Source organism: Rosa chinensis, chromosome 4 (genome assembly GCF_002994745.2).
Source record: "Rosa chinensis cultivar Old Blush chromosome 4, RchiOBHm-V2, whole genome shotgun sequence".
Classification (NCBI taxonomy): Eukaryota; Viridiplantae; Streptophyta; class Magnoliopsida; order Rosales; family Rosaceae; genus Rosa; species Rosa chinensis.
The window spans coordinates 61586132-61655872 of NC_037091.1; the positions used below are offsets into that span (position 1 = coordinate 61586132).

The 69741-nt window shown below is 39.0% G+C and overlaps 7 protein-coding genes and 1 long non-coding RNA gene across 10 annotated transcripts; 5 read left to right on the plus strand and 3 right to left on the minus strand.

Moving 5' to 3' along the window:
* The first annotated feature begins 17990 nt into the window (after positions 1–17990).
* On the plus strand, positions 17991–19860 carry LOC112197453. The gene is made up of 5 exons (XM_024338131.2): positions 17991–18585; positions 18894–18993; positions 19093–19213; positions 19321–19416; positions 19502–19860. Exons 1-5 carry the CDS (start codon positions 18189–18191, stop codon positions 19631–19633), a joined length of 846 nt encoding a protein of 281 aa, XP_024193899.1. The 5' UTR covers positions 17991–18188; the 3' UTR covers positions 19634–19860.
* Positions 19861–20721: 861 nt separating this feature from the next.
* LOC112197452 (integrin-linked protein kinase 1) lies at positions 20722–24829 on the plus strand. The gene is made up of 11 exons (XM_040518327.1): positions 20722–21159; positions 21259–21333; positions 21425–21541; positions 21957–22051; positions 22422–22542; positions 22664–22743; positions 23408–23467; positions 23632–23753; positions 23847–23932; positions 24047–24162; positions 24347–24829. The coding sequence occupies exons 1-11, from the start codon at positions 20854–20856 to the stop codon at positions 24471–24473; spliced, it is 1305 nt and encodes a 434-aa protein (XP_040374261.1). The 5' UTR covers positions 20722–20853; the 3' UTR covers positions 24474–24829.
* A 480-nt stretch (positions 24830–25309) lies between these two features.
* On the minus strand, positions 25310–27003 carry LOC112197830 (transmembrane emp24 domain-containing protein p24delta9). The gene is made up of 4 exons (XM_024338714.2): positions 26688–27003; positions 26393–26602; positions 25759–25835; positions 25310–25672 (listed from the first exon to the last, which is right to left on the minus strand). The coding sequence occupies exons 1-4, from the start codon at positions 26895–26897 to the stop codon at positions 25528–25530; spliced, it is 642 nt and encodes a 213-aa protein (XP_024194482.1). The 5' UTR covers positions 26898–27003; the 3' UTR covers positions 25310–25527.
* Positions 27004–28700: 1697 nt separating this feature from the next.
* Positions 28701–31263, plus strand: LOC112195865 (B3 domain-containing protein Os03g0622200). Of its 3 annotated transcripts, none has more exons than XM_024336093.2 (5): positions 28701–28913; positions 29068–29217; positions 29999–30377; positions 30454–30581; positions 30822–31263. In XM_024336093.2, the coding sequence occupies exons 2-5, from the start codon at positions 29122–29124 to the stop codon at positions 31059–31061; spliced, it is 843 nt and encodes a 280-aa protein (XP_024191861.1). In that variant the 5' UTR covers positions 28701–28913; positions 29068–29121; the 3' UTR covers positions 31062–31263. The 3 variants fall into 3 exon arrangements, with proteins under 3 accessions (XP_024191861.1, XP_040375048.1, XP_024191862.1); XM_040519114.1 differs by having other exon boundaries at positions 28701–28889; XM_024336094.2 differs by having other exon boundaries at positions 28701–28857.
* An 11205-nt stretch (positions 31264–42468) lies between these two features.
* Positions 42469–46995, plus strand: LOC112197724 (rhamnogalacturonan I rhamnosyltransferase 1). The gene is made up of 8 exons (XM_024338527.2): positions 42469–43340; positions 43926–43993; positions 44074–44162; positions 44260–44422; positions 44795–45084; positions 45641–45845; positions 46165–46322; positions 46400–46995. Exons 1-8 carry the CDS (start codon positions 43025–43027, stop codon positions 46671–46673), a joined length of 1563 nt encoding a protein of 520 aa, XP_024194295.1. The 5' UTR covers positions 42469–43024; the 3' UTR covers positions 46674–46995.
* Positions 46996–47062: 67 nt separating this feature from the next.
* Positions 47063–50389, minus strand: LOC112197725 (ribulose-1,5 bisphosphate carboxylase/oxygenase large subunit N-methyltransferase, chloroplastic). The gene is made up of 6 exons (XM_024338528.2): positions 49840–50389; positions 49703–49731; positions 48426–48637; positions 48198–48323; positions 47691–48095; positions 47063–47546 (listed from the first exon to the last, which is right to left on the minus strand). Exons 1-6 carry the CDS (start codon positions 50343–50345, stop codon positions 47337–47339), a joined length of 1488 nt encoding a protein of 495 aa, XP_024194296.1. The 5' UTR covers positions 50346–50389; the 3' UTR covers positions 47063–47336.
* Positions 50390–60793: 10404 nt separating this feature from the next.
* Positions 60794–63448, minus strand: LOC121052947. Its single transcript, XR_005810339.1, has 3 exons — positions 63296–63448; positions 62430–63125; positions 60794–61846 (listed from the first exon to the last, which is right to left on the minus strand). It is a non-coding gene; the product is annotated as an uncharacterized LOC121052947 (long non-coding RNA).
* A 2277-nt stretch (positions 63449–65725) lies between these two features.
* LOC112197883 (phosphate transporter PHO1 homolog 3) lies at positions 65726–69626 on the plus strand. The gene is made up of 12 exons (XM_024338822.2): positions 65726–66414; positions 66513–66867; positions 66956–67004; positions 67154–67225; positions 67377–67506; positions 67618–67738; positions 67844–68102; positions 68192–68296; positions 68381–68425; positions 68556–68705; positions 68819–69097; positions 69182–69626. Exons 1-12 carry the CDS (start codon positions 65811–65813, stop codon positions 69413–69415), a joined length of 2403 nt encoding a protein of 800 aa, XP_024194590.1. The 5' UTR covers positions 65726–65810; the 3' UTR covers positions 69416–69626.
* The last annotated feature ends 115 nt before the right edge of the window (positions 69627–69741 follow it).

Sequence of the window (69741 nt, forward strand, 5' to 3'; positions counted from 1 at the left end):
AGTTCTTGGCCAAAGCTATACTTTTTGTTCGAGTATAGAAAGATGAATCGGGTAACTTCAACTGGGATCCGCCTATTCAGTGTTCAAGGTGTTCTCCTTTCTTTTTCTTTGCATACTTGAATTGCGGTTTCCTATTTAGGGTTTAATACATGTTGATCGAGATGATTTGCATGCATGGTTTCACTAACTTCGCTCCCAATTTATGAAACACGTACAACGAAAAACACTCAGTTTGTAAAGTAACCAATAATCAGTGGACTGTTATGCATCTCTTAACACCTAGGTTTACGTTAAGCAAATTAACGATCGAGGTTCGTAATTTCATATCTCAGTTATGATCTCACAAAAGCACAGTTATCTTATAAATTTCAAGTCCTCGGCCACAAATTTGTTCATCAGAAAATAAAATATGGGTGGTGATCATTTTCATTTAGTTAATTACTATCTGATTTGTACGATCAGCTTCTCCCTCTTCTTATCATTCCCCATATCTGTAGAAAGCTCGTGGAGTTGCCTCGGTGCCCAGGAGTACAAAACCACCGTCCAACAAGAGTTCGAGCAAGACTTCAGAAATGCGCACCCAAATAATTACAATAGCTTCAGAGTTGAGTGTGAGGCTATGAACTCGTTAGCGGTCACCCTGGAGTTGAAGGTCACTGCGGAATCTAATTCCAACGGCATTGCGGAGTTGAAGACATGTGGGGGGTGGTTCGTTGACCCAAAGTACAGGTGCCTAGTATATTTGGAAGACGGTACCTGGAATGGGTTGTTCCAGCCATTGCTGCCGGAGTACGACTGTGTCGAAAAGAACCACCACTGCTGGTGGAAGCTGCATGACGGGTATTTACTTCGCCACTCGCCCAAGCGAAACGGCTGGCTTCGTCAAAATTATGGCCTCGGCTGGGTACCGCAACCCACAGCTGAAGGCATAAAATAAACTAGCCCACAGAAACATGATCAATATAGAGAAAGATCCTTAGAGCCTAGTAATCGATTAGAACCTCCCATACGATCAGTCCAAAGAGAAAAGATACATTATATTTGTTGTTTATCGTATGATTTTCATTAATTAACTTTTAATAATAATTTCATTTCACCGTCTTATAGCAACTTTACACCAGAAAGGTATTTCACTTCATACAATATTTCTAATTCCATCGGCTATATATTCACTAATTTGATTAATTTAATTTATTGCAGCCACACACATTTTACAATTATTCATATTGTTATCTTCGGATACAATGAAATGATTCTCTAACAATGGAGGCCAATGTGATCAAATTGTCATATGCCCACTACGACACTACCTACTAACAAAAATTTCAAGCTCTTACAACTAAAAGCTAGACTAATAGTAACATTCAAAACTCATTGGGGAGTGAGATTCACACTTATTTTTTAACACACTCTTCACTCCTCACCAAGATGAACAGTGGTCTAATGCAGTGGCGTAGCCAGAAATCTTAATTAGGAGGGTCATAATTTAAATAATAATACTAAACAAACACGCTTTTCTTTTATGACATTTCTTCAAAAAGGCTTTCATAATTTTAAAGACAATTTGCTGTTTCACTGAGAAGGAGAAGAAGAAGAGAGAGAAAAAAAAATGCAAGAGAAAACGGCGTAGAGAGAACGAACAGGAGACAAAAACAAAGTGTATGTACCTAAATTTATATAGATATAGAACTACATGATTATTCATTAATTAATTACCTTAACTATTGAGGTATGAATAAAGTGTGTGTATATATAGGACTAATTAAGTATATTAAAAACCTAGACTATCATGGAATCCGTCAAAACTTGTGGGTGAATGGGTCAAAGCATTTAAAAACAATTTTTTGTCTTTATGTCAGAACTCAGAAGGGTCAAACATGGTATTAAATATAAGATATGTATGCAATTGTGTATATATCAGCCAATCATGCTCTAATTTCAAAAACTGAGAAGGGTCATTTACTGTAGCTACGACACTGGTCTAATGTGGGAGTGTTAAAGATCCTTGAAATGATGAATAGTGGAGTGTATAAAATACTAGGACCTTAATGTATATTACGTTGATTTGAGGACCAAATTGAAACTTGAGTCTAAACTAAGAACCACTTGTGCAATTTTCCTAAAATTTAATTAGCGTAAAAGTAAATTGAGAATTGGAATTGATTTACTCATTTCATTTCATAGTCCCTTTATATAGGGAGAGAATTACAACGGAAATATCAATTATAAAGATGACATTAAATGCTGATTGATCCGTAATTGTGTTGATTAATGGTAATCGCTGATTCCTTGATTCTCTCTTTGTCAGTCGCTTTGACGAAGACACATAATATGTTTTTCCTTTAACACTCCCCCTTGTGCCAAGTCAAAGACGAAATGGTGCATGAGTTGTTGCCTCACTAAAAATCTTGCCAAGTAACAATAAAAACCCTGTGGGACAAAAAATACACCTTATCTGAAGGAAAAGAGCACAACGCACCTTTTACATTTGAGGATGACATGTGTGTGTTAGACTCCCCCTGACGTCTACACCTCCCCCTGATCCTTACATTAATCAAGAGAGCTTGGAAAGTCTTCACATTCCTATGCTTTTCACATGTTTCTGAAATATGGCCTTAGGCAATGATTTGGTGAACAAATCTGCCACATTCTCCTCAGACCTTACTTGATTCACTTGAATCTTGAGGAGGGCCTGTTGTTGCTGATTGTAGAAAAACTTTGGCAATGTGTGTTTTGTGTTATCACCCTTGATATAACCTAACTTCATCTGTTCGATGCAAGCTACATTATCTTCATAAATGCAAATAGGCTCTTCAGTGGTAGAACTAAAACCACTAGTCCCTCGAATATGTGTAATGATAGCTCTTAACCATATACACTCACGAACCGCCTCATATAGAGCAATGATCTTGAGTGGTTCGAGGAGGTAGCCACAAAGGTTTGCTTGGTTAATCTCCAAGATATCGCCGTGTTCCCAATGGTAAATACATAACCAGTTTGGGAACGACCTTTATGTGGGTCAGAGAGGTACCCAACATCAGCAAAACCAACCAAAACGTCATTTAGCGTTTCGATGTAGTGAGTGGTGCTTTTGCCATCAATATTTCCTTTAAGGATTGCAGTTCCATCTGCTGTCCCTCTTGTCTCTCTGTAGGGAAAGAATAGTTCCAAGTCAATGGTTCCTTTTAGGTATCGAAAAATGTTCTTGATACCATTTCAGTGACGTTGTGTTGGCGCTGAGCTAAATCTAGCTAACAAGTTCACTGAGAATGCAATGTTTGGTCGAGTACATTGGGCTAAGTATAATAATGCGCCTATTGCACTTAGATAAGGAATTTCAGCTCCTAACACCTCTTCGTCATCTTCCTTTAGACGAAATAGATATTTACTTGCATCCAAACTTCGACCGATCATGGGAGTGCTAGCAGGATGCGCTTTGTCTATGTTAAATCGACTGACTTTTGGACATACACAAACTGGTGGATTAATATTCTACAAACTCGGTGTTCTAGTTCAAAGCCTAGATAGAATCGAGTTTTCCCAAGATCCTTCATCTCAAATTTGGATTTCAAGTAGCTCGCGGTTTCTCTTATTTCATTAAGAGTACCTATTATGTTCATATCATCGACATATATAGCTACAATTGCAAATCCGGAACTTGTTTTCTTTATGAATACGCAGGGGCATAATTCATCGTTCTTATATACCTTCCCAATCAAGTAGTCACTTAGACGGGTATATCACATCCACTCGGATTGTTGCAATCCGTAAAGTGAGTGTTTCAACTTAATTGCAAACGCACTCTATGGTTTAGAGTCACTTGATTTTGGTAATGTAAGGCCATCAGACACTTTCATATATATCTCTGAATCTAGATCCCCATAAAGATATGCAGTAACCACATCCATGAGCTGCATTTCCAATCCTCCGGAAACTACCAAGCTAACTAAGTAGAGGAACGTTATAACGTCCATTACCGGAGAGTATGTCTCCTCGTAGTCAGTTCCAAGGCATTGTGAGAAACCTTACGCCACAAGGCGAGCCTTGTACCTCAGGACTTCATTATTCTTATTACGCTTTCTGACAAAGACCCATTTATGTCCTACAGGCTTTACACTTAGTAGGGTTAGCACTACCGGACCAAATACCTGTTTCTTGTCAGAGAATCTAATTATGCCTGGATTGCTTCTTTCCATTTAGGCCAATCTGCTCTTTGTTAACATTCTGCAACAAAACGTGATTCGATATCATCGTGCTCTATAATTTCTTGAGCAACAGTGTATGCAAATACATTATCAATGTGTATAGAAGATCTTTCTATCAACTCATACGCACTCTCATAATTCATTGAGATTTCTTTGTTCTCTGGAATCATTTCAAATATCAGAGCGTCCTCCAGTATTGATTCATGGACATAACTGTAATCAGAGATAATCTCATGAGAGAGATTCTCTACATTGATGATTAATTGATCGGTTTGTGCCTTACTCGCCCTCTTCTTCCTTGTGTGAGTGTCAATCGAACCAAGTGGCCTCCCCATCTTCCTTTGAGGAGCCACAACCTCAACCACACCTCATTAAGTGTAGTTGCAATGCCTTTATCTGCAGCACCGTGCCCCTTGTTTGAGACTTCTAACCTTGCAGACACATTTGCAGTTGGTATATGTGATCTCATCACTTTTGCGATATCAGTAAACGCATCAGGCATCGAATCTGCTACGTTCTGAAGATCGATTATTTTTTTCACTTCACTTTTACTTTGTGAAGTGCGGGGATCAAAATGAGACAGAGTGGGGACAAACCATGACAATTCCTATCGTTCCCTTGGAAAATCATTTTTCCTATCTCCCCCTAACGACGGGAAGACTGTCTCATTAAAGTGACAATCCGCAAATCTAGCGGTAAAGAGATCGCCTGTCAAGGGTTTAAAGTAGCGGATAATTGTTGGGAATTCGTATCCAACATAAATACTTAATCGTCTCTGAGGATCCATTTTGGTGCGTTGTAGGGGCGCAACAAGCATATATACTGCGCAACCAAATATGCGTAAGTTTGAAATGTCAGGCTCATATCCAGTTACCAACTAGTATGTAGCAAATGGTTGGCTAGCAGTGGGTCTGAAACGAATAAGTAAAGCTGTATGCAATATTGCATAACCCCATGCAGATATAGGCAGGTTGGTGCGCATAACCAATGCCCTAGCCACCATCTATAGCCTTTGGATGGTGGTTTCTACGAGAAAATTTTGTGTATGCACATGGGGTACAGGATGATCTCTATCGATCCCAATAGACATGCAATATTCATCAAATGCTTTTGATGTAAACTCTCCAGCGTTATCAAGCCTTATAGACTTGATATGGTGATCAGGGTGGTGAGCCCTTAAACATATAATCTGTGCTAGGAGTGCAGCATTTCTTATGGACAATAAAATGACATGTGATCAGCGTGTCCAAGCATCTACCAGAACCATAAAGTACTTGAATGATCTGCATTCTGGATGGATAGATCCACAAATATCTCCTTATATCCTTTGTAAGAATGGAATGTTTTGTTTTGTATCTTTAGCATAGGAAGGTCTCGATCCTGTTTTTGCTAAAGAGCAGGCTTTGCAAAACGAGTGATGTGCCTTTGAAATAGTCAATGAGGCATAATGGGAGGAAGGTAGTGCTTTTGGTACTTCAGAAGGCAATGGCTGCATTTGAGCAGTACTAGGACCGACACCTTGTAGTGTGGCGGATTTTTCTCCCATTTAATTTTGGGTTAAATACTGTTTAGTACCCTGTGGTTTTAGTCGAACATCAATTCAGTCCATCGACTTTCAATTTCATCAAAAACACCCCCACACTATCATCTTCTCGTCCAATAGGTCCATTCGACTCAATTCCGTCAATTTCAGAAGTTAAGTGCTGACATGGCATTTCCAACTCATCAAAAGTGGGGCCCACACGGAAGTGAAATTCCCAAACTGACCTTGGCTGACCAAATATGGAAAAATCCAAAATATATTCCAGAATTTGAGGTTGGGGAGACTCGAACCCCCACCCAACACAGATGCAAGTGAAAACCCCAACCACCAGACCGCTTGCACGATATTGGTATATTGTAAACAAAAATAATATATATATTTGTATAATAATTTTTTTAAAACATTGTCATCGTCAAGCCTGTCTCATGCTTGAGGCCCGGTACTGAATCAACAAGCAGAGAAGCCCCCGATGAAGTCACGGCTGACTAATTACTGGACTATGGTTGACCATGCCCATGCCCATGCCTGACCCCAAATTCAGAGAGAACATCGTCCCCATCCCCATCCCCATCACCGAGTCAGTACTAAAGTAATTCCCCATCGGAATCATCTCTGAGTTGCTGTTTATTGCTCCAGACTGGAAAGATATCGCGTGCTGGTTCCAGCTATAGCTAAAAGTCTCATCGTGTAGAAACCCGGTGTTTAACTCCATCGCCATTTTCCTTTATTGCTTCCAACTTCCAAATCCCTCACTCTAACAGAGAAAGAGCATACAATCAACAAACCAAAGCACAAAACCTTTCTCAAGCAATTGAAATTCCCCATCGCGTAAACCCAACGCTAACAATCAATCACACCTCTAGAGTAGCACAAGTATCCACAAAACCGAGCTCATCCAGTAAATTACCAACAGAAACTTCAAATTCAGCATAGAAATCCCCAAACTGGAACAAAACCCAAAACAGAGAACTTGCCCCAAATTCACAAACTCCAATCCCCAGAAGCTAAAGACAACGCCTTTCGTGGTCTACTCACCAAAACACATGGAAATTCCTCAACCCAATAACTTCCTCAAGCTCCAAATGCCGGGTAATGGGCCAAGTGAATACGATGATAGTGTTTTTAAAACTATTAAACAGATATATATATATATATATATATATTATTTTTGTTTGCAATATACCAATACCATGCAAGTGGTCCGGTGGTCGGGGTTTTCACTTGCATTTGTGTTGGGTGGGGGTTCGAGTCTCCCCAACCTCAAATTCTGGAATATATTTTGGATTTTTCCATATTTGGTTAGCCATGGTCAGTTTGGGAATTTCACTTTCGTGTGGGCCCCACTTTTGATGAGTTGGAAATGTCAAGTCAGCACTTAACGTCTGAAATTGACGGAATTGAGTCGGAGGGACCTATTGGACGAGAAGATGATAGTGTGGGGGTGTTTTTGATGAAATTGAAAGTTGAGGGACTGAATTGATGTTCGACCAAAACCACAGGGTATTAAACAGTATTTAGCCCTTTAATTTTTCACTCGAAAGAAGGGATGTCCTTGTGAGTTCTTTGAAATACGGATCATCATGTCACGACCGGGGTGCCCTAGGCGGTCATGCCAAAGCCTGTATGAGTCAGCATCCCACATTTCATTGTTGGTGACAGCATAGGATTCAATGATATGAATCATAGTGAGGTACAGTCCACTAGATTGACTCATAAGTTTCTCTAAAATGCGTTTCCTTCCACATTTATTAGAGGTAATATAAAGGTATTCAGTTCCATTCTCACAGTGTGTTTTTACATGATAAATGTTGGCACGAATATCTTTGAAACGTAACAAGGTTTGATTAGCTCTTGGTACATACAGAGCGTCTGTGACATTAATATATCTCATATTCTTTAGAGTATTTGTATTTTAGGTAGAATGATAATCTTTTCATTCAAATAATTTTTCTCTAGATGTATTGCTTTACATCTTTGTAGTGCTATTTCGAACCATGGAAATATGTGTAGTAAATAAATTTGAATAAATTCAGTGCTTCAGAATAAAATTTGAAATTTATTAATAAGCCAACGATAATCAAATTAAGGTCTTGTTCTAATTCATTAAACCAAAAACTTTAAGACCAAGCAATAGTCTAATTAAAAATGAGGCATTATGCCTTCACATCTGTCTTTGGAAAATAAATAAAGCAGATCAGTCAAAGTTTGAAGCATCCTTTGACGAAGCAAGTTCCTTGTTGCCATTGGAGTCTGCAATAGTGAGGTTGACATCTGAGTCATGACCTTCTTCTTCCATATAGTGAGCCTCTTATTCTTTAGACTCCATATACCTCTTGTAAGTGGCTACAACTATGTTGCTTGCTTGGCAGTTCTTGTACCAATGCCCAATGACTCCACACTTATAGCATGGTTCATTGTCAACTCTTTCCTTTTTGACAGAAGGATTCTGAGGTGCCTTTTGCACCTTGTTTCCATGACCCCCACGTCCCTTTCCACGTGGTGCATTGTTTCCACGTGGATAGGGATCAACACGTCCAAACCCATTTGCATTGGGATTCTTTCCACCTTTCATTTTTCTATAATTAGCCTCAGGAATTTTCTTTGTCCCAGTAGGCCTGATATTGTTGTTCAAGAGAACCTCATTATGTCTCTCAGCCACTTGCAATAGGCTGATCAACTTATTGAATGTTGTGATTATTTTATTGTCATACTCCAGCCTATACTGGTTCGCTAGTATAAGCGCTAAAGCAGGAAAGGTGGAAAGAGTCTTGTAGATCATATAATCTTTTGTGATTTCCCTTCCACAGAAATTGAGACGTGCCTTTAAGCACAACATGTCCTTGTTGAAGTTATTGACCCTTTTATAGGCAAGTAAGTGGATTCCATTCCACTGAACGACCAGTTTTGGGAGCAAAGTGTCATGAATGTTCCCAAAAAGTCCCTTAAGGGCATCCCACAGTTCTTTCGGTGTCTTCAACTGAAGGTACTCCCAGCGTAGGCTAGGATTAATATGTCGCCTCAGAAACATTAAGGCATTTGCTTTCACCTTATTAGATAGTTCATCATCAATGGGGTCGGTAATGGTGATAGTGTAGTCTTTTGCCACAAAGGCAGTTTCCACATCGGAAACCCAACGATGGTACTCAAATCCTTCTGAGTCCTAGATGTCAAATTCAGGTCGAGTTGGATCAGCCATCTACATAAACAAGAGAGAAGATATAAATTACGCAGTCATAAAGATATTCACATAAAGACATCTATGCTTAAACATAAGGGTTAATGCTCATACACCCCAAATTTGGGAAAATACTTCTCATACACCCCAGTGTATTATTTTTGTTCCCTTTTACACAACTTTTTCTCACTTTCTTTCCTACCTACCCGTCTTTTCAAAATCCCTACCATTAGTACCCCTTTGTTGTTTTGGTTTGTTAGAGTCTGCATCTGCATATGTCTCTTTCATAAATTTATATATGTCGTTTTAGAAACGTGGTGGGCCCATCAGAGTTTGTTTGTTTCATTTGAATATATGTATGAAACTGACAGTCATCCTCTAATTCGAAAGGTAAACGGTACAATTTACTATTCATAATTTCAATTGTAGACAGACTTGAGCTTGTTGCTATATGCAAACATACTACTAAAGAACTGCAGAAAGAGAGAGAAAAACTGAGAAAATTAAAAACCTATCGGGACAGCCTTGATAGAGAATCTCCCAATTACTGGGATATTATTTATAGACTTCAGACTAGAATCTATAAGATAGAAGAAGAGATAGAAAATCTCCTATATGTTCTAGAAGAGGAACAAAAACCTCTGAATTATTTGAGCATTGGTTAGATCCGCACATCACTGGTATCAGAGCTTGTAAAAGGCTCAAAGGAGAACCCCTCCTTAATGGGGACAATGTCAGAATTGTTACTAGAGAAAATAAATTCTCTACTGAAATCTTCTGATGAGAAATATCAGAAGTTGTTACTAGAAATATCTAGATGTCAGTCGACTCTAGAAAGATTTCCTGCTATAATCCACCAATTGGAAAGATTGGAAAACAAACTGGATTATATCAAAGAACTTCCAAAAACGGAAGAAGAAAAACTAACAAGTGTTAGTAGAAAAATCAAAGAACAGCAAAAAACGCTGGATTCTATACTGAAGGACAAGAAATTGCCTACAGTAAAAAAGAAGACTAATGGATTCAAACCATTAGAAAAACCAGACACAAATCGTGTTCCAAACATGATTTTTCTGGAACCATCTACTAGTCAGTCTAGTATCCGGTATGAAAATCCGGGAAATACAGAAAAAAGAGAAATGAAGATGTTAAGCATCTTTGGAAAAAAGAAAGGAGTTCAACTCCTAAATTCTGAAGAATTTGAATACAATGAAATCGAGCATGAGGTAAAAAACTCCTCAATTCCAAAGCTAGATTTCAAACAGATCTACAGACGGGGAACATTTGACCTGATGGACAGCCATCATTTCAAAATACTTGAATTCACAACCCCCTCAACAACAGGAGAAACAGATCTCTTGATGATCACCCCTGCTGAAGTTGCCAGAGCACAAGCAAAGCAATACCAATTTATGCACATTGGAGCAGTCCAAGTCGGCATAAAACTATTGGCAAGAGAAGGCATCAACTGTTCAGTCCTATGTATCCTGCAAGACAACAGACTGACAGACTTCCAAGCTAGTCTGTTTGGGACTCTAGAAGCATCACTATGCAACCAGGTAGCATATTTCAACTGCTTCCCCAACTTTTCAACCAGCTTGAAAGATGCAGCCCACTGCCTCAGACTGAGAGTCAAGACAGACGGGATCTCAATGAAAGAAGAAATGCAAGAATTGGCAATAGTATACAGAGTATACTATAAACTAATGAGCACCACAGTGGAACCAAAGACAAGGATCTCCAACATCCCTGGTCTCACTACTGGATTCCTCACCAACCAGAAGAACCATTCACAGCAGATTCACAAGGTTGCTTGGAATGAAGTAACTTTTCCTCTTGAATGGAAACTGTCCGGTCCAAAAAAGCTACCGGAAAGAGCAAAAGCAAAGATCTACGAGAGTAGACGCACTGGAGAAATCAGCCTCAACTTTGAAGATCACAGGAAAAGTGATGTCTGTCCTGAAAACATCAGGATAAACAGCAATCTTCTAAGAAGAAGCTACAGCACCAGAGAAGCCGGTGTCAGTGGTACAAAACCCACTATTGAAGAACCAATATCAGAAGAAGATCTGGAAGCTGATCTATGCAGACCAGTCCATATGCTCAGAACTGAGAAGCTCTATGATCTTTACAAAGAAGCTGAGAATTGTGAAAATCCTGAACGATTAGAAAAACTAATCGAAGAAATGAAAGAATTCAAATTCAGAAAGACAAGAAAAGTCTTTCCTTATCAAGATGTTGAAATGGAAGATGGAGAAAGCTCCAGAACTTTCATCAAAAAAGAAACAAGGGAAACAAAACTCCCATTCCAAAAAGCCCCCACGGGTAAAAAAGGAGAAAGAAATTCTCAAAGATTCGTCCCCGAGGACAATCTGCCAAGAGTTCCGATCACGAACTATGGCATCTGGTTGAATCTAGACAAGAGTCTAGACAAAAGAAAAACCATTGACCAATGGGTAGATAGCCTGATGATGGCTTCTGCACTGACCCTTGGAAAATTTGAAGCACCAGATTTGCAGGTGTACTATGAAACTACTCTCACTGGAGTGGCAAAAAAGTACTACCTATCTTTCAAGGAAACTACCAGAGGAAGAGACTGGCTTGAAGAGATAAAAAATTCAAAGTCTCCGTATGATTTTGCAGTACCCCTGTACGATCAATTCTGTGGAGATCTCTCAAATCTGAGTGAGAAAGCCAATGAATGCCCGGAAAAGGGTAACAGATCTACTAAAGCTCTCTTTGAAGAATATGAGCAAATAGTAGAGGTAGCAAATATGAAAGGCTACGAAATAGCCTATTCTGATGATGAAGAAGATAGCAGGTCAGTCTATTCTGCCTGGTCTGAAGAGTCTGAAGAAGAAACTTCATCAGCAGAGTCTGAGATAGATTCTGAAGTAGAGTACTTCGAATCCAGACAAATGAACGTTTTGAAAGTCAAAAACTGGGAAGAAAGCAAGACAGAATCCTTCATGTCTTCTTATCAGGTGAACCCTGGTTCATTCGTCTGTGACTACTGTTTATGTCACGAGAAGAATGGTCTCCCTATGTTCTGTGAAGAGTCTAAAAAGACGTATCACAAAGAATGCTTCATAGCTGAAGCTAGAAGAAAAACCAAGAATGGTCTTGTCAGCCAATGGGTTGAGCAAGAATATGAAGAGTATTTCGCTGAGAAAAAAGCGAAAGAAGTTGAAACTCTGTTCCAGGAAACCATGGAACAAACAAAAAATGTTGCAACAACTGTAGTCCAAGAAACGACTATGGAACAACCATCTTCCTCAGAAATAAAGGAAGAAATCATCGGTGAAGAAACAATCGATGAAGATATTGAACTGGTTGAAATACCAGAAAATGTTCATCTCTTAGAAAGACAAGAGATAGCTGCGGATACTGATACATGGGATCTACTTGGCCAACCTTCCGGCAAGTTTGATTACAAAGTCAGATATGATCCTCCCCCCTGGTTCAGTAATCCAGACAGCAAGGAAATAACTCCTACAGATTGGGATGATGATGACAAATCACCCACTCAGGAAAATGTTCCAGAAGAATGTAAACCATTCATTCCAACGGAACAAGCTCAAGAAAATGAGCCTCACCAATCGAAAGTCGTCTCTACAAGTAGATACAGCAACTACATAGAGATCGGACTCAAGTTCCCTGATCACAGGAAATATCATCTACATGCTTTTGTAGATAATGGATCAGGTTTTACTGTTGCAAAGAGATTTGCAATTCCAGAAGAACTCTGGAACGAAGACAAGAAAAAGTCAGCTACTGGTGTTACATTTGATGGAAGCCATCTCACCATGAAGAAAGTAGCAAAAAATGTTCATATCACCATTGGTGGAGGAACATTTATCATCCAGAATGTTTGGCAATCTGAAGGCCAAGGATCTGATTTCTTGTTGGGCAATGATTTTATTCTCCAACAAAGATTCATTCAGGATGAAGAAGCGATAGGCTTCAGAAAAGGAGAACGGGTGTTCTGGGCTGACCGCCTCCCACATACATTCAGTGTGACCGGTCCCGGTTTTACTACTCAGTATCAGAGATCGCAACAGAATAGTGGTGATCTTACCCCCTACAAACCCAAATTTCAACCCATACTCCAAATCAAACAACAAGAAGAACTGCTTGTTGAAGAATCTTCAGAAGAAGAAGAAGAAGCTAGTGAAGATGAAGAAGCTAGTTTCATCCACGAGCACAACCTCAAGCACTTTCAGAACAAGCTTGAGTCTCAACAAACTCCCACTCTTGACAAAATCAAGAAACTACTCGAGCAGAATGTGGATACAAATCCTCAGAAGTTTTGGGAAAAAGACCCAGTGGTCTGTGAATTGAGATTGCATGACATGAATGCTATCTGCCATGTCAAAGCCATTCCTCAGTACAAAGAGGAAGATCAAAAAGAATTCAGAAGTGATATTAAAGATCTCCTGAAGAAGAGATTAATTCAACCTTCCACTAGCCCTCATCATGCTCCAGCATTCTACGTGAGAAATCATGCAGAGAATCTAAGAGGAAAAGCTAGAATGGTTATTGACTATAGAGATGTCAATAAGAAGACTGTCAAAGACGGATATCAGATCGCTCAAGTCAGAGTCCTGATCAACCAGCTCAGAGGAGCTAAAGTCTTTTCGAAATTCGATGCAAAGTCGGGTTTCTGGCAGGTCAAGATGCATCCTGAGAGTGTACCTCTCACTGCATTTGGAACACCACAAGGTCATTACGAGTGGCTAGTAATGCCTTTTGGTCTCAAACAAGCTCCCTCAATCTTTCAAAGAAAGATGGACAACATCTTTAAGCATGTAGCGGAGTTCTGCGTCGTCTACATAGATGACATCCTGGTCTTCTCCAAAAACAGAGAAGAACACATGAAGCACCTCCACGAGGTAGCAAAGCTGATAGTCCAGCATGGAATTATCCTAGGTGAGAAGAAAATCTTCTTTATCCTCGATGAAGTTGATTTCCTAGGAATAAACATCAAGAATGGAGTCATAAAGCTCCAACCTCACATCCTTGAAAAGATCTGGAAGTTCCCAGACAAAATTCCTGATGCTAAGAGTCTAGAGAGATTCCTTGGTGTCATAAATTATGGGAGAGATTTCATCCCTAGAATCTCAGGGTTAACAGCAATGTTATCTCCCAAGACAAGTTCCAAAAGGAAATGGAACTTCACAGAAGATGATGAAAAGATCGTGAAGCAGATAAAAAACCTCTGCAAGAACCTCCCTCCTCTTCAACAACCAGAAGAGAATGATGAAATTATCCTCCAGACAGATGCGAGTGATAATTACTGGTCCGGTGTTGTTCTGGCGAGAGCGCCTGGAACTAACATTGAAAAGATCTGCAAATTTTGTAGTGGCAAGTTCAGCCCTGCAGAACTGAATTATCCCACAGGGGAAAAAGAAATTTTAGCTGTCAAGAAAACAATTTTAAATTCTCCAGCTTATCTGGGAAAAACCTTTACTGTCCGCACCGATTGTGCTAGAGTAAAGAATTTTAAAAATTTTAAACTTGACAAAGCTGCTGATAGAGGAAGATTAGCCAACTGGCAATTGTTTCTTAACCAATATGATTACACTGTTGAATTAATTGCAGGAAACAAGAACTATCTTCCAGACGCATTGACCAGAGAACTGGCAATGTTCAGCCAAAGAGAAGACGACGAAGGTCGTAATCCCAGAAGCAGAAGGACTGGGAAAGAACAGGAATCTGAAGAAGATCCAAAAGAAACCAAGGAGAAAATCCTTAAAAGGTTTCTGCTAAGCTCAAAAGGCTTGGCCTCAACTGATCAATCCCAGGGTAAAGGATTGGCTAGCCCGTCTCAAACGGCAGACGGTAAAGGCACATCAAGACCGTTGACGGCTGCTGCTTTGCCAAAAAGCAGACCAACTCCTAGTGGAGTTATAAATGTTTTTAATTATGAATTAAGAACTTTTGATACTCCTGTGTTCAGAACTGGCAGGAGACTAGCGTATCACCAGAAGGCAATCCTAGACAATCTCTTATTTGCCTTTCAAGAAAGAAGCAGTGGATTAATGTTCCCAGCTCTGTTTGCATTAGCTGAAGAACTCTACGAGAATGGTAGACCACAAGGTGAAGAGCTTCATACACAGCAGAGTGCTGTAAGGAAAGAAAAATTATCCTTCCTTGAAAGTCCAGAAAGTGCTAGGGTCCCTATCATAGCACTCAATGAATCAGACTGGTATGAATTCCATAATCTGATAGGAAGGCACAATCCTGAAAACCTAGTTCCTCCAACCCTCTTTATTGTCTCAGGACCGTATGTTGGAAGATACCTGGTAAATGTTCAGAGTGAACATCCTCAAGAACACAAGCTATGGCTTGTTGAAAATGGTTTTGTCCATAATTTATGGACTAAAACTAATGATGATCTAAGAGGCTTGCCGCCTATTATTGTCAACACGGTCAAGAACATCAGAAAAGACAACTGTATGCTTCGTCTGAAGTTCAGATCCACACCTCCTGAATGGATCCAGAAGACAGATGGTGAAGATGAATATATTCCCCCATATCATTATGTGAGAATTATTCAAAGAAGATATCTTCAACCAGCCTGTGTAGCATACAACGGCCAACCAAATTCTAGCATTCCCTGGATGAAGGCCATGGCTCTTGACTACATCAAAAAGATCATCTCTGAAGACAGCAACAACGCATTCCTGGCAGCAGGAGAAAAGACAATTATCACTGCTTACGATCATCCTGACGTAGTCAGCAGCGATATATTCCTATCTCTAACCAGAAAAGAGATAGACTCGACAATGGCATGCATGCGTTGGGTGGAGAAACTTGAAAATGACAACCACTACAAGATGTATGTTGATACAGACGTCGAGGATAATGCAACACCAACTCGCATGGCCCAGACAGACAACAACTCCTTTGTCTTTGGCCACCATTCTGAAACGGACGAAAACATGTGAAGCTACAGGTGAAGAATCAGCACCAAAATAGCAACTGTAGAACTTTAGACTTTTCTAAAGCTACTTTTGCTTTTTCCTTTTCAAAAAGAAAAGGTTAAGTGAAAAACATTTCACTTGCTCCTTTTGCTTTTCCCAGACCGACCTCCACCAGCAGGAGCACTACGAAAAGCAGAAGTCACGGAGTTGTCCTGTTCATTTTTGTATTTTGAATTCTAGTTTGAGTTCCGCTCCCTATATAAGGAGCTTCAGCTTCTCTTAGTATTCATTCGAAGGAGATTCGGAAACAAGATTCGAAACGAGATTCGAAACTAGATTCGAAACTTGGCATTCGAAAATTAGATCAGAAAAACCTCTCTGAAAAAATAGAATAGCAGTGTGCTTCCTTTCCTGTTTAGGTGTGAAGTAGTGTGCTCTCAATACAAGTAAGTAACTGTTCTCATTCTTATGGATAGCTAAACAGCTTTTGCTGTTAACCTGAGAATGAGGCTCTGATTGTCTAAAGTTTTATATGTATATTTGAATAAATAAATTCAGATGGATGTTCACCCACTTCTTTAATTTATAAAATGTTTATGTCATAATCTTTACATTTTGTACATTTTGTACTCATATTTATCATGCATAGTTTACTATGTCAAAGTTTGAATATTCGAATGCATACATGCATCCCATGGAAAGCTAAAGTTCTAAAGCTTTACCGTTCAGCCAAAAGAATCAGTTTTAAAACAGAAAAATTAGGACAAGCAGCAGTGATTCCGCCCTGTGAGTAGCCGTTTAGACAGGAAGTCGTTAGGCGAAATGTGGCATGTTGAAGGCTAGTCTTGTTTTTGTTTTAATGTTTTTTATTGTTTCCTTTTGACTGAATAGAACGGTAGAAGAATCTAAGGTCAACATAGGATACAGAGGGCATTTGTTTGTTAAAACTATCCATGTGAGTCTTTGTAGTGAAATACCAAAGTGTTGGGCAGTTGGGAAAAATACCAAGGATTTTTGGGTATGCGGGAATTACTCCTAAACATAATCATGTAGAACATAAATAACAAGTCATGCTTAAAATGATCAAAATTATCTAACTAAACATGCTCAAAAGTTCTAATTATAAAAATAGATTAGAATATGAAATTAAATAAATAAAAGAGAACATACTTGTTGTTGAGAAAATAAAACAATCCTAGCACACGGGCGTAGCGATGTTTTTGGGCTTGAGAAAAACTGAGTTGCTTCCTCTTTTTTTTCAACAGTGGGCCTTGTTCTTGTTTTTTCTTTTCTTTGTTTTCTGGGCCTGGTCTTTTCTTTAGGCCTTTTCTCTCTCTCTTTGCTTTTTTTTATTTTAATTGGGCTGCGAGATTTTTTCCTCTGGGCCGACGCACTTTTTTTTTCTTTTTTCTTTTCTCTCCCTTCTTCTTCTGCGTCTTCTTTTTTCCTCTGGCTGCTTTCTCGCTGTGGAGGGAAGGAGGTTGTGCTGCAGGTCTGTTGGAGGTGGGGTGCGCGCTGCTCTGGGCTGGGCTGCTGTAGGGTGCGCATGGCTAGGTTGGGCAGGGAACAGAGCTATGCGCGCGGGGCTCTGGGATGTGCATAGCAGGTGGGCTGGAAGGGAGGTGGCCGGAGGAAGGATCTGGTGGTCTGGCCGGTGAGGTGAGGCCAGTGGGTTTGGCTGGCGGTAGTGCTTGGGGCGGTCCGGAAAGGGAGATGAAGGCCGATCTGGATTTTTTGTTTTGGTGGCGGCAGAAAAAGAAGAAAAAGTTTTTTTTCTTCTAGGTTTTTGTTTTTTTTTTTACTGGAAGGAGAAAGTAACTAGAAAACTAGAGTTTTTTTCTCTTGGCTATTGGCTCTGAACATGCTGATAAAGTGTAAAACTAAATTGAGAATTGGAATTGGTCTACTCATTTCATTTCATTTCATAATCCCTTTATATTACAACGGAAATATCAATTACAATGATGACATTAAATGTTGATTGATGGTAATCGCTGATTCTTTAATTCCCTCTCCGTCAGTCGCTTTGACGAAAGCACATAATATGTTTTTCCTTTAACAATCAGAAAAAAATACAATAATTCAAATAAAATCGTTCGACGGATTAGTTAGACACTTAGACGCGACCCAATTCAACCGGACCCACAAGAGCTGAGCTTCACAGAGAAAATATCATCTGATTCAGTTCAGACCTTTCTTCTCCTACCTTCTAACTACCAAGAAAAGTTCTCAGAGTTCCATTTCTTCCACGCTGCCTATTAATCTGGACTGGAATTCGAATTCCCAAACCCTAATACCATTAATCTGTAATTCACAACCCACAAATAATTATAAACCATATGGATTCCCTCTCATCGGTTTCGCCCTCCATAATCCTCCCTCCGACCGCCAACCCTCTCCGTCCGCGGCGCCGCCGCATGAGTATCTCTCCGGTCAGCCTACGCAACCGCAACCTCTGCCTGTACTCTGTTTTCCGAGTGCCGCGCTCTCCCGATCTCTCCAGAAGGCGGTTCGGTCTCAGAGAAGCTTCCTGCAGGTCGGCCTGCGGCGGCGGAGGAGCTGGGGCAAATCAGGAGGAAGAGGATTCCGACGACGAAAGTGAGCAGGTGGAGAGGGCCCTTCACCTCGACGGCAGTATTCCTTCTACTTCGGATGAGTTTGTGAAGCGCGTGTCGTCACGCGCTTACGATATGCGGCGGCACCTCCAGCAGACCTTCGATAGCAGCAGCTATGATGGTACGGAAATTCGAAATTCTTTCTTGATGAAGTTTGGTTGAATTGAATATATAGTTTTGTATCTGATTGCAAATTTGTGATTGACGTGTTGCATGGTATAATAATAATAATAATAAATTTTTTTTTTTAAATCATAGCTAGAACAATCGACAGTACTTTGAATTCCATCTACTTATGCCGCAAGACTAAATGATAATTTAAGCTTGAGTTTAGGTACTTACGCCTCTAGACTAAATGATCATGAGCTTGCATGGAGATAATTAATTTGTCGAATTTGTTCATAATTTTCTGCTTGCCCTTTTGTCTAGTGTTGGAGGCTAATCCTTGGAGAGAAACTTCCAAGCCTGTATATGTATTAACTCAGAGGGAGAACCAGCTGTGCACAATGAAAACACGAAGAAATGTCAGGTCTGTTCTTCTCTCCTCTCAGTTTGGTGTGCTCATTCTATTCATTTCTGTCTGTTTTCTTTGTGATTGGGTTATAGATTGTTGGTAATTTGATGACAGTGAAGTTGAAAGGGAGCTTGGGCAATTGTTTTCCAAAGGAGGAAAGTGGAACCAAGCTAAACAGCCCAGAAATGGTAACAAGTTCCAGATGCTTGTTGAGGATATTAGGGATGGAGTGCTTGTAAGCTTCTCTTGATTTCCGCATACGTAGTTACATACTGGTTTTAGATAATGTTTTCAATACCTATGAATTATCTGATCGATCAGGAATGTAAATGGGGGTTGTAGGTTTTCGAGGATGCAAATGAAGCAGTGAAGTACTGTGATTTGTTGCAAGGAGGCGGCCAAGGTTGTGAAGGTGTTGCAGAAATAGAGGCCTCATCAGTAAGGAACAGAGCAATGGCTTCGATGTATACTTAATTTAAGTGTAAACATTTGGTAATTGTTTCTTGTGTTTGAAATGTTATAGGTATTTGCTCTGTGCCAGAAAATGAGAGGTCTAGCGGTTCTGTTTCGTCGCGGAAGAAAGCCTCCGTTGCCTCAGAGCTTGGAGCTCAACCTTAGGGCCAGGAAGCGCTCCCTTGAAGACCAACAAGACTAAATTAGGCTCACTTCGTATATAAACGTACAACTCGCTGCTTCAAACTAGTGCAGGTTTAACACTCCTGCTTCTATACAACTATACTAATACACTTTGCCCTGAATCTGTATTATATATTCATTTGTAAATTTCGGGCTTCTCCGCTATTCATTTCCTCATCTCACTATGATCAATATAACCTCATGTTACCATATACGATCAATATAATCTCTTACTTATATTCAGTCTCTTGAGCTCGTTTATGTAGTCTGAGAAAGAGGTTATTTTTCTTGTGCAGCCTTGGCATACCATATACTTCTCTGTTTTCTTAGTTTGGCGGCCACTGCGTAGGTCCAACTGTCCAAGTATCCAAATTGAAACGGTTTGATTTAAGAAATTTCCATATGCAAACAAGTTGCCCACCTATATTTCGTATATGGCGGCCGTAATAATTCAATGACTCCAGCCCAGAACAATCAATAGTAGCAAACAAAGCAGTACCACCCAATTCTCCGGCCGCTCTCCCAATCTAACGCTTACATATCAAGTTCATACACAACAGATGGTAATTTTTTTCATTACAAAAAATCAAATTTTAGGTCCGCAAAATGACCGTCCTCTCTTTCACTTTGCAAAACTCAAACTGTATTTAACAGTCATATCTTAGTACCAATCACATAGGATTGAGAGAGAATAAACACATTCAAATCTCTTGATACATTCAGATTTTGTGTGTCATTTCCATTATTTTTTGAGTATATCTCCTGAGCTTAATAAAGTACACCATTTTAGTGGCAGAACGCTGATTAATTAATATAAAAAAAAAAATACAAAAGTGTATATAGCATCTTATCTAGATTCACATGAAGCACGATGCAAAAGATAAATCAAAGTGAGAAAGGAATGAGGTCCCTTTGAAAAAGTAAGAGGGAGTCTCTTTTTTCAAATGTTCCATCACACCCCTATTCAAGCACTGGGGAAATTTCCCTTTCAGTCCTTCCCTCCCACAAAAACTTGCTCTCCAATCTTGCCAAAAATAAATAAGTAAAATTTGCCCTCCGATCTTAAATTTCTCAAATAAGTAAAATAACTGGTTAACGGAACCAACCGACTCCAGAAGTCGCCCCCACTCTGAAAGAAATAAAATAAGGTCCAAGACAAAAGTAAATTCAATAATTCCATTTGGCTTTCAGAGCCGGATCCCCCCACCATTCCATTTCTCCGATCCGGTCTTCACACTGATGAGCTCCTCCTCCGACGCCTCCGAATCGTCGGGAGCTAAGCCGTGCGCGGCGACGGCCGACAAGGACAAGCAGAAGGAGAAGGCGAGAGTGAGCCGCACCTCGCTCATACTCTGGCACGCTCACCACAACGACGCCGTCGCAGTCCGCAAGCTTCTCGAGGAGGATCGCGCCCTCGTTCACGCCAGAGACTACGACAACCGCACCCCGCTCCACGTCGCCTCCCTCCACGGCTGGATCGACGTCGCCAAATGCCTCATCGAGTACGGCGCCGATGTCAACGCCCAGGATCGTTGGAAGAACACTGTAATTTTTTTTTTTTTTGCTGTTTAATTCGTTGAAATGCATTGCGAATTGTAGCTTTGATCTTGTTGATATATAGTTTGTGGTGAAATCTGATGGCAGCCTCTAGCTGATGCTGAAGGAGCTAAGAAGCACATCATGATTGAGCTCTTGAAATCTTATGGTGGCTTGTCTTATGTGAGTTTTGAGTTTCGGAGCTGTTTAATTATTTATTGACTGGAGTTTGTGGTCCTATTTGGTTTTCTGAATGTTGTTGATGATGGTGCAGGGCCAAAATGGGAGCCATTTCGAACCAAAGCCGGTGGCGCCTCCTCTGCCAAACAAGTGTGATTGGGAAATTGAGCCTGCTGAGCTTGACTTCTCCGGATCAGTTACCATCGGGAAGGTCTGAATTTTGAATGAAGATTGTGCTGTGCAAACTTTCAATTCAGTTTGTAATCTAGTTCTATTTACTCTGGATCCTTTTCGATATGCTGTGTGTCTATTTTACATCCACTATAATCTGTGGTTAAACTCTCACGTGCTACGGATAGTTGTCACTTTTCAGTCGATTATTTCCCACTTCACACACATTCGTAATGTAGACTGCATTTGAGGTTGATCTCTGTGGTAGATGACAGTTCCTTTGGGCCCCAAAGTCGGACCCTATTTTTTCGCTGTAGTTTCTTGCTCTTACGTGCCATAATTTATTGGACTTGTGCTTTGTTTTCGAGATAAAGTAGTTGTCATCTGGTTCTTGATTTACCTGCATTCTGCAAGATATGGCCTCACCAGCTCATCCTGATGTGTGATTCCTGTAGGGCTCGTTTGGTGAGATTTTAAAAGCACATTGGCGTGGAACACCAGTAGCTGTCAAACGCATTCTTCCATCTCTTTCTGGTGATAGATTAGTGATGTAAGTTTCACTTTATTTCCTATTTCTTTTTGCAGCTTAGTTGCTCTTGCAAGTGAAAGCTTCTTTGTTGCTGTTTACTTTAATTTATGGATTTGTTTTGATTGGCACATGAATGAAATTTAGTTTTTGATTCACGGAGAGTGGGTTCTCGAAACAATTTATTTCAGCATTCTTTCCTATAATGATAACTATATATAATGAAGACATCTTTCCTCTATATCTAGTTTTTTGGGAAGGCTTGTCCTCAATAAAATGAATAACTGATTGATATTGAAATCACAATCAGCATTGCTTCTTTACTTTACCACCACTTTTCCATTATATTTAAAATTTGTAAATTTCTTACTGGTTCTTTTCTTTCCTAGTACAGTCAGGACTTCCGGCATGAAGTAAATTTGCTAGTGAAGCTTCGCCACCCTAATATAGTCCAATTTCTTGGAGCTGTCACAGAGAAGAAGCCTCTTATGTTAATTACGGAGTATTTAAGAGGGGTATGCTTTTGCATGTTCTATCTATGTTTGGCACTTTGTACTTTTTATTCAAGTTTTTGAAGTTGTTTTTGAAAGGTGCCTTCCAAAGTCACTGATGCTTGATTATTTTGTGCTGTTATAGGGAGATCTTCATCAGTACCTTAAGGAAAAGGGTTCACTTAGTCCTACAACAGCTGTCAGCTTTGCCTTAGACATTGCAAGGTACTTTAATGAAACTTTAGTTAACTTATTGCCTTATAGTTTAAGACACCTTAAATAGCTTTAAAAGAGAGATCAGGGTATGAATCCCTTTCAGAATTTCAGTTGCATAGAGTTAGTTCTTCTAAAAGTTTAATTTGTCACCATAGCAATCATTAGATCACTTGCTGTTCAGAAAGTTCAGAGTGTTAGTTTACTCTAGCATTCGTTTTGGATTACGTTTGCTTTTTCCAATTTGTCTCCCATAATTCATTTATGTATGTTGCTTGAAACCAAAAAGTGTGGGATACTTTTGATTGTGGGGGATTTGAATACATATAAAGTAAATTTTTCAAAATTGTTGAATCTGATCATAAGACTTTGAATATGTGATTGATGATGTGGACATGCTTTTATTATACTTTGTCTTTCATTCTTTGTTGTTAGGTAGTCGGGCCCTTAGTTTTTGCTAATGTTCTCAGAAATATGCGGATCGTTATTACTTATTAGCTTAGTTTTCTTAAATTATGCTGTAGTATTGGTATATTTAGAAAAGAGCATGAGAGAAGTGAAGATGATCTAATATTTAGGACAAGCATTGGCCAAAACTATATTTACAGAATAAACTTAATGAAATTATAAATTTAGTACTGGTGGTAATCTCAGTTTCTAAATCTTTTGTGGACAGAGGGATGGCTTATCTTCACAATGAGCCAAATGTTATAATTCATCGTGACCTAAAACCAAGGTGAGTTGATTATAGATGCTAGAATTTTGTGGCATATGATGTTATCGTTAAGTAGTAGTAATAACTGCAAATATACAACAGCCCCGGAATTTGTCTTCACAGGTTGAAAGAAACTCTGGACTATGTATATATTTTAACTTCTGAAATGCGTTCCTTTATCTCAGGAATGTTCTTCTAGTCAATTCCAGTGCAGACCATCTCAAAGTTGGAGATTTTGGACTAAGCAAGCTCATCAAGGTTCAAAATTCTCATGATGTGTACAAAATGACTGGCGAAACTGGAAGTTGTAAGTTTCCTTTAAAAAGTTACTGTTGAATAACTTAAAATCATTGTGACTAATAGAATTTTCTTCTGTTTTTGCATTGGAACAAATATAAAGACCGATATATGGCTCCTGAAGTTTTTAAGCACCGGCGATATGATAAGAAGGTTGATGTGTTCTCTTTTGCAATGATACTGTACGAGGTAATGTTGCTTAGTGCAAGATGTAAAAATCAGATTCGCCTTTCAAAAAAAAAAAAAAAAGTGATGTGAAATGTTATATTCTATCTGATGGCATCACTCTCAACTTTTAAGCAGATGCTCGAAGGAGATCCACCACTTTCAAATTACGAGCCTTATGATGCAGCCAAATTTGTGGCAGAAGGACACAGGCCAATGTTTCATGGAAAAGGACACACCCCTGAACTGAAAGAGTAAGCCAATCTTGATATATTTCTCTTAGACTGAAGCATTCTGGATCTCCTGTACAATTTCCCAACACCCTTTATATAAACATGAGTTGGTTGCTGATCAAAATCGAAAAGACCTTGTGCTTTAATATACGTACTGAACCTTGAATAGGTTTATATTTATTTGTTTCCATTGAAACTTTTTCAGGTTAATAGAGCAATGCTGGTCTGCTGACATGAACCAAAGACCTTCTTTCTTGGAAATTCTGAAAAAGCTTGAGAAGGTAAAGGAAAATCTTCAAACAGATCATCACTGGCACATATTCAATTCATAAATTTGAAGGTGATGACGTTATCAGGTACATAGTTGATACTGTGCCAGTCACTTGTAGTCCCAATGGTGCAGATGCGATTGTGAATACGCTAAACAGGGAAAGCTTGCGATTAATGTTCTACTATTCTGTTTCGGATTCTCATTATGAGAGGAAGTGATATTGATATTATTCTTGTGTCTCTGCATCGGGATGTCTTTTTTTCAACAACCATATCCAGAAAATCTCATCGAAATTAACAAATATAGAGATTTCATGTTTTGACTGGATAATCTCCTTTTCATATATGTCGATTGTAATTTGTTTGTACTCTTTTGAAATGATGTGATGAGAATAAACACTGTATTGTTTTTTTTTTTTTAATCCTTATTTAACACTGGAATTAAGGTTCTCCACTTTGGTCGGTAGGGTTTGTTAATCCTGCAAACTTTCATTCATAATTTCGTAAGGCGTTACTCAGAGGCTCTGGGGCCAGTTCAAGGAAGATATTCATGGCCGTAACTGTACTCTCTTTTTTAAGCATGAAAATTACGATTGTGAAAAGACATTTATGACTTGGGCAGCAAAAATGTATCGATAAAGGCAATGGACATGCGAGAATAAGAGGCACACATTCTCTGCTCTCTTGCACATTTTTATTTTGTTTCTGGGCCAAAAGAGAACAAGATTCCTAAATGGAATGCAGTGTGAGGGATGCATCGATAGAAACATGGAAGCATAAGAAAAACCAAGTTCACTAATGAAATTATTGAAAAACGAAGATTTCTGTATTTTTAGAAATCATTCCATGGAACTGAAGACATAATGCGCGGAATATGACAATGGAAACCTTCGGTTAGCCAAAATGACGATGAAAATAACTAAAATTTGTTATCATTGAATGTTTCTAGAAATACAATATGACTGTAAACTTCAACAGAACTTTTCTGCTATAGTGAGCATTTGGTTGTCCTACATCATCTAACAATGTAATCTGACATCCCAACTTACAATGTTCTGTGAAATATATTACAAAGACCAGTGAAAGATGAAACTATAGAATTTCTCTAGAACAAAATCAAATAAGCTTCTTTTTCTGGAAAAAGGTCTTCAAGTGCCACCATTGCAAACCTGCCACCGATAAGCAAATAAAAAGCGAAAGAAAACTCAACCAGGCCATTTTGGCGTTGGTTGCTCTATTAAGATCCTGCATTTCTTCTTCCCTGAAACAGAACATAAAACAGGAACAACAAGTGAACAAATGATCAATGAATCTTTCTTTTTCATGAATTGATCAAAGTTTCCCTACCGTTCACGGAGGTAGGTCATCTCCTCGTGAATTGAAGTAACAGTGTCGAACAACTTCTTAAGCTCTAATTCCATGACCTGGCATTTGAAAGTATGAAGAAGTTAGAATAACTCCACAACTCAATTTCACAATGAAATACATCAGCATTACTCCAATCAAATAAAGATCATTTGGGGGAAGATCATGTGGTACATGCAACATGCTAAAGCAAAAGAAGCGTTTGTTTACTGTCTCACTAGTTATCAGACTACACAGCGAAACAGGAATCCATCAGTGGTTTAGATCGATGGCACGATGAACATTTCTCACAAGCAATACATAACTTCAGAGAAGTCATCAAGCATCCAACCCAGTGTGAAACTATTTAGATCAATCCAGTTGATTCACAAGTACAAGCAGATCAATCTCTATAAACACTGAGCGTAGCAAAAGACTAAGCTGAGCAAGCACCATTCTTTTCGATATATACTCCGAAAGATTGCGAGGTCATGTTTCATTGGTTTAATAACAAACTGTAAGGTAAGTTATAAATTGATTACAACTTATGCAAGTAACAGTAGTCAAGCACAACTTCATCACCAAAATCATTAAAATTTCTGAGCTAAAAGATTTTTAAATTTCAGATTGGGCTTACATCGACAGAGCCTTTCTTGGCCACATTGGACCAGTCCTTGGCCGCCACACCGGTCTTCCAATCAAACTCAATGGTCAACGTGGTCGGGGGCTTGTGATCGGGCGCCCAGAAACACGCCATGTAATCGCCGGCCTCCAGCGCCTGAAAAGCAAACTGACCCGATTCCACAAGCTCCGAGTAGTGATGGCTATTCCCATGGCTCGAAGTCACCTAAAATTCCAAATCAATCCGATCAGTCAAACAAAAATAACCTGATATCCGTGATTTCGGAATTTGAAATTAAATCCAAGCCTACCCGAACGGTGAGCTTGTGTGAGGGCGGCAAGGGTTGGCCTTCGTCGGGGTTGACGACGGAGTACTTTCCGACGGTCATGGCATTGGCCTTCATGTCTTCGACGATGCATTTGGTGTGACCCGATTGGAGCTCGAAGCGGAGAGATTGGGATGTGGAGAATAGAAACCCTAGGATCACAGCAGCAGCAACCAGTAAACGCAATTCAACCATTTTTCTGACTCTGAGAGAGAGAGAGAGAGAGAGACCGAAGCAGAGGGTTTCGTTTCGTTCTCTTCGCAGCAAAAACTGGAATCCGACTGCGCACGTTTTAGGCTTTTGGGCCTTTGAAACAGAGGCTTTAGGCGAGAAGAATACTCGACACGTGGTTCTTTCTTATTCGTTGGGACACGCAATTTGTGAATGGATTTTGCCTTTTCTTTTTAATTAAATTTTGTGGGCCAAATTGTGGGTTAGGCAATGATGGGCTTTAGGCTTCATGGCCCAATTTTTAAATATAAAGAGGCCCAATGGTAAAAAAGGCAAAAATTCACCTATGATATGGATATACGTTCAATTGAAAATTATACAGTGTGCATCTAATGTATTGATGTTTTGTATTACGTATGCAATGGCTCTAATTAGTAATTTATAGTATTACGTATAAAATTATTTATCTAAGAAACTAAAATATTAAAAGTAACTATAACTCATGTCCCAATCCCTGAAAATTTGATTAACCCCCATAACAAATTCAAGAAAAAGATAAAAAAAAAATAACACTTCTTCTTTGAAACCATGATTTCTAGCTAAAATTTTTGCCGAAATCGCATGTTTTCATTTTTTCACCAAAATGACTTCGCTCTTAAGTAATGATTTTGAAACACTTCTTGAACTGATTTGACTCAAAAATCACTATACAATTTTTTTTTTTTTTAAAGATTTTTCAAAGTTGGAGGTGGCATTTTCAATCTTTGCGGGAATGTTATCGCCAATGAGGAGGGTGATTGCACGGCGTGTTTCATTGAAGGTGATGAATCGCGTATTCGTCTTACTATTATTGAGTTAATACTCTTTTCTTCTATATATCCCGAGGAGTATATTGTTTATTTTTCAATTGACATTGCTGTTGATTGTTGCCTTGTGTGCTTTCAGATCAACTTAAAATGCGACTTCATGCGATAACTATTGCCTCTGCAACATGCTTCATGTTTCCTATTGCCATGTGGGACGTAATCATAGTAAGCTCCCAGGTCACGTTGGATTAGAATGCCGCCTCTCTTTTTTTCCCTTTCACTTTTATTTCTTTCTTGTTTTTTTGAATCACTAAGGGATCACCTTCTAGTAGCAGCAACAAGATGCCATTCTCTGCTTTAATGCACTTATACTTGAATGCTCTTAATTATGGTTCTGTAGATTACACATGGTTTTCCCTTCTCCAAAGCACTTAATGGTAGCTGGAGGATGCATAATCGTGATGGAAATGGTGTACAAATTGGACTTTTTTCTTCCAGGATTCCTAATTTGCTGCTTCACAACATTTATTACTTCTGATGTTAGTATGGTCGTGATTGGTACTCCAAATCTCCGATCAACATTTTCCTCATCTCTATTTATTATATGTTTTCATGCAGTTTTACCAAGTATTTTTTGGTCTAAAAGGCCGCTTCTCAATTTCATGTATTTATTTGAGTAATGTTTGCTAATTTGTACATTAATTTCTTACATTTCCTCTTTGCCGCAAATTTTGGGTTCTCATTGAAACTTTCACTCTTGTTGCCTTTGGTAATAAGAGTGAAATGGAGTGGAGTATGGGGGTTTTCTGCATATTTCTTATCTATGTTCTTCCCAATAGTAAATGTTGCCTAACTTGCTTATAGATTTAAATATTTAATACGTCTGTAGAGATATACGAAGCAACTTCTTTGGAACGTGGTAGAACAGATTTGTGGTCGGTGTGGGGCTTCTTTACTCAAATTGTGAGAACAAATGCATTAAAACCAAAGCAGGCCCAACTGCCACCAGAGGCTATCAGAACATTAAAACTAGTCTCTGCAGAATCATAGAGAATCAAAGGGACAGAGGAACTTGACACAAGAAAATGGTAGGCAATATATGAAGGGTTTTACCAGCAGGGTGACAGAAGCACAAAATGAGAAACCAAACAGGCTTTGAATTGATTAAGCTTATCCAGGTCTCAGAGCTAGTACTTTGAATTGATGACTGGTATATGAATTAATGGCTTTATAGGTCAGCCATTAAATTTCTTCATTTATTAACATTATTTTCATGTTTCATTTCCCCCTTGTTTCTATTTCTTTGCATATATTGCTCTGTTGGGTTTGCTAGGCTTTTCTGCTTTCGATTTCTTGTTGAACCTTGGTGCATGTTTTCTTGTGCTCAGTAGCAAAGCTTATTCCAACCCCAAAAAAGAAAAGCTAGCAAAGCCAACTCTCTGATGGGTTCTTGCAGCAGAAGAAGAGAGGATGAAGACTCTGAATTTCCAGGCTTCTACAAGTGTGTTGATTATTCTGTTCTTCTAAAGGGGAAGCTTGTAAGTTCCTTCACACCTCTTCTTCATAATTATCTTATCTTAGATAGAGTTTCTTCACTCTTGGAAAGCTGAAACCTTTACATGTTTCTTAAAGCAAAAAAGATAGAAACAATTACATGAACTTTTCACTTTCTTGTGTTCTATATGTGTTTGTAATTGTTCTCTGCTTGTTAATCTTTCATGACCATTTGTGGGGTTCTGGTTTTGGCAACTATATTAGTTTTTCAAATACAATATCAAATATTATAAGTGGGTTTTGTTTCTGGTGCAAAATTTTTGGCTCATCTATGGTGACTGTTGCTTTATTTGATCTTCTATTATTTCCTTAGTCTCTTAATCAGTCTATATCTTGTATTTGGACTTTACTGACTAATTGATGTCTTATTGGGTTATGAAATGCATGTTATTCCTATAATGAGTCCTTAAAAACCAACCTCTACTGAAAGCAACATAAAATCCAAAGAATCAGTCAACTGGTGTTGATTTCTTTATGCCAAGTATATATCCCACTTTAAATATGGAATTCATTATCATTATTGGAGTACACGTTTCTGCATGTTTGAGATAATCACATAATTATGATCAAAGAAAAAAAGAAATGAATAAGGAGAGACATATTCACACAAGTTGTTTGTGTTGATTTTGCTTGTGCTTTTCTCTATGATCAAGATCTTTTTGCTCTATATTCTGGCCTTAATAATTTATATAGTGATTGATTCAAATTCTGGCCTTAATAATTTATATAATGATTTACTGAAATGCTCTACTACTTTTGTTACAGAAAATCCCCCGAGATTTTTGCGAGAACTTTGAAGGAAAGATGCCTCAACAGTGCCGTCTTCAGACTCTTTCTGGAACTTGGCATGTTGATGTGAAAAATATTAGCGGAGAGTTCTTCTTGAAAAAGGGCTGGAAGGAATTTGTTGTGGCAAATCGTTTGAAACTAGGTGAATGTGTAGTCTTTGATTACATTGGACATGCAAAGTTCTATGTTGAGATCTATGGACACAATCACTGCAGCAAGAGTTCAAAGGCAATGAGAAGTGAGAGGCTTCTTGATGATGACTCTGATGATCATAATGTTGTTTTTGTTTACTCGGATTCTGATTCTGAACCTCGAAACAGTGAAATCAGCTTGGAGTCTGAAACTGAGTGTCCTAGTAAGTTTCTTTATCAACTAACAGACATTAATCGAAACTTTTCAGAAATCTGCACTCACTTTCTTAATGTATGCAGGGAAATCAGGTTATGGAAAAATATTGTCAAGGAGAGGAAGAGCTGGTAACTCAGCCACCATAAGATGTTTTGGTAATCCTTGCTTCAGTGTTAAGATGTGCCAAACTCATGTGACCAAGGGACCACTGGTATGGAAACATGAACCCAACCTGTTGATGCTTATATCAAATTTGTTTTTCTGATCAAGTATAGCAGTGCTTGTGATTACCACTCCCCAGTATCTTTATATTGATTTAACTTTGAAACCAAAAGAAGAAATATTGGCATTACTCTTTAAAGTTTCATACTTGAGAGCTGAATTATTGTTCAGGAATAAATTTTTTGGTATCAGATTAGATTAATGTACCTTTTTTATCCAACTTTTTCAGCTCACACCAAGGAGCTTCATGAGGAACATACATAAGCCAAAGAAAGTCAAGCTTCAAGTTGGAGACATGGCCTGGGATGTGAACTGGATCCATCCTTACCAGCAATCTAGCAGGTTCAGTGGAGGTTGGCTACACTTTGCTAGCCAGAACAGGTTGCAAGAGGGAGATTTCTGTGACTTTGAGCTGATTTCAAAGACAATTGAGGTTGCAGTGATGAAGGTTTCTATTAGGAAAATGTAGTATTTGAGACTTTGAGTTATTTTCCAGTCTGGAGACAATTAACTAGTAATTTTCTATGCGGTTTAGACTAATTGGGATGTTTGTGTACCAAGGGCCCCTTATTTTGGTACATTCACAGAAGAACACAACACTTTGATTGTGTGTGCATTATTAATTCTGTAGGATATGGAACAGTACCGTGCTTTTAGATGTGTTTGGATTATACCTTTGCCTTTTAACTTCAAGGAGAATTTTGAACTCCCCTCATTCTTTTGGTAATAGATATCTGATGAAAGAACAGAGCCAAATAGAGTCCTATATTTCATCACGTCTCATCAAGAAATTCTAGCAGAACAAATGAAGATAATCCATGCTTAAAACAGAAGCAACAAGAGTAGGAAGAAAGACCAGAGCAAAAGGCAGCATCAACAGAAGCCAAAGGCAACCAGAAAATTAAAGCAAGTCTGCACAGAATAAAATAAAAAAACAAAGGGACAATGCAACTTTACACAAGAAGAAGGAAGAAATTATAAGAAGGATGGTAGCATGAAGAAATTATAAGAAGGATGGTAGCATAGAGTGACAGAAGCACTAACAGAGAGACCAAGCAAGTTTGAATTAAAAATATGATAAAGCTTATGCAAGCCAAGCAGAACCAAAGTTTTTTTCTTTACTATGTCCTTGTGCTATTCAATTCATTTCAGCCTTTTCTGCTGTCCTCATTCAATTTATAAGTTGAGTAATTTTCTTGATCAATATTTATCCTTGCAAAACAAACTCAATGCAAGTCAACCGTTGTGTGTTCATTAATTATTATATGTATCCCCAATTCCCCATCAAGAAACAAAGTAAACTAAGTAAGCCCAATACTTAAAATCAGTAACATAACATAGTTTTGATGTTAGGAAGCAAAAACAACTATTCAGTAAAATGCATAGTTAGTAAAAAAGGGGACACGTATAATTCGGCAAAGAAACGTACGTGTATTATTCGGTTTGTCTAGTCTAACGATACGGTCAAATATTCGGTCAAAAAAACGTGATACGGCAAATTTATAAGTTTGAATTATACGTGTATAATTCGGCAAATAGTAGAAAAAATGGGTTCAAAAATACGGATATATAAAACACTATTTTTGTAAGAAAATAACTAACAATCTATTCTAAACTCTTGTTTTTATTTTATATCATTTATGATATGTGATAAAACATGAAAAAAAGGATATGGCACCCAAGTAAAATATAATCAGGGGCTTGAATTACAATACGCTATACAAAAGTTTTTCTTCAATTATACGCATACTGATATTTTATAAACGTTTTAATTAACTAGCGCTTTATTTTTTTTTCAAATTCCAAGTATTTTTACTCCGTATAAAACGGATACTTGTATAAAACGTGTTTTAAAATGTCGAACTCAATAATACGTGAAAATAACCGAGTCTACAATTTCAATACGCCGTACTGAATTTTTTTTTCAATTATACGAGTACTGAAGTTTTATATGCCTTTAATACGCGTATTAACTAACTAGGGTAAAATGTGAATTAAGAAGCTAGGTTGCTCTTTCAGTCTTTTGATGCCAATTTTCTTCAAAAAAGTTAGCTTCAAACATGAACTTGCAACTAATTTGATAAACATTCTTTTTATTTTCTCTGTTTGCAATTGAGAAAGAAGTGATGTAATTGTAGTGCCCCAGAAATTAGTTATTATTTTTCGAGAATTTTTTGGAATCTAAATTGTGGTTATTGGACAGTTTCGTGGCTCGTGGATAGAGCGAAAGTGTTTCGTGCAAAGGTTGACTTTTTATACGTTGGGTTTCTCCAAAAACTTCCTTCACAAAAATCGTAGAGCGCGTTGATATGAGTTCGTGGACATGCGGAACACGGAAATTGGAGTTTGTATGAAGAAGTTATGGCCGTTGGAAAAAATTTCCATTTTGGTATATATGGGATTTTTTCCGGAAAAATATCAGAAAATTGGAAAGTTTCCAAAAAGAGAAATTTTTCTCTCTCTTCGGTCCCGAGTCTGGTTTCGCCCAGCCACTTTGCCGGCGTCGTTCCCCCTCGTCCGGCCACCTTTGGACGCGATTCAAAATGGGTTCTCTTCGCCTCATCCTCCTCTACACGTCTGTGGAAGCCATCGAGCGTGGGTCAAGCTGTGGTGGGCGCTGCAAGGCTGAGAAGAGACCGCGGCAGAGCTGAAATCGCCTTGATCGGAGTCTGCGATTCTGGCCACCTTTGCCGGTGATTCTTGAGAGCTTTTGGAGCCCAGAGGATGTAGATGCTTCTACCCAAGGTGGCTTGCATCGATTTAATTTGTGGAGATCGAATTTTAGAATTTGGGATTCTAGGGTTCATCGGAATTCAAAGCTTTCGAGGTAAATTCAAGCCATTTGGCCTTGATTTAGACTTTGTGCTAGTTATGAATGTTGTAATTAGGGTTGAGATGAAGAACTTTGGTGTTGGGAGTTTTGCCAAATTCTGACTTTGGGCCAGCAGAGGCGCTGCCACTGTGGTGGTGTTTTCCGGCTGTTTCCAGCCACCTCAGGGATAGTTTCTGTTCCTGATTTCGATCTACTCGTCGATACGAGCATTTCAATATACAATATGTAATTTTTGGAGATAGTATGAGCATGTTAGGTTTTTTTTTTGTGGTTTCGATGGTTTCAGTTATCGATCCGTCAGGATTCGAGTGTTCGATCGACTTGTGCTTTTGTCACATCGATCGTAGAAGTATTCGGGAGACTTAGGGAGGTCTCGGATGTGGTTCCGCCTCGATCGGCATTACTTATGGGGATTTTAGTTCAAAACGAGGGTTTCAAACTTTAGTCACTTGGTGATTCGTGCACTGAATCAAGACCCTATGTGTTCAGGTGCTTGTTGGACTTGTTGAACAGATTGCGGCGATTGTGCCTACTTTGGTTAACGTGTGAAGACGCAGCGGGATTCTGAGGTGAGTAAATCTCACGATATTTGTTATGAGCATGATCGATATTCGTTATGAGCAAGATTACCCTATTGTCTTGTAGTTATTAGGTTAACTATGACTATAGTTGGTATTAGTGGCATTCCTGAGTAAATGACTACGTATATACATATTTAATGAAATATATATGTATTGGTGCAATTGTTGTGATTTGGGCAGCATAGGACGTACTGAGTTCAGTATCGGTGGAATTAGTGAAATTAAGTATTGAATCGTGATAATAAAATTTCATATGTTGAGATACCATGCGTCTAGTACGACCATCTTAATTGGCGATTTAAGATATGGTAGGTTGTGTAGGAATATTTGTGTAATGAATCATTGAAATCAGTGTGATGAATCTTTGTGATGATTGCCATGTGAAACTTGCGTAGGAATATTTGTGTAATGAATCGTTGAAATCAGTGTAATGAATCTCTGTGATGATTGTCATGTGAATCTTGTACGTGATGATTGCTATCTGTGTAATGATCAGCTGGACAATTGTTATCTGTGTGATGACCCGCTGGATAATGGATATCTGTGTGATGATCGGCAAAATCTGTGTGATGATCAGCTAGACAATTGCTATATGTGTGATGATCTATCTGTGTGATGACCAGTGAAATCTATGCGATGATCAGTGTGATGACTGCTCGGTAGCGGAGCAGAATTGTTATTAAGTTAACAATGATCGAGAAGAATACTGTGATGGTCGAGGTTACCTATGGACGTCAGAGTGTGGGGTTACAATGACTATTATGACTTGAATTGCTTGTCTTAATGTGACCTCCTGAACTAAACTATATGCAGGGGTTACCATGAATTGTTTTGCTTGTTTTGAATGTGATTGCCTTGTTTCTTCTTGATTTTATTGATTGATGGTCTGATTTATCCTAAGAGCCATAGTGGTGACGAATTGTACTCTGTGGTGAGGATAGGAAGGTGAGTCATTGATTTTTCACCTTTGATGTCATGTTGATGACAAAGGCTACTAGTGGGGAGGGAATGAGTGTGGTTTGGAATTCGCCGTAGTGCGTTAGAATGATATCAAACATTGCTTGAGGAAGTCTTGTTTGACTAAATTTGTGTAATTGGACGCTAAGTTGAGAATCTAAGCATGAGGCTTTAGTCACCAGTTGACTTATGTAGGCATGATATGGAAGGATATAAAATTGATGGTCGTAGGTGTGAGACATGTGCATATCGTGTTTAGGTTGAGGTGACTTAAGAATGTATTTATGCTTTGTGGTTTGAGTTTACTCATACGAGCTTTCACAAGCTTACCGGGTTTGTTGTGTAGCAACTCGGTGCATTATGCAATGGTGTAGGGGTTAATCCTGCAGGTCAGGGAAATCGTGGCTGAAACTGAGGTGACGTGCTAGCAGCTCTACAGTAGGAAGCCATTTTTGTGACTTTACCGTTGTTAAAGACTTCCGTTGTGTAGTAAGCTCTGAGGAGCATTTACGTTTTATTTGGTGTTAACAATTTAATTTGTAAGCTTATGTAATATATGACTCTGCGGAGCGAGTCTGTATTGATTAGCGGGTTCAGGGCATCAATATGTACTTGGTTTAAAAGAAAAAGTTTTCCAGGTATTTTATATTAATGGCTGAACCATCACACATGTATAATTATGAGATTATATATCGGTTTTTATTTATGTTAAAAATCATGGGCGTGACAGTAATAAACCTTCTACAAGAAACCATACTAAAATTATTAAAGAAAATTTCACACAAAAATATTCTTGAAACTTTCGGTCTACACAAACAGTAACCACAATATATATTCATCATACGTACTATGAGTTTTCATAACCTATGAACTATCTTTACATTCTAAATTCTGTGAATTTTTCTTGCAATACAGCTTTGAGGTTTATAAATCATTCGATGTAGTGAATCAATATAGCACCAAGTGCATGGTCTGCATTAGAAAAAAAAAATGAAACTATTGAGGGAATGTAAGGAACATGCATTGGATGCCCGATCTGTAGGTACATTAATGAACCAAGACATTACTTTCTTTAGTAATCGATCTAGCTGTCTTGCAGCGGTGGTAAACAACTCAATACGGTTTAATTGAAGCTATATCGTCCAATCGATATTTATACTACAACTATATCAACTATATACCTCTATGAATACATACTTTCCCGATTCGTTGATACATTATTTATTATTACATTGTACAATTATGAGTTTAGAGCTTGCTTGATCGATGAAGTAATGCTAACCTATTTCCAAGAGGGTGATAATTTACGTAGATCGAGTATGAATGTGAAATAAATTGCAGGACTTAGTACTCGGCATGAGATTTTGTTCAGTGGATAACAAAACTGGGTTCCCCGATCGATTCATAGACGTACACATTCATATGTGTGCTATTTGAGTATTTGGTCGACCATTTGCAGGAATGAAATCATTATTTGTTTCAAGAGTTTTTGAAAAAAAAAAAATCCAATACATGCAATTATATTCTAGCAATTAGGAAGCACATTCACGTTATCATGCTCCTAGAATGAAGGCTACGGTTATGTATCTCTGTATCTGTTAGCCACTTAGCCGGCCATTCGAACCCGATTGTTTTGAATGTGATCGAGACTGTGCTAAATGTATTTTTGATGATTTCTATGGAAATTATTTTACGCACGGACGGTGTAAATGACTCAACACTTATAATTGATCAATTAATGAGAAAAAAATAATAAAATAATTAATGTATGAAGTCATTAATTGTATTTATGATATAAAATTAAGTAACTGATTACATGTCATAATTGTCTTAATTAATCATTTAGAGCAAGTCCGCTGCACCAAATCCAGGCATGTCACTAACTTAAATTTGACACAAAGCAGAAAATTATAGGAGAAAATGAGTTTCCATCCACGGGTATCACTTTATACAATAACTAAGAAAAACAGTTTGGAAACTAGAGTTTATAACAGATTGATGGATCAAGACTTAAGTTAGCCAACCATGGGTTATACTTAGAGGGTTGAAAGCATGCTAAACAATATTACTATCGGCAACTTTCAAATTACGAAATTCTTTAATTTCCTCCAAATAACTTATCCATTTATTGAAAGCCTAAGTACTATAATAAACTTTACATATTCATGTATATAAACTTACAATTTTTAGTACATGCTTAAATTCATTTGATTGAATTCATAATATATAGAGAGAGCATCACAATGATGGATAGTACTTTCTCACCCTCTCACAAGACACTATGAAGAATATTTCTCTTTCATGGCCTGCATTTCTTAACTAGTTCTGTCATCGAGCATGCATGTTAGCGCGCAACTAATTAGCGACACAGAATCAAAGTTAGTTTTCGCTTACTAGTCTATGTTTGACCTAATATCGTTATGTGTGTGTGTGTGTGTGATGGACAAAAAAATTATGCAAGTGAAGTGATACATACAGAAGACTTGGCTTACATTGCATAGATGTGTAAGGACTACATCAAATTAAAGACCAAACAATTTCGATTAGCAAAGAACCAATCGAATATATATGAAATGCCCTAAAATATCAAATCACTTACAAAATTAATTAAGTCATCACTCCCGTACAAATCTTGAGATCTTGGGGGTTATGGAAGCAGAAACAAAAACTCGATGTATATTTATGCATTTACCATATGCAAAATATATAGATCAAACAAGACATGTGTCTACTACAACAATCAAATGCCGACAAAACTTAAAAATTGAAACGATTTCAACTATATGTCATAAAAATAAAAAGGTTTTTGTACATTTACCTCATTTTTAGAAATTTTTTTCCCACTTACCCCATTAAGTTTTTTTAATTCCTTCTTACCCAAAACACTCTAAGGAGGTCTTCCCTAATACCACATTAAGATTTTTTTTTTGTTTTTTAATTTTTTTTAATACCATTTTAGAGAGAGAGAGAGAGAGAGAGAATGGAAGAGAGAGAAACCATAGGAGACTTCGCCGGAGCCCGGTCACTGGCCGCCGGAATCCGGTCACTTGCGGTCGGAATCCGGGCAATTTTCGCAGGATTTTGGTCACCGGTAACAGGATTCCGGCCACCGGAATTTGCTAAAAATCTCATCGGAAATGTTTTTTTGCCCCCAATAGACATCTATTGCCTTCCAATAGACCTCTATTGCCCCCCAATAGAGGTCTATTGCCCCTATAGTCTATTGCCCCCCAATAGACAACTATCAACCATGTATTGCCCCCCAATAGACGCCTATTGCTCTCCAATAGGACTTTCAGTCGCCAGAATAGGAATTAGAATTAATCTCCCTAAAATTAGACAAATAAAACTTTGATTAAAGAAAAAAAACAAAGAGATTATACCAATTCAAAACATCTATTACCCTCCAATAGACGACTATTGCCCTCCAATAGAGACGTCTATTCTATTGCCCCTAAATAGACATTCAATTTTTTTCTTTCTTTCCTTCTGCCCCATTACTTAAAAAAAAAAAAAAACTGATTTGGGCACCTAGAAAATACTATGGGCACCCATGTCTTCACCGGCCATTTTGCAAAGACTCCGGTTGTAGCCGTCATACTGATAAATCTCGAAAACGGCCAGAACATATTAATCTCGACTCCAGTTGACCATTTTGCCCACAATTCCAGTCATTTTGCAACGACTCCGGTTAACCATTTGCCTTCACATTGATTTGACTCCGGTTGCAACCCGGGACCGGAGATACAATCAAGTTGCAATTTTCGTGATGATCAGTCATCGGCGAGAGAGACAGAAGCAAATCGAAGACGTACCCGATTCTACTGGCGGTCGTCAACTCCTTCAGAAGGTCCAGCTCGGCCTCACCGAGCTTCTCAACGACGAGGATCGTCGGTTTGGAGTCTAGCCTGGCAGCGGAGAGCACGACGACGAGTTTCGGTGCGGCGATGGTGAGAGCCGGTGTCGTGGGTGTCCTGCTGGAGGGAGGGAGGGAGAGAGACATCTGGCGTCGTCTGGAGAGAGAGGAGCGGGAGGGAGAGAGAGATTCGGCGTCTTCTGGAGAGAGAGAGAGAGAGAGAGAGAGAGAGAGAGAGAGAGAGAGAGAGAGAGAGAGAGAGAGAGAGAGAGAGGGAAGAGAGGGAAGAGAGTGGCAATGCTGTAGTTTATTAATTAGGCTTAGGGCAAAATGGTCATTTAATGTTTAATTGTGTAGGTGAGAACAAAAATATGTTTCTGGGGTAAATGAGATAATTTTTGCTCATTTTGGTGCTTTTGGTAAAAAACCCAAAATAAAATTACAAGAAATATGTCATTCGACTCAATAACAGTATTGTACTTGGTGAGTTGATGATGAAGTGTAGAAATAAGTGTAGCATCAAAACTCTTGCTAAATTATTTGGGAATAGGAAAAGGTTTAATCAAAGGAGACAACAAAAGCACACACATTGAAAATACCTCGTCAGGCTAATAATGCTTTCTACTTGGATATTTCTGAAGTTGGTTGTATGAGAGGGGCTTCTATTTAGCTAGCCTTGTTGTTTGTATTTAGTCATAAAAAAAACAAAAATAAAAAAAACATACACATGTAGGCATGTAGCTCCGCTCAAGCAAACCAATTAATCCACTAGTACATATCGAGAAATAACTCTAGCTTATATTTATGCACCAAGGGCAATTTGTTTCGGTACATTCAAAATTGGATGAGCACTACTGCACTTATATATGGGATATGTTCGGGTTATCCCTCATGGTGCTTGTTTGCTTGAACATTTCCTTAGAATTGTACCGTGGCCTTTTCATGTACAATAGGCCGGAGGGTGAAAGTACATGAGAATTTTGGACTCCTCTTATCCTTTTGGTGATACATATCCATCCTCCTGGATTGACAACTACTGTTCCCATGCATGCTGGTGTAAGTATACAGCACTCGGGGACTAGCCGGATTTAAATTTCTTGTACTACAACATTGATCGAGTAAAACTATTTTACATTAACACATGCACCGATGAGCAACACATAGTATAAGTAAATTTGGCATGTATGTTTCAGGATCGATCGAGTTCATCATTATTAATCTCCCAGCTTCTCCAAATTAATGTAGCACTAGCTTTTTCAGTAATCTGCTCAGAAATGTATAGCCATGAAGTAACCTAGAGAAATGGTATTGAAAGTGAAGAGTAGATGACCAGTAAGTTGCGGCAGACTTTCTGGGGACAATGGAGGAATGAGGATCATCGAAGGGGTAAATGCCTGCAGGCCAGAACTTAATTTGTTGCTGAATGGATCGGAGGCATTGGCAACCTGTTCGGTGCATTAACTCTATGATTGCGATATACCACATATCATGCACCACGCATTCGATCCATCAAGAGTCCACGATCAAAAGTTCAAAACAAGTATCCGATACACTCGATCGTATCACTTAAATATCAATAAGGTGAAAATATGAAAATTTCGACGGAAAATTTTATCATTTCAGAGATATTATTTAAGCCTGTAAACCTAGCCCATGGCTAAGTGAACTGCTACTGCGCGTCCTTGTCGTGCCCCCGACTCCCATAAATAGCAGATATAACATTAATACATACTTAATTAGCATGTGCTTTAATTAACTGGTTACATTATTATATATCATCATGATTTAATGCATATTAAGTCTACAATATCCCTTTTGTAAAGCTATTCCTATTATTAGAAAAAGGATAAAAAGCCAGCTGTGATTCCTATGAATTCTGGGTTCGTGTAGATATATAATCATTGTCCCCAATTAAGGGGCATTATTTTATCCTAATTCTGTATGATTAAGCTGCATTATCATATGATTCATGACATTTTTACCCCTTCAACTGAACAGCACACAACATAATTTCAGTCACCACTTTTTTGCCCACTTTTGCATCATTTTTTGAATATGAGGCAAACTTTTCGTGAGAGTGAAGCTTTATTACAGCGGGCAAAAGGGAATCCATTGGAACTAAAACCCCCAATAAGGCTATCTTCAAGAATGTAGATACAACTCGGTGGCCGTAAAGAGAGAAACTATATTTTTGCGGTCATTGTGCAAAATCTATTTCATTTTCGTAAGTTAAATAAAATCACGTATCATAGTCAAACTCAAAATGGTAGAGATGCAATTATAGATGAAGATATAGGCGTACTACAATGAAGAGAAGAGAAAAGATTGATACGAAATAGCTTCAAACTGTGGCTACGGGTGTACTTACATTGAAAAAACATTACCATAGTATGGCGAAGAAGTTGGAGCCACCGACTTCAATGTTTAAATATGTGATTTCGTTAAAAAAAAAATGTAATTACTTAAAAACTTGCAGTTACTTGGCATTAGTCATTGAATAATATTGCAGTGAGTAATATGCATGATCAGAATAATGTCATTTTTCATTCTGTTATCATTTGGACTTTTACAAAGTGTAGTTAATACCTTCAAAAATATTTAATTTTACCCCTAGATTTAGCACAAAAAGTGAAATGAAATTTGTCAATCAATGCTTAAATCATAGGAAACTTGGTTGACCGGCAAATGAATTGGCTTAAGCGAGGGACAATGACACTATCACTAGTAAAACACACAGAACCAACCAAAAAATATCACCAAAATTTCTTATCACTTTCCTTTAAGAGACTCTAAATCTCTTATTAAAATTTATTCTAGTTATTGACGACTATGAATATACCTTGATTTCATCGATTACGTGCAAAGCATTAAAAGTGGTTTGGTTAGGTTTTGTTTATTTTGAAGTAATAGAGGTTTATACTTTATGTAAGGCAGAAGACATGCATAACATTTGCTTCATAAAAGGCGTGCCCTATCCAAAACCATTGCATATTCCATTAGATCTGAATCTCTTTGAAGTAAAAATGGTGAGTAATAAGATCCCTAATAGTTTAGTTTATTTCATTGAAATGATGCCAAAACTTTTATTTAAGCATGTAGACAGAACATTGAAGCAGTTTCAAAAAGTACCCCTTACTCTTGACGGCATGACAAACTATGAAAATCATAAGACACACCCTCTGTTATCATAAATAGAATGACAACCTTATTAAAACCATGAACCAACCGAAGTCCAAAATATGCTAGTCCCCAGTCCCCACCATAGGCTCGATAAAGAAGCCTGAGCTCAAAGCCAGCAACTAATTGTACGACGTCGATACTCTACAATAATACGGTAGTCTTTGTCATAGTGTACCCAAATCTCTACGGTAATGACGTTTCATTTTTCATGAAACAATCAAACAAGTGATATTTTTGTTTATTTCACTCTAAAAGAAATTGAAATTTGATCAATTCGATACATGATAATCGAGACTAAATCAAATTTGGAAATTTCCTAGAGGGACGAAGAAGAAAAACGAAAGGTATTGGCATGATTTTTCCACCTAGATCGAGAGTGCATATATATCATTGTACTGCGCGCATGTCAATAAACGGTCCAATTTTACAGGTAATCATTTATCAGAAGCAACGAAATTCCAGTACAATTTGTCAAACATTCAAACAGAAAAAAAAAAGAAAAAAGAATGAAAATTTATACATATAACACTTCCATTCTTTTCTGGGCTTAGAGAAAAATCCTTTCTTTTAATATTCGGCAGCTTATATTTTCAGAGGTAGAAACAGAATCGTTGTCGGCAGAAAACAGGAGAGACCTTTCTCCCTAGCAGATCTCTCTAACCAGCCAAATATTCCCTTCTCCTGAATTTTTTTTTTTTTTTTTTTTTTCACAAAAGAAAAGAAAAGAAAAAAAAGGTTGGAAATTTACAGCAAGTAGTTGAAAGAAAACAGATGAGTTTCCCGGAAAAGGAATGCAAAAAGTGCGTGACGGTTGCATTGGGTTGTTGAGATTTTAATTGTCCGTATCTCGTGAATTTTCCGCACCGATCGTCCGTCAAAGTTTGTTTCTTTCTGAATTTGGGTGGATTTCGCAATGCGGTTGTGAGATTGGGGGGGAGAGAGCTCTGCATTTGAATTGGGAAATATTTTCTGTTTGTTTTTTCGATTTTCGATGAAGTTGCGGCGATGTGGTGTGTGAAAGAGGGATGGAGGTTAGATCTGAGGGTGTCCATGTCCGCTGCGATAAGCTTCCGTCGCCTAGGATTGCGTCGTCGCCGGTGATTCAGTCGCCCAAGCTTCCGTCGCCGGCGATTCCGTCGCCTGCGATTGCGAGGACGCGCCTGCAGGTGTGGTTCATACGGTTGTGCTCAAGCTTGTTTGTTTGGACTTGTTTGGTTCAGTTGGTGGCGGTTGGGGAGTTTTGGAGTCCGCATTTGTTCTCCAACTTAACCAATCGGATATCCCAAATTACGCAGGTTCCCGCTCAGGGGGTTCTTTCTCCGCCGCCTCTTCCTCCTGCAAGTGAGTTTTTTTCCTCTCGCCAACGAGTTTTGTTACTGACATTGTGGATTGGTTTCGCTACTGTTAGTTGTATTGAGTATGAGTTTTCCAACTTCTTTTAATGGAAATCGACTAGTTCATGCATGCATTTAAATGATTTAGCTCAGTTGTTGAGTGTTTTTTTCCGACATGGATACTGCTGTTTTCGATTCAGTGAGGCAAATTTGGCAATGCAGGATGGTTGAAGCAGTTGAGGTTATGGAGAAGTGGGTTGTTGGATTGTGTTGCTCTGCACTTGAAAAAGAATGCTTGCACATGCTATAGTTTTTGGAATTCGATGAAATTTAAAATTTGCAATTGTGAGGAGCTCAACTTTTTAAAAGCTTTTGTTCAAATTGTGAACTGTGTCTGTGGTGAGACCGCAAGGCTGTCTGACTGCATTATTGATTCCATTCGGTTCTCTTGGTTTTGTTGTTGCTGTGTCTTGGAGGTTGTTCCCAGTATTGCACTCCAAATGTTTCTTTCTTGATATGAGATGTGTGAATGTGAAGTTGTTATGTGTAAGTGTAACTGAAAAGATGGGTCTAATGATGTGAACTGTTGCAGGAAATTATACAAGTAATGGGTTTCTTAGAGTTTCATGCAACGGGGGCTTGAATCAAATGCGTGCTGCGGTTTGTACCATGTTTTTCTTTCCTTCTCTGCTTCTTCCCTTATCCATATCTAGCTATTAACAGCTACTATTGCATTTCAGATTTGTGACATGGTGACTGTTGCTCGGCTTTTAAATCTCACTTTGGTTGTTCCAGAGCTTGATAAGACATCTTTCTGGGCCGATCCCAGGTATAATAATTGATCCAAATGGAACTGTGAGTTTGTGATCGTTTAAACTTCTTTCAGTGCTGCTTTGAAACTTTAACTATGTGTATTCTTTTTGCAGTAATTTTGAGGATATATTTGATTTAAGACATTTCATTGATTCACTGAGAGACGAAGTCCGAATTGTCAGAAGACTGCCAAAAAACTTTAGTAGGAAATATGGGTATAAACCACTCGAGATGCCTCCTGTTAGTTGGTCAAATGAAAAATACTATCTCGAACAGGTTTGTGTACTTCATTTTAGTACATTTTGGGTGAAAAGTTTCTCTTTTTTAATTTGACTACTTTCTATAGATCCATGGTCCTGTAGGGGTATTGAATTGATGATTCTGCAATTGAAATTGTTTGTTGGCATCCTTTTGATAGCATGAATTAAATTATGCATGGTGTGGGATGCAATTAAAACTTATTCGTGTGATAAAATGTCTCTAAGGTTTCTGCTTTCTGATTGTCATTTCATTCCATTATGCAGAAGTTTTAAGTGATGCGTCCTGATTCAGAAGTTTTAAGTGATGCTTTCTGATTGTCATTTCATTCCATTATGCAGAAGTTTTAAGTGATGCGTCCTGATTCAGTGCCTTGATTCCCTTATGCAGATTCTGCCACTTGTTAGCAAGCATAAGGTGTTGCACTTTAACAGAACAGATACACGCTTGGCAAACAATTGGATACCTCTTGATCTTCAGAAACTCAGGTGTCGCGTCAATTTCCAGGCGCTGAAGTTCACTCCAAAGATTGAGTCTTTGGGTTACAAATTGGTTCGTATGCTTCAAGAAAAGGGACCTTTCGTGACTTTGCATCTAAGGTATGAGATGGACATGCTGGCTTTCTCAGGTTGTACTCATGGCTGCACAGCTGAAGAAGCCGAGGAGCTCAAACGGTTAAGGTTGGTTGTGTTTTGAAACTTAACATTTTGCTTTGGGGAATGCTCATTTGAAAATCAGACTGTAATCATTACTTTTCTTATGATGGCTTGCTTGCTTTATAAATGAGGCATGCTCATGCTTTATAAACCCTGTTGCTAGTAGATAATATTACGATTCAGCAAGTAAAAAAGAAATACATGATGTATAATTTATGATAGTACAACAATTAGTTTTGTTCAGTTATTTTGCTTATAACTAATAATGAAATGTTCCAGGATCTATATACTCCTATTTAGCTGGTAAAAGAAATACGGAAATGAGAAAAGGAATGGTTAGAAACAGTCAAATGGCTAATGTAATAATGACAGTCCCAGTCCCAGTGCCACCCTATGTATCTTTTGGTGTAGGTTCTTCAGTTCTTTGCAGAGGATTTATTACTTCTAATCCATCAGCTAAATTTTTAATTTTGTGTACTTTCTACAAATTTGTTATTATCAAGATTGTTTATGTTTAGCCATCATATCGAGTTTTACTCACATGTATTGTGCAATGTTGCTTGCTGTACCTTTCTTTCAGGTATGCATATCCTTGGTGGAGAGAGAAAGAGATAGTGTCTGAAGAGAAGAGGTCTCAAGGGCTGTGTCCTCTGACACCAGAGGAAAGTGCATTAATTTTGCAAGCATTGGGTATTAGCAAAGACACACAGATCTATATTGCAGCTGGTGAGATTTATGGCAGGGACAGGAGACTTGCACCGCTAAGAGCTTCGTTTCCCCGAATTGTGAGTTTTCTTAATTATGCACCGCGTCCAGTTGTGAAACACTTGCCTTTTGCCAGATTCTGGCCATCCTGGTTTCATAAGGAGTCTTTGCCAGAACTGTGTTTACTAATAATATACACAAGCTAATTGTTGATTATGATTAGCAGGGTAGCCTTATGTCATGTGGCAAGACCATAGGGTCTCATAGATCCCATCCACATTTGACCTGACTCTAGAACATTCATGCCTTTCATAGCTATCTCTGTGTAGTTACCTTGTGCTTTGTTTAAAGGTAAGCTTCCTAACGGAAAAATGTTGTCTTCTTGCTTGTTTATTTCAGGTTAAGAAGGAAACTCTTCTCGCACCAGAGGAATTGCAACAATTTCAGAATCATTCATCTCAAATGGCTGCTTTGGATTTTATGGTTGCGGTAGCCAGTAATACTTTTGTCCCTACCTATGATGGAAACATGGCAAAGCTTGTTGAAGGTCACCGTAGGTATGTGACAATCTCACCAGATGGATTTTGTTTCTGTAAGTATCAAAGAACTAGGCTGCTAATTACATTTCGTGCAGGTATCTTGGTTTTAAAAAAAGCATCTTGCTAGATCGGAAAAAACTTGTCGAGTTGTTAGACATGCATTTAAATGGGACTCTTTCGTGGAATGGGTTTGCACTTGCTGTAAGATCCGTTCATGAGAGAAGAATGGGACAGCCAACTCCGCGAACAGTTATCCCAGAGAAGCCAAAGGAGGAGGACTATTTTTATGCAAATCCTCAGGAGTGCCTCTGCATGGGAACGAATTGTGATGACTTGCTTAGCCGTGGTAACTTAAGTAAACCTAGGTGACTGCAAGTGCAAGCCGTCAAAAGCTGGAATCAGCTTCCACGGAATTGTTTTGAGAGTGGTCGACAATCTATGTTGCTTTCATATTAGTAAGCATGCAGCAATGTACACACAGAGATAAGAGTTTTGTAGGAAACGGCATAAAGAATGGACTCGTTCCCAATTTGGGCTTCAACAAAGATACGTGGTATTCATTTGTTTCTGATCTTCAAATCAATGTCCATATATTTATTTGTATGCTTTGTATATGGAACTTCACATTAATACGGTGCCGTTCAGTTCTATAATCTCATAATTAACACGATATGGGTTTAAATTGTTTGTATTAGTCATGGCTCATGAGAAAGGGTAATGATTGATGCAGTTAAGTTCCAGTTCCCAAAGAACGAAAGAATCACCACATGCTTTTTAACAGAGGTTTTACCCAAAATAGCAATTCAAGGAGTACTGGAGTACAAATTCTCAAGTGTTATATTTATGCACACGAGTGCTGGGTGCGTATGTTTCAATATTGCTAAGAGGAGTAGCTCTACTGGTACGTCTGCCATGAAAGTACAAGACGCAACAAAAATGTCTTAATGGGATCCATCGTTAAGAAAAATGTTTTCTCATTCTCTTCAGAGAATTCTCAGTACTTTCACTATCGGCGAGTAACAAAAACTTTCCCTACTTCTCCCAGAAGATGATGTCTCCTAGCTCCCCGGAGAGTCCAAGATCCTTGAGCCTTCTTTCTTGGTAGTACTCCAATATGTCTAGTTCTAATTCTCTCTCCTTGAAGATACCATCGATATGTTGCAGCACCTTCTTCTCCCCTGCTCTGATTCCAACTGCAATCTCCAGCCTTGGATCCAGTTTTGATTCTAGTAGCTTTTCATCCTGCAATGAAAGATTTGTGTGCGGTTGTTACAAGTCTAGTTCAGACCTCAGAAAAGTTTAATGAACTGATCATCATCTCACATACTACCGAAAGACCACCAAAGTACTTTGCATGCATGGAGGTTAGAAAGTTTGGAAACAGACCTCTTCAAGGGTGGTGGGATAGGCAGAAAGAGCAGATTTGCAGGCATCTCTGACTACTCTGCATATGAGCTCCTCATTGGCATGGCTTACAGGCAGGTCAAGAAAGCCCCAGACAGAGTTCCTGAATATAGATTCCAAGAGGAAAGCATCGGTTCCTCCAAGAGCTACCAGCCGCAGATATGGAATCATTTGTGCTGGCAGTGAACAGTCCAAAAATATGTCGAAGTCTGCAGTCTCACCCATACCATTTGACTCAGCAATGTCCAGCTTGTCCCCATAAAATGGGTCTGACTCTGATATCTGCAGTGTTAAGGTAAACGCATTTCGATTTGCCTTTGACTCTATGAATCCATAGTCCAAAGCTAACTCAGCATTGCTCTTGTTTATATCGTACTGGATGTAAACCTGTTCAGAATCACACAATTGTTACATCTACCAATTCATATGCATTAAGATTTAAGGATCATCAATCCTCTGCCTAAAGAGACAGTCCTGATATTCTTTTACCTGCTCTCCAGCCTTGACAGAAAGTGGGCTTCTTATAGTGAACAGATAATCCCAAGAGAAAAGACCTGCTGCTCCTTTGATCTCCCATGCATGCTCTTCTGTGGTTACGCTGGAACTGTGGTTTATCTGAAAAAAAGAGAGGATATATTTAACTAAATATCAGGGGAAACCAGCTGGATATCATAGTATTTAAAGAGCTTTTTAACAAGAGCTCGTAGATCAGCTTACAAAGTCCGCGAATGGGATCAAAACAAGACTTTGACCACGGAGGCGCGAGAATGCCCGAGATCTCAGGATACCAAATGCCCAAAAGAAGTCATCCAATGTGATTGGAGAAGGGAAAAACTTCTTGTTAGGTAGGATGATTTCTTGTTCCACTTTCTGAAACTCACTCTGCACATACTCTTTCACACCAATTGTTGTGCTCAAAAGTTGAGTTCCTGCCAAACAACCTCAATCTTATCATATTTGAACCATGGATTGCAACCAAGAACAAGTTTAATGTCATATCCAACATCAGTTTACTATGTTCCGCATGACCCTAAGGCCTCGTTTGGTTCACATAAAGGAAAGTAATTCCTTTGTCTTTCCCATGGGAAGGGAAATGAAATTTTCCAACAACTTATCGAAATGGAGTTTGGTAACGTAAGGAAAGTTATCAGGAAAGTTGTTAAAAAGTTGGTAAATAATGTAATAAAAAAATATGTTGTGAATAATAAATGCAAGGAAAGAAGGGGGGAAAGTGATTCCTTGGTGTGTTTGGATGAGAAAATTATAAAATCCGTAGGAATTTATAAATGATGGAATCAATCTAAAATTCCATTAATTGCAAATTCTATTGTTTGGTTGCATCTATTTAGGATTTGAAATGTGTCATAAATTAAGAAAGTTTAAAACAAATAAAAAGATAAAATAGAAAAAAGTCTTGTTTTGGAAATAAAAATTGAATACTGCAAAAGAATTCGTAAATGACACCTATTTTGGTGGAAATTGAAGTGAGGAATTTAAATAACGAATTCCTTTGTTTTTTTTCACAGAGAAATTTAAAATTTCCAATCTGATAATGCCAAACGAGGGAATTGGATTTTAGGAATTATGAAATCCTCACTTTCAATTAAATTCCATCATTTTTTCTCTCATCCAAACACACTCTTGGGGGTTTGGAAGGAACCACTTTCCCCTTTATTTTCCCTTCATTTAGGAAATAATTTCCTTTTATTTTGCATCCCAAACGCAAGAAAGGAACAAGTTTCCTTTCCTGATGCTTACTTTCCGCGAACCAAACATGCCCTAAGAACCATATACGAACACAACAACATGTCCATCAAACTCCTCAACATTATAACATGTTCGATTTTCAGTCTTTGTCCAATATAAAATTTTAACACCAACATGAACAGGTTTGTGGCATCACATCACACAATTATAACCTCCGCAGATGAAGCTACAATTCTCAATACTAACATTAGAAACCAAGACTTGAAATTGATCAATTACACACTAACCTTGAAGCTCATCAAGCTCCTCTTCTGACCTGCACTGAAACCATCAACACAAACACTCTTATCAACCCCACAATCTCAACCCCATAAACAAACCACAAAAATCAAAACTTTGGAAACCGAAAACCAGCCAAACCCACCAGAACACAGTCGAGTTAGTACTCTCCGGAAGAATATCAAAGTAAAGCCTCCACTTCGAGTCGTCCCTAGACTTCTCTCTGAGCAAAAACAGAGCCACAGACACCCAAGGCTTCAAACCACTGCACACATTTCCAATCTCCGAGGCTGACACAGCATCCGGGTTTATCCACAGCCTCTTTGGGACCTCCAAAACAACCTCGTTTCTCGCAATGTCTCTGTGAGCCACGAGTCCCATCCCTTCGGGGACCAAAGCTGGTTTTGCAAGTGTCTTGGCGGAGACCACGCCTTCGTCCCGGAGCCACTGCCAGAAGGTCTGAACCGCCGGAGGGAGTGACGTGTCGCATTGGGGGACAGAGAGTGAGGTGACGCGAAAGGGAAGAGCTTTGTTGCTGAGATGAAGGGTTGGTCGTTTTGTTAGGGAGGAGAGGTTTTTGAGTTTTGGTTTGAGAGGAGAGGAGAGGAAAGTGGAGGAGGAGGAAGATAGAGCGAACAGAGTGACTTCCATTGTGTTGAAGAAGTGTTTGCAGATGTTTGGTGTCGGTTGATTTATAGCTTCTGCTTGTGGATAGGATAGCTTACTTTTATGTAGTTGATTTTGAACTTTTGATCATCTGCTACAGTTTTTGTCCGATGGTGGTTAACGGTTTGATTAAACTACGGACTAATTTTCTACAAAAGTTTTAGAGCAAGTCTAGCAGTATTAAAGCTGTTCTATGAACTTCTATAGAGTTTGTAGAGATTTTATGATCAACCACTTACGTTATTGTTTCGATCTAATCCAATACCTCTTGGAATTGAATTTCTTGGAAGCGATTACGCTCAGAAATTTTATATGTTTTCGTAGTAGTTTTTCCCGCTCCGAAACTAACCCTTTTTCTTGTTCTCTTTCAGGATGAGTAACCTGAACAAATTGGACTTTGCTCCATTGGGAACAACTGACTCTGGATATCACAGGTGGGTTCGTGATGTCAACAGCATCTCAAAACCGATGGAATCCTGGATACGATTCTCGAGCCTAGCCAGGACATGCTAACTATTGAGCAAGCTCAAGATTTGGAAGCACATAGAGCAGCCTTAGAGGCAAATAAGGCAGAAGCCATCATCCTAATGACTCGTCATATGGATGATTCGCTCTAGTACGAGTGTCTGAATGAAGAAGACCTTAGAAGGCTGTGGGTCTCACTCGAAGAAAGATTTGGCAACGTCCGTGACTCCCTGCTTCCTGACCTATAAGTGAGATGGTATAGCCTCCACTTATGTGATTTCAAGTCAGTTCTTGACTACAATTCGGAAGCACTTCGCATTAAATCCTTAATGAAATTCTGTAGTAAAGAGATCACAGATGCGATGTTGATTAAGAAGACTCTCTCTACCTTCCCCGTCTCTACATTGATGGTTGCTAAGAACTATCGAATCGATGTTACTGCAGGACGGATCACAAGGTTTCATGAGCTTATTGGAGCTATGAATGTCGCTGAAAAGCATGACAACATCCTTGTGAAGAACTATAATTCGAGATCCGTGGAAACAGAGCATATTCCGGAATCCAATTATAGTCGCGCCCCTAAGAGAGGGCGCCAAGAGCGAAACCCTAACCTTAGGGATACTTCTGGACGTTCTAGTCCATATAATCGCTCTACTTGGGAAGGTAACCTCCAACATAGGCGAACACGGAACCGAAGAGGTCAACGTGGAAAGAGAGAGGGAGGCAACGCCTCTGGCCATGTTGGTGGCGCCACCAACACTAAGAGCCATCTAAATGACGCTTTCAAAGCGCCTCAATCAATGGAGTCTGAGCAAAGAGATGTATGTTCTCGATGTGGAGTATCCGGTTATTGGGCACACATTTGTAGAGCTTGTGAAGAAATTGTCACCGCCCACAAAGCATATTGTGAAGTAAGAGAAACTCACAATGTGGAACAAGAAGATCAAGAAGATGATCTAGAGTGAAGGGTTGAAGACTACAAATCTGGCTGGGATCAATAGATCGCCAATTTTGTTTAAATCTTTATTTTTCCAAGAGATGTAATAGGCAATTGCCATATACATTGTAGTAAATGCCATTGGTTTAGTTTTTCTTCACATAGGCTCATTCAAAATGAGTATGATGTCTAGGAAGGTTTTGAGATAAGTGGTACTTAAGCGAGTTTTGCTCCACCGACATCTCTCTACTCACCTGGTCATATTTATTTTGGAGTTACTTGCCGAAAGAAGTCAAACGACTACCTTTGTTTTGCATTAGCTAGCATTTAGATTAGATTCTCCTAATGGTTAAGAGACAATGATGTACTCCGTTGGCTTATGAATAAAATTTTGAGTTCTTTTCATTATGACTTAATTTTGATTATGAGCATATTACTTTTGTGACTACGATAACTGGGTCATCAATGTTAATTCAGAGACATGGAATAGCCCAAGTTCCCCTTGCCAAATGACACCTTGATTATCGTCACAGAAACTCTCTACGCTCCTAGGGCAAATCGCACCTATGAATAACCAAAGGATTCCATGCGAAAACGCATGTAGAGAACGGAAATAATCTCCTTTGCAATACCTCTAAGGATTGAGAAAAAATGCGCATCTTAGAGAAGTTTATGTGTCTCTCTAGTGGACTCTATGTCATTATTCGAGCTATTAAATCCAATAAAGTTATGAGAGAAGATTTCTTGGATTTAGACACATAATGACTTTGTCACGACAGGATAGGTCATCCTAGTCATGATGATCCGTCTACTAAAGACTTCACACGGACATCTATTCTTTCGAGCGAAACGAAGCATAAATCAAAAGTTGATTCTTGGACTAAGTGTGACCGCCGCTACTGCCTCTGGCACTGTCGCCGTCCACCATCAGCCTAAGGCTGGCACAGTCCCTATCCATGACACCATGGATGGCGTCCATCATGGTAATAGCTCCCTAGGTGATGCTGCAATCACCAACTTTGCTTTACATAGCGTTTCAGATGCTCAGGCCCAACCAAAATCTTCATTAGTTGCTTCTAAAGGCTCTCGCTCGTTTTACAAAGTCTGTTCCTTAGGGAAGTTAGGACTGAGACGGTCCTATGCAAAGGATATGAAAATACTCATTCTGTTCTTACATAGAATCCATGGGGATTCTGTGGACTGATTCAACCAACTTGCGGATGTTTAAATATCTCATGATGATTGGTTGACACGCAAACACGCTGGTCACGTGTTGTGCCATTGTCCACTTGTAATGCTGCCTATCTTGACAATGTTAGAGAGTTTACATTGAAGACTTTCGATGGTTATTGCAATGGGACTGATGTTGGGCATCATATTCTCATGAACACACCCAAATGGTCTCTCAGAAATGACTATGATGGTAGTCTGGACATTGGTAATGCGCACCAATCTCCTTATGTCCGCTTGGGGTGATGCAATATCGTATGCAGCTATGCTAATTCATCTACGACCCAATGCCACTCAATCTAACTCTGCGTTATAACTAGTGACTGGGTAAAAGTATTTTACTTACGCATATTTGAGTGTGTCATTTATGTACCAATTGAACCGCCACAGCGCCCTGTGATGGGTCCTTACAGACGAATGGGCAACTACGTTGGATTTGAGACTCCAACAATCGTCCGCCACTTAATGCCTTTGCTAGGCGATCTTCTTACCGCTAGATTTACGGATGTCACTTTGATGAAACAGTCTTCCCGTCATTAGGGGGAGATAAGAACACAGATGTTCAGCAGGAACGACAGGAATTGTCATGACCTGTCCCCACTATGTCTCATCTCGATCCCCGTTAAAGTGACGAGATCACACAAATATGTTATAAACATGCCTGCAAGGAAGGACGTCCCTACGAGAGGACATAGCGCCACTCTACACAGAGGTAGGCATGACGCCAACGTCAAAGAGAGTGGCACTCTGGCGTTATAGGCCATGGCCCCAGCTAGGATGCATGGTAGGCCCGTGGGTTCGAATAATACTTTGGCACATTCCAATCCTTTGGTCATCAAGACTCAAAATCCGTCTCATGAGAATCTTTCGGGTTATGGTTATATTTGGGGGACGCCTCAACGTCAGAACCTATTCCTGAGAATATAGAGCTCTTTGAAAATTACACTAGTGTACATGAGATGTGGGATATAAACTCCATTATAATTGATGATGTAGTTGCGCATTTAGTTGAGCATGAGTTTGTTGAGTCCGATGATATAGAACCACGCTCCGTTGATGAATGAATGCCAACGTAGAGAAATTTGGTCTAAATGGAAAGATGCGATCCAGGTTAAGTTGGATTCTCTAACGAAGAGGAAGGTTTTTGAGCCAGTGATGCCAACACCACCTGACATAAAACCTATTGACTAATGGGTCTTCGTTAGAAATCGTGATGAGAAAAAGATATTGCAATCTCGTTGTACATACCTCCACTAATATGGAGGATTTGCTACATCAACAAGCATAAGTAACACCCTCTTAATGGACCCACAAGCCATGGTGGGACCCGACCACGATATACATCTTGTACCTCGACACTTAGGCTGCCCTGTGGTAGTCGGAAGCCGCCAAGAGCTTACTGGGAAGCCACCTTCCCGATCTTGCCAAGATGGCTCCATGATAAGCTTTCTACACTTGAATAGAGGTTTCTTGTCCTACATTGGAAAACATGTAAAGGAAGAAGCCTCCCTCCCCTATAAAAGGAGACTTCTTCCCACTTACTCAACATCCCATTACAACTCATGTAATCTCCTTGGGCCGCAAGGCCCAACACACATAGTTAAACATTCAAGTGGACGTAGTCTCCCGCTAAGGCGGGAGACAAACCACTATACTTCTTGTGTCTTCTCTCTCTCTCACTCTCCCTTTCTCTAAACGTTAAATAGACCCCTCGGTCACTAACATTAACATTCGCCTTATGGCGCAAGGCTTCTCACAAAATCCCTGGAATCGACTACGATGAGACATATTCGCTCGTAATGGATGTCATTGCACTCCACTACCTTGTCAGTTTGGTAGTTTCTGAATAACTGAACATACAGCTTACGAATGTGGTCACTACGTATCTCTCTGGGGATCTAGATACGGAATATACATGAACGTTCATGGTGAACTTCATTTACCCAAGTTAAGTGGCTCTAGACTACAGAGCGCATTTTACAAAGAGGTTGAAACGCTCACTAAAGTGACTACTTGATTGGGAAGGGATATGCCCATGCGTTTTCATAACAAGTTTCAGATTCTATCGCGGTTCATGTTGGATATGATCTTCATTGGAAGCCCTTAAAGAGTTAAAGGAAACCGCTAAACACTTGAAATCCGAGTTTGAGATGAAGGATTTTGGGAGAACACAATTATGTCTCGGTTTGGAACTTGAGCATCGTGTTGATAGATGCTTAGACATTTTGATAGGGTCAAGCCTTCAAGCACCCCCATGATCATCCATAGTCTTGATCCTAAAAAGGATCCTCTTCGTCCGAAGGATGATGGCGAAGATGTGCTAAAGGCGGAAGTGCCCTACATAAGTACAATAGGCGCTTATTGTACTTAGCTCAATGCACAAAACCGGACATCTCATTTGCCATGAACTTGTTAGCTAGATATAGCTTTGCTCCAATGCGACGCCATTGGATTGGTGTAAAAGATATCTTTCGGTACTTGAGATGTGCGATTGATATGGGCTTGTTCTATCCCTACAGAGAGATGATGGATTCAGACCCATCACACACCAGGAACTCCACCAGCACTGACCCGCGTCCTCTATCCCCATCCTAAAACATGTGTTTTGGAATGTTTTGCTGATATTGGGTATCTCTCTGACCCATATAAAAGTCATTCCCAAACTGGTTAAGTGTTCACCTTGGATAAAGACCGTGATATCTTGGAGGTCTACAGAATAGACCCTAGTCGCTATATCTTAGAACCATGCAGAAATTATTGCTCTTCACGAAGTAGTTTGTGAATGTTTATGGATTGGATCCATAATTACCCATGTTCGAACAATTGTGGTTTGAAGTCTACCGCAGATGAGCCTACGAGCATTTAGGATAATGCTGCTTATTTTGAATAAGTGAAGCAAGGCTACATCAAAAGCGACAACACCAAGCATAATCAACAACAACAGACTCTCCTCAAAATCAAAGTGAACTAGTGTTAGGTCCATAATTACCTACTAATTATTCCCCTAATCTTGCACTTTTGCTTAATCTTTGTGTTTATTTATATATGTTTATTATGTTTTCCTTATCATGCTAGGAAATGATGGAGAACCTTGGAAATGCACTAAAAAGTTAACTTTAGCACATTTTCCTACTCCGGCTAGGAGAAACCGAGCTAGGCAAGGGAGGAGGAGCGGAAAACTGACCAAATGAACTTCAAATGAGTTGAAACTTTCCAGATCCATTCTAGACATATTAAGGATCATTTATTATGAAGAGTGAAAGACCTAGTTCGGAGTGAAAGGCCTTCAAACGATCGGCACAAATTTCTGACTAAAAGATGAAAACTGCAAAACCGGAACTGTAGGAATTCCGGCAGCATTTCCGGCCAAACCACGGTGAACTAAGCTCTGAAATTTTACCTGGATGATCTACACTCATGGAGGAACATTTGGTATGAAGAAGTCAAAGGCCAATTCCGAACTCTCGGTGGAGATTCAATTGAAGGAAGAAAGGAGAAGAAGGTGCGCAAACGGACAAAAAATGGGTGGTCAACGCCGGATTCCAGACATTTCCGGCCAAGTTGGCCTGCTAAGAACATGTGTGGAGGACAGGAAAGAGCTGATTAGGGTTAGAGACTTTAGGTGGGAAAACTTTAGGTCTAGGTTATTTTGGAATTCAAAAGTTGAAAGATGACAAGTGGTCCAATTCTTACACCTTACACATTTGTCTTCTATTTATTACCTTGTTCCCCTAAAAATGACCCTTCTACCCTTACTTTTTCTCCTCCACCAAAATATCTATGGGCTTCTAAACGTTAATGCTTACTAAATGTGTTTGCTAGCTTAGTCACCTAGAAAACATGTTTAGGAAACTAATGAATCGGAAACTTGAACTTGACAACTTCTTGAATCCATGAGCATGAGTAGCCTTTAGGTGGTGGCTTAATGATTCCTACGAGAATTGTTAAGTTGCTTGAATTTCTTACTTTAAACTTAATGCATAAACCGTGAGTTTAATTGCTCTAAGGGGGTGTTAGGCTTGCGGTTTATAGCCCACTTGTGTTTTAATGAAATATAAATGGGATTAAGGTTGTGTAATTTAACTTAGCTTCACCAAAGTTTGTTGAGTTGCATGATTAGTTGGTTTCTTGGTAACTTCACCATAGCACTAAGGGGAAATTTGTCAAAGCATGTTACTACATCAAATATGGGTTACATTTTGTGCATGAGTAATGTTAGGTGTGATGCCTAAGTCTCTACTCCTCTCATTGATTTAGTCTCCACATTTTTATTAGCTTAGTTTAATTTTTGTGAAACTTAGTTTATCGTAAAACTAAAATCAACCAAGCCATTTACTACCATAATTGTTAATACCATCCTTGCAATCTTTAGCTTCCAAAGGGCTAAGGTTGTGAACTTGTAAAAAGTTAGATTGCATGTTTTTCTAGGCTTTTGTGGGAATCTAGCTAGGTTTGAGTTTCCCCCAATCCTTTGGGTACGATACTCTTCACTTCCCTATATTAAAACTTGACCTCCTACACTTGGGAGTAGGGAACATCATACACAAATTTACACACACTTTCATACTCAATGATGTCCACAACAACTAGGTTCAATATGAGGATAGTGTGATAGACTTGCTCACTAAGTCATTGCCTAAATTCCACTTTCGAGAAATATGTTGGTAGCATCGTTTGCCGAAGTTATCCGAACTCCCATGACCGTTATCATTAGGGGGAGATGTCTAAATGTATGGTCTCGAAACGTGAAGAGTGTGTTGTGCTCTTTTTCCCCTTCGATCGAGGTTATTTTTGTCCCACAGGGTTTTGTTACTCGGCAAGGTTTTTAATGAGGCAACGAGAGCAGCATCACGTTTGGGCGACACAAGGGGAAGTGTTCAAGTAAATCCAGAATATGTGTCTGGTCCAAACTCTAGATTACTTGACCTAGTTGTAATAGCGTTTAGAATTAGAGATATTCTCGGAGATATTCATAGATATCCAATTAATTGTACGATTATCTTTCCTTGTACAACTCTAATTCTATGTCTTGTAATCCTCTATATAAAGATGTCCCTATTATTAATGAAAACACGACTCAATTCTCTCCCAATTTTGGTTTTCCTTAAACATAGAAAAAATAATTTTAAAAAGAAATAAAATATTGATATTATTTGACACATCTATTGGAGAAGAAGTTGAACAAAAATAACATTGCCAAGTTATCCTTCAAATTCAATTTTGACACACTTCATTTGAATACTCCATTGGAGATGCTCTAGAGCTTCATTGAGGGTCTGAATTTGTTTTGTCTTCAAGTTTTTGACTCAGGATTTCATGGGTTGAAAACAGAGGGAAAGAGAGCAATTAATTTATGGGGAGTTACAGTGAAAGAGTGTGAGGATCAATTTTATGATACCAGGGAGGATCTATCTTCTGTGTCAGATTGGGGTGCAGATTGCTGTGAGCAGATTTGGAGGTCTCAATAGAAATACTCAAGTTGGAAAATTTCAAAAATAGTAAAAAGCTATGTTATTTGTAATGATGCTTCTTCGTATGAGAGTTATCTTTCAGGTATGTCACCGCTATGTGAAAGCAAATAGAGTAGTCATTCGTGCACTCTTTGCTAATTGGTGCTTGTCAGAATACATAGATTTTGTGGAGACTTCTGGTATTATTTCAAGACGTTCTCTCTATACTTATTGTAATATGGGGTTCAGGCTCTACGTCCCCTCCCTGTATTCTGTTGTTTCATTAATTAAGGTTTGAGGGCAGCCGCACAAGTCCCCTTTCAAAAAAAAAAATTTATTTTTGGTGCTGGAAAGAAATTGTCATATCATGATTAAGTAAAAGTGACATTTAGAAAATTTTCATTGTCATATGAAGAAAATAAAAGAAGAATTGAAGAATTCATGAAAAAAAGTGATGCCTCTTAAACATAGAGGGGTAGTCCTACAATGTTGTACCATGTTTGAATGAAAAACTGTTTGGCCGTCAAATTTTTGGTAACATATATATGAAGAATTTTCTAAACTCTCGTTTAAACAACTTGCACAAAACTCGAGAACCCTAAAGGCTGAACTTTTTCAATCTAAGAATTCATTCTCGTCCGGCGGCGTCCGGACGCCGGGCTGGCCTCTAGCCTCGCCGCTGTCATGGGGACTGCTGCCGGACGGGTATTGATGGCTATTGCTCATGGGGTTCCATCAGATGAGTTTTCTCGGGGGCTTTTCGGAGGGTTTGGCTGGGATGGTGTGTGGAGGTGGTCGTTCAAACAGGAGCAGAGATCTAGCTCTGATGACGGTTTTCTTGTTCGACGGCGCCAAGGAGCAGACTTGATGGAGGTGTGTGGCAGGAGACCGGGATCGGGGTTGGTTTTTCTCTGCGGTGGCGTTGCGATGACCTGGATAGGGTTTGGTTTTCTCTGTGCGTGGGTGGCAACGTCGGGGCCGTTGGCAGTGTGGGTCGCAGGAGGTGGGACGGCTGCGGAGCTGATCGAGGAGGTGCCGGTCATGGCGGCGTGCGGCTGAGGGAGCTTTGCTTGACTGTTCTGAACAATGAGAGAGCAGATGGTTTTGGTGGACTGGACCGGACCAACTGAATGGGCCTTGGGTGGACTTTTTATGGTGGCTGCCCTAGTTGAGCTTTGAGTTTTGGGCTAGGGCTTTGGCCCTAGTGCATTAATTATGTATTAGCTTAGTCTTTTACAATAAAGTTCCTTTTAGGAAGCTAATGCACGTTATGTGCACTCTATGTATCTCTAGCGCCTCTGGAGTAGTACCAAATGAGGATCTCCGCTATGTCTACGTCTATGACATGTCTAATGAGTGGGTCTATTTCTATACATCACTATGGGTATTACCACTATCCTCTTGTCTGTCTGTACATGGCAGCGGAAGGGTATGTAATGGCTTATTCTGGCTTTAAATGAATATATCTATCAGCACCCGGATTTGGGTTTGGTTCAAAAAACTTGCACAAAAAATTATATGAATTAATAAATTAGATCGTAACATTGCCATTTTATTCAAAAGTTTGACAAATATTATTGAAAATATAATATTAATTATATCATTCAACATAAATGTTGTACAACATGATCAAAATAGTTAGCGGATATGAGGTGAAACTCATGAGTTGATCGCCTCATGTCCTTCTTTTTTTTTTTTTTTTTGTAATTTGTAGAAAACGGATTAGTTAAGTAAAACATTCATACAAACTTATCCAAAAGTTGCACAGGCATAGTTGGGAAACTGCATTTTCTTCTTAAGATTGTCGAGGGTTGGTTATTCTTTGAGGGGCAAGTAATAATTTGACCCGATTGGAAAGAAACAGATAGAAAGCAGGTAGCTGCAGAGAAGGCATTGGATCGATCACCTTTGAAGAATGTTCAACAATGGCTCCTATCCCATTCGTTGTCCAGAGGCGATGCACCTATCAAGATTACAAGGCAACACCATCCAGACCAAAATTATATCCAAATCCGATTTTTTTTTTTTTAAGAGGGGTTATGATTTCCGACATAATTTATCATCTACATGAATGCCAGATTTTTTTTTTTTTTTGCTAAAAGATCGTGGATAAGGCTGTCAATTCCGACACGACTCGAAACCTGCACCAAATAAAGCTGGTTGAACCCGCACGATTAAAAAGCGGGTCAGCGGTGGGTCAACCCGCCATAACCCATTTAATAAATGGGTCGACCATGGGTCAACCCGCCAACACGAAGTGAACCCGTATAACCCGATTATGCTCTACTTCATCTTGAAATTTTGGAAGTTGGGAGTATTTGATCATAGGATTAGACAATTTGAAATTTTTTTTTTTTGAAATAGAAGCTGATTTCATAGATCAACAGCCAATAGGCTAGAGTCTACAATAACTTACATAAGCAAAACTCGGCAAGAAAATCCGAACTAAACTATCTAAGCTAGAGCAGATCATTATAATCTCTGGGACGCTCACATTTAAGCGAGCCTATACAAGAATGAAAAAAACCTAGCCTCCTATGGAAAAGAAATCATTCAACTATTTCCCACCTGCTAATCACGCAATTGTGGTATAAGCAAGTGACTAGAAACGTCATAGAAGTTAATCCAACCTCACACAGGCTCATACCCTAATACATTAGGGCCTAGGTTGCCTTGACTTGAGCCCAAGCCCAATTCAAAACTAGCCTAGCAGGAATAGTCCCTTGCTCCATCAGCCCAAGGTTGAGCCCAGGCCCAGAGACCCAAACCCAAGCCAACATAGGAGAAGCATCACTGCTCGCTGCTCCTTTGCCACCACCGTCGTCCCCGACGGCGCACCAGTTGAATAGCTCAGGCGGCCGGCTTTTCCAACCGTACATCTCCATCTCAAGCAAAGACCGCTGAAGACTAGGCCTGCTACACCCCTCGAACGCCGAACTTTGTAGCAGACCCCGCGCAGCCAGCAAGCACGTCGCCGCTGTACCCAATTCAGCAACCACCATGACAGGACCCGACCCAAGAACACCCCGTAGTCCTGGATACGAGCTTGCGGGGCCCACATTAAGCGAAATCCTACCGAAAAATCGGCAGAACCTCCCCTAAATATGGGCTACCCAAAAAGTTCACAAACTTGGACATGATTAAAACTTTAACTTCTACTCAACCCACCATACCATATTTACATTCCAAGCACATATATTACATTCGGAAAGTTCAAATCCCAACATAACCTCCGAAACAACATCAATCCGAACAAAAACATCCATCAAATTAAAAAGGGTTATCAGAGCAACACTAATAACTAAGCCGATATCATACAAGGAAGGGTAATAACCTACGGACAAAACGGAAGCGCTGATTCCAAAGTCTCTAGAGCCTGGACTCGATCTCAGCAAATCTGAAATCTGGGCATTTGAAAACGAAGGGCCCAGGGGAAAACATATAAAATCCATTAGAGTGAGTGGACAAAACCGAAACAAAATCTGAAACAATTAATGGAATGCTCCCCATTTCTCTTTTCAACAAACCAACATGCAGCAAGACTCCATAAAAATTCCAACTCAACCCAATTTCCAAGAAAACTCATTTGATGACTAGGAATGACTGCTTCCTAGGCATCTCATGCCATCTGGGAGGGACTGCCACCCAGATAACGCATCGGAAGGGACTGCCAACCGGAATAGGAGGCGGTGGTTAGTTGGGACTGCCAACTAGCCACAGGTAGTAGACGGGACTGCCAACCAGATGACGCATCGGATGGGACTGCCAACCGGGCTGTAGTCTGGAAGGGACTGCCAACCAGACTATTACCTAGAAGGGACTGCCAACTAGGTAAGATACGCATGCGCCAAAACTAGCCTCCTTGTCAACTGCTTTCTTTTAAAATCCTTTACTTTCCACAGAGTCACATTTTCTCAAATAATAAACCAACTGAAAACTTATTTCCATGCTGCATGCATTATTTAAACAAAATAAAAGTCCACTCACAAGTGAGTCCCGCAGCTAAACCTGCTGCCTGCCCGTGTCCTCCTCGCTCGAGGGCTCAGTACGTCCTGTAATAATTGACAGGATAAAGTTAACCTCAATAAGGAAGTAATCTAATAAACAAAGCTTAATCCTTTGAAAAATATAATACTCACTACCCAAAATTCCTCTAACAATCAAATTCTCCAATTTTAGAATTTCCTTCAACCTTCACAAGAATCGCTCAACAACTTGACCAATCTAATTCCAACTCCTTAACTATACTTAACCACCATTTTATAAAATAATTCCCTTTTCACAATTTCCAAATTCATTCTCAAATTTCTCCACCAACAATTTGCCAACAAGTTTACAACAAAACATTTTCTTCCAAATTTCCAATTTCTCTTTTGACATTCGAAACCCATTTTACTTCTCCAACCCCTCAACAATCTCAACTCAAGATTAAAATCTTAACACCCTTAGAACCACATCCAACATCAAAACTCCAAGGAAACTCACTATCCAAACAACCTTAAATCTAACACAAAATTCATAGATTAAATCTAACAGTTCCTATATATACCTGCAACAACAACCAAATTCAAGTAGAAAAGTCCGGAAAAATCAAACAAGAACCCAAGAATTCGGAAGATACTGTTCACGGTACTGTTCACAGTCTCAAACACCTTCAAATCTTCCTCCACCGATCAAAACGAGCTGCAACAAGGTTAGGAACACGTTCAGCACTTCCCCAACAACCAAAACCCCCAAAGAATCCGGCCGGAAATCGCCGGAAACCGAAGATCAAAGCAAAAACCAATTTTTTCCCATTTCTGCAATTCTCTTCGAAACTCAAAAATCAATGATACCCAAGGTGAAAAACTTACATATCTAGGAAAAGGAGGGAGGAAGGATCATGCCATGGTGAGCGGTGCGCACGGGGGTGGCCGGACGACGTCAATTTTGGTGGAGAAAGGCCGGCGGCGAAAGAAAAAGAAAGGGGAAGGGAGAGCTCGGGCTTGTCCCGATTTTTTCCTCAATCTGTCACTTTCTCTCTCTTCCCAACAAAAGAAACTCATTTAAAAAAGAAACTCCACCAAAAGAAAAAAAATAGTAATTTCCATTTTAGTCACAACTTTCCCGATATAACACCGATTTAAACAAACTACGTGTCCACGAACTCAATTTTTCGTAACCTACGACGTACTCAAGGAATATTCCGACGTAACAGACAAAATAGAAAGTCAACTCCTCGGTCAAAACCGATAAAAACGTACTTCATAAAGATGTTAAGGTACAGGGCCTTACACACCAAGCCCAGGCCAAGCCAGTCCTTCCACGGTCAAGATGTTGGCCAGATGAGAAGCCGTGTCACACAGCAGCCACTCCTCAGACCTAATCTACCTCAGCCGTGCAACGTCCACAGGTTAGACAGATCCAGGAATCCACCCACCCAAACGCCGCAGATACCTAAAGCCGACGACGCAGGGCGACGTACCTAGACCGGAGGACCGTCGATCCAACAAGATTCAACGGAACTCTAGCGTGCTCGACGAAACCCTAAGAGAGCCGCCGCTATGGAGGTCTTCAAAAAATAAAAAATAACTTGATTCAAATTAATGAAAATGAAGAAACAACAAATCCCAATGGAGACAATTTGAAATATTTTGGTTTATAATCATTGGATTTAATTATTTATGAATTATATATAATTATTTATATTCTTTGTCTTGTGGAGTTTTTAGTGAATTTAATCAATTTATGCATTTTTTTAGTTAAATGGATCGCATTGTTAACCCTTAAATGGGTCATTTTGTCTAACACGACACGACCTATTTATTAAATAGGTTAAGTGGGTTGGAAACGGGTAACCCATTTAATAAATAGGTTGGGTTTGGGTTTAAATTTTTGACACAATTATTAAATGGGTTGGATTTGGATTTATCTTCTGCGACACGATAAATACCTTGACCCTATACGAACCCAACCCGACATGACCCATTGACAGCTCTAATCGTGGATAAGAGAGGAAAATGCCTCCCTATCGCACCATTTTATTAATCAAAGAAGAAGAGTGAAGGAGGGGGACTAAAGCCAAAACCTTTTAGAAAAAAAACAAACAATAAACTAACTAAAATGAAATTGAGATAGACCTCTGCATGTATGCCTGACTTAATTTATGTTCATGTTTCTTTCAGGCATGCCGCCTAAATAGTAAATATTTAATTAGAGCCTTAATTAAGCGTGTTTAATTGTGAAAGCAAGTTGATTGATCCTCTTCTAGGTTATTGAACACCAAATTAAAGACCTGGTCATGATAATCTAGAATCATTAATGTTAGATTCCTCTTAACTGGATTCTTTATTCAATTATCATGGCAGTGTGTACGTAGACTGTTTGTCGATTGTTTTTTTTTCTAATAGCCATCTTGGTAATCATAGTACTTTATACAAGTCAATGGGTTGAACATGACATTACCTTACCATATATTCAGCTTAAACTCTATGATTAAGTCAGAATAGATAACTATTCCCTTGTTAAGGAGATAGTTAAATATTAATAATGAAAGTGAAGTGGGAAAATGCGGCAAGGGACTTGGCTTAATTAATTACAATGGAAATAAACTTAGTGCATTATTTGTTGCCTCGGCATACATTGTGTAGGGCATACCGCAAAAGTGATCAATTTAACGATCGTAATTTCAAAATAAATAATGTTAAACGAACCACATTTTTAGATACCATATGCATTATATTTTATGTAAGACTTGATGTGACACAGTCACATCATTTAATGAAATTCTCTTATTGATTAGATTTTATGTTACATCAACTGGCACATAAATGTAGTACATATTCACCTAGCATTACTCTTCCAAAATTTCAATATTTTAAAACACCGTAAAAATTTTAAAAGCGTTTTCAGAAACTGCATGGGGAATAGTAATTAATACATCACGAGTAAAAAGTTCCATTGAGCTTCTTGTTAGTTTGAGTCTCTCTCCGTACTGCAACTCAAGTCTCATGGATAATGTCGTCAACCGTGACTGCTTCCACGTTTAGCATGTGATTACTGATATTTTGGTCACCATCATAGATTCATATCTATTATTTTATATATCTCTGCAATGGAGAACAGTCAACTGAGTCAAGTTCAGTTGTCGCTTAGCCTCAAACTATTTGGTCGTCCCTGTACTGCCAATTAAAAAGTATTTTTAGGAAAGGAATTCTTATAGACCTAGTAGCCCTATGGCGTTCTGTGTTAAATTTTGAAACTTCCATATATAATTGTTCAACCAGAAACTATTATATATAGACTTCACTTCGACCTCATTAATCGTCATTTCTGATTTGGTTTTTCATTTTATTTCTAACTTACTAGCTCATTGTTTGTTGCTTCAAAATGAAGTTTGGGAAGGAATTTGCAGCACAAATGGTGCCAGAATGGCAAGAAAAATACATGAACTACAACTACCTAAAATCACTTATAAAAGACATTCAACACTCGAAGCAAAGAAACAAGCCTCCTCCTCCGGCAACCACCACACCGCCCCACCACCTAAAGCGGAGGCTGACATTATACAGAGCCTTCAGTGGTCTCACCAGAAGTCGGCATCACCAAGAGCCCATTAGCCCAAGTCCGGACATCGAAAACCAAGCCATCCTTGTAAACCCTGTGAGATCAGCAGGGTCGAATCACGAGAGTTACCAGACCACTTTCTTAATGGCTGCCGAGGAAGGCGGGGTTATGGAGTTGGAGTATTTCAGAAGGGTTGATGATGAGTTCAACAAAGTTGAGAAGTTTTATAGGGGAAAAGTTGAAGAGGTCATGAAAGAAGCTGCTGTGCTTAACAAGCAAATGGACGCTTTGATCGCTTTTCGGATTAAGGTGGAGAATCCTCAGAGGCTGTTTGATTGGTCTGGCGAGATGACTCGTCTTGCTTCGGATGTTGCAGCTTCCACAGCTCAGTTGGCTGCTTCAACTCCTAGAGGTGCCAAAGCAAGCAGTAAGTACTAATTACATTGTTATTTTGTTCAAGACAAAATGAACTAATTATAAGAAAATGATTAAATGTCTTGTGCATAATATTATGCTTCATTTCAGGACATGCGGCTATGGCTATGGATGTGATTGAGGAGGGTGGACCAAGCAGCCAAGGGGAAAATTCCGGTGAGGATGATAAAGATGAGAAAGTGAAAGAAGAACATGTTGATAGAAAGGTTAAGGTAGAGAAGCCAAAGAAGTTTAGATGGTCTACACCTGCCCCACTAGATGTTCTAAGTCGTGTGACAATGAATCAAACCACTGAGACTCCACGTTCGACTATTAAAGGTTTCCTCAATGTGCCTCAGCAGACCGAGCTCAAATTCAGCAGGGAAAATCTCAGTAAAGTTGAAGAACAGCTTAAGAGAGCTTTCGTCGTATTTTACCAGAAACTTAGGCTTCTAAAGAGCTTTGTGTAAGATAATTTAACATGTGATGGTTGGTTAGTTTTCCTTATTTTAAGGTAACTGGTATCTAATTAATATTTTTGATGAATGGAACAGGTTCTTGAATACATTGGCATTTTCAAAGATCATGAAGAAATATGACAAGGTATTTCCCCTGCCAATATATAGACGATTGTTAATAGGCATAGAATACAAGAAATGAACAAAAGAAAGTTCTTCAACTTTGTTCACTTTTTTTCTTTGGTGAGTGATTTGGTTTGTAATACTTGTACTCGTACCTCATTAATTTTTCAGGTTACTTCAAGAAATACATTAAAACCGTACATGAAGATGGTAGATGACTCCTATCTTGGCAGCTCTGATGAGGTCAGAATTATTGTTGCTTAAATCTTTGCGCATAGTGCTGAAAGATAATGTATTGCAAACTTTGTTGTTTTGTCCAATTGCCTTTGTTTCTTCTCTTAATTTGGCACTGCAGTTTCTTTTCTAGTCTCATATGAAATTTGTAATAGTACAGGTTACCAAGCTTATAGAGAGGGTTGAAAGTACATTCATCAAGCATTTCTCTAACTCAAATCGCCGGAAAGGGATGGCTGTCTTAAGGCCAAAACCAAAGATAGAAAGACATAGGATAACATTTTTCATGGGTAAGACCTCTAACTAAATCAATAAATATAGAGTTAAAGTTTCTTAGACTGATAAAAATTTTATGTTGTACGTTTCCTTTCCTCTGAATCTGTTTATTGCAAAACTTTTAGGTTGCTTTGCTGGCTGCACAGTTGCTCTCACATTAGCCCTGATTTTGATTGTACGCGCTCGTGACATTATGAATGAGTCAGGGAGGACCCAGTATATGGAGAACATATTTCCCCTATACAGGTAATGTAACTAAGGTTTTGTTTTGCTTTAATTTCATCTGTCCAACTTTTAAAGAAAGGGGATAGTAATATTCGATTGCTTGACATGTTAAACTTCCAAATGCAGCTTGTTCGGATTCGTTATTCTACACATGCTTATGTATGCTGGGAACATATACTTCTGGAGACGTTACAGAGTCAATTACTCTTTCATCTTTGGTTTCAAGCAAGGAACTGAGTTGGGATACAGAGAGGTCCTCCTTGTTAGCTTTGGTCTGGCAGTGCTAGCACTAGCTGCTGTTCTCTCAAATCTGGACATGGAAATGGACCCCCAGACCCAAGACTATAAAGCACTAACAGAACTACTCCCTCTCTTCTTGGTTTTGGTAAGATCATTGAACTATTTTAGGTGCTTTGCCTTGCTACATCATATTTCCAGAACTCTAAACTAAACTAGCTAGATTTTTATCTGCAGTTTGTAGTTGGGATATTACTATGCCCATTCAACATCGTTTATCGCTCAAGTCGCTATTTCTTCCTTGTTTGTGTGTTCCGTTGTATCTGTGCTCCTCTATATAAGGTAAAACTCAACTTCAGGCACCTTATTTAGTGATCAAAGTGAATTAACATCACTAACTAACTCAATAATTTGGTTGTTTTCCAGGTCACACTGCCAGATTTCTTCTTGGCTGATCAGTTCACTAGCCAGGTTAGTAAAATGTACCAATATGCGCCCCTCCTAATCTGACATTGCAGTGATATCATTTTCCTTCTTTCATTTTATCTCTTTGAATTAATAAATGAGTGCTGAATTGGTTTTTAATTTTTTATGAATGTAGGTGCAAGCCATTAGAAGCTTGGAGTTCTACATTTGCTACTATGGTTGGGGAGACTATAAACGCAGAGAAAGTAGTTGCAGATCAAGTGAGGTTTTCAACACCTTCAGTTTCATCGTTGCTTGTATTCCATATTGGTCCCGCCTTCTTCAGGTACAACCAACATCCCTGGTAGTACGTTGTTGGTTCATTCCGTAACAGTGTCCTAAGCTTCATTATCAGCCTTTAGTCACTTGCTAATGTTTGCCATTTCACTAATTTTTCAGTGCATCCGCCGCCTGTTTGAAGAGAAGGATCATCACCAAGGTTACAATGGACTCAAGTACTTCTTCACAATAGTAGCTGTTAGCATGAGGATAGCTTGCAATCTTAATAAGGATGTAAACTGGAAAATTCTTGCCGGGATATTTTCAATTATTGCTGCACTGTATGGAACATATTGGGATCTTGTTGTAGACTGGGGGCTTTTGCAACGTAGTTCAAAGAATCGTTGGTTGAGAGACAAACTCGTAATCCCTTACAAAAGTGTATATTTTGGAGCCATGGTGAGTAGCATATACAAAAGCTCATCCCTTGTGTTAAGGGACCAACATTTTCTAACTGGTTAATTTTGTTAATGGGAATTGCAGGTGCTGAATGTGTTGCTGAGATTTGCTTGGTTGCAGACCGTTTTGGATTTTAATGTTTCTTTCATGCATGGACAAGCAATGATAGCAGTTGTGGCCAGTTTGGAGATAATTCGTCGAGGAATTTGGAGTTTTTTCAGGTTGGAGAATGAACATTTGAACAATGTTGGCAAGTATAGGGCATTCAAGTCAGTGCCACTTCCCTTCAACTATGATGAAGATCACAAACATCTGTAGGCTTAGACTCATGAAATCATTTTGCCTTTTTGGAAGACACAGGAATTTCACCAGCACCAGTAAATTTTGTAAAGTGTTGAAAGATGTCGACATTATGTGTGCCTCTACAAACTAGGGTTTAGAGTTGTAATAGGAGAAGGTTCTAGGTATTCAATGTATTCGGATTCTATTACCTTTTATGTACGTTGTAACTCCCTATATAAGGGCTCCTATTATCAATAATAAAAACACAATTCCAATTCTCTTACAACACGTTATTAGCACGAGCCCTAACCCTAGCCGAAAAAACAGAGGAAAAAACCTAAAAAAAAACCCTAATCACCAAA

Coding starts and splice junctions, on each gene's coding strand:
- LOC112197453 (XM_024338131.2), top strand. CDS start 18,189: ATGGATTCCCTCTCATCGGTTTCGCCCTCCATAATCCTCCCTCCGACC. Junction 18,994..19,092: donor AAAACACGAAGAAATGTCAG/GTCTGTTCTTCT, acceptor ATTTGATGACAG/TGAAGTTGAAAGGGAGCTTG. Junction 19,417..19,501: donor CAGAAATAGAGGCCTCATCA/GTAAGGAACAGA, acceptor GAAATGTTATAG/GTATTTGCTCTGTGCCAGAA.
- LOC112197724 (XM_024338527.2), top strand. CDS start 43,025: ATGGAGGTTAGATCTGAGGGTGTCCATGTCCGCTGCGATAAGCTTCCG. Junction 43,994..44,073: donor TGAATCAAATGCGTGCTGCG/GTTTGTACCATG, acceptor ATTGCATTTCAG/ATTTGTGACATGGTGACTGT. Junction 45,846..46,164: donor GAGCTTCGTTTCCCCGAATT/GTGAGTTTTCTT, acceptor TGTTTATTTCAG/GTTAAGAAGGAAACTCTTCT.
- LOC112197830 (XM_024338714.2), bottom strand. CDS start 26,897: ATGGTTGAATTGCGTTTACTGGTTGCTGCTGCTGTGATCCTAGGGTTT. Junction 25,836..26,392: donor CCAAGAAAGGCTCTGTCGAT/GTAAGCCCAATC, acceptor TTCAAATGCCAG/GTCATGGAATTAGAGCTTAA. Junction 25,673..25,758: donor ATGACCTACCTCCGTGAACG/GTAGGGAAACTT, acceptor GTTCTGTTTCAG/GGAAGAAGAAATGCAGGATC.
- LOC112195865 (XM_024336093.2), top strand. CDS start 29,122: ATGGGTTCTTGCAGCAGAAGAAGAGAGGATGAAGACTCTGAATTTCCA. Junction 30,378..30,453: donor GTCTGAAACTGAGTGTCCTA/GTAAGTTTCTTT, acceptor TAATGTATGCAG/GGAAATCAGGTTATGGAAAA. Junction 30,582..30,821: donor ATGTGACCAAGGGACCACTG/GTATGGAAACAT, acceptor CAACTTTTTCAG/CTCACACCAAGGAGCTTCAT.
- LOC112197725 (XM_024338528.2), bottom strand. CDS start 50,345: ATGGAAGTCACTCTGTTCGCTCTATCTTCCTCCTCCTCCACTTTCCTC. Junction 48,324..48,425: donor TGATCCCATTCGCGGACTTT/GTAAGCTGATCT, acceptor TCTTTTTTTCAG/ATAAACCACAGTTCCAGCGT. Junction 47,547..47,690: donor ATCCCACCACCCTTGAAGAG/GTCTGTTTCCAA, acceptor CTTTCATTGCAG/GATGAAAAGCTACTAGAATC.
- LOC112197883 (XM_024338822.2), top strand. CDS start 65,811: ATGAAGTTTGGGAAGGAATTTGCAGCACAAATGGTGCCAGAATGGCAA. Junction 67,507..67,617: donor TAGGATAACATTTTTCATGG/GTAAGACCTCTA, acceptor CAAAACTTTTAG/GTTGCTTTGCTGGCTGCACA. Junction 68,426..68,555: donor CTGATCAGTTCACTAGCCAG/GTTAGTAAAATG, acceptor TTATGAATGTAG/GTGCAAGCCATTAGAAGCTT.
- LOC112197452 (XM_040518327.1), top strand. CDS start 20,854: ATGAGCTCCTCCTCCGACGCCTCCGAATCGTCGGGAGCTAAGCCGTGC. Junction 23,754..23,846: donor GACTGGCGAAACTGGAAGTT/GTAAGTTTCCTT, acceptor ACAAATATAAAG/ACCGATATATGGCTCCTGAA. Junction 23,933..24,046: donor TTGCAATGATACTGTACGAG/GTAATGTTGCTT, acceptor ACTTTTAAGCAG/ATGCTCGAAGGAGATCCACC.